Here is a 66,743-nt window from a genome sequence, read left to right as displayed (position 1 = left end):
ACCCCTGGCACCCATTTTACAACTTGGAGATAGAAAGCCCAGGCTTGAGCAATCAACCTCTCCAAGCCTCATAGGCCTCCGCTGGGGAACCTGAAACATTCTCTAGATTCGTTTTTCCTTTATCCTCAAGGTGTCTTCCCCACTGTAAATGGGACAGCCTACTCCAAGGTCATTCATTGCCTTTTCCTTGCTGTCTGTCGACGTCTTAACTAAACTCACAGGGTCACTGTCTATAGAGAAGTCTTAGAATTTTTTATTTTAACAAACACAGACTTAGTTAGGATTACCATTGCTGTGAAGAAATGCCATGACCAAAAGCAACTTAGGGAGGAGAGGATTTGTTTGGCTTCCATATCTTGAGTCACAATCCATTGAGGGAAGCCAAGGGAGGAGCTCAAACTGGGCAGGAACCTGGAGACAGGAACTGATGCGGAGGCCATGGAGAAGTTCTGATTACTGGCTTGATCCTCATGGCTTGCTCATCCTGCTTTTTTTTTTTTTTATGTCACTCAGAGCCACATATCTAGGAGTTCCACCACCCACAGCGAAGTGGGCTCCCCCACATCAATCATCAATCAAGAAAATGCATCACAGGCTTGCCTACAGCCTGATCTTAAGGAAACTTTTTCTCAGTCGGGGCTCCCTCTTCTCCAGTGACTCTAGCTTGTGTCAAGTTGACACAACACTGGCCAGCTGAGACATTAAGAGAGGGCTGGTGAGCAGGTTGAAGTACTTGCTGCTAAGCTTGGTGACCCGAGTTTGGTCCCCAGGACTCACCTACACAGTAGAAGGAGAGAACCAACTTCTATAAGCTCTCCTGGGACCTTCATACGCATGCTGCCATGGCATGTCCACTGCCCCTAAGATAAACAATTTTTAAAATATAATAAAAATAAAAGTCACCCCCCCATTATTGTTAGCTGGATTGGGCATGGTAGCACACATTTTTAACCTCAGCACTCAGGAGGCAGTGAATTTGAAGTCAGACTGATCTGCTAGTGAGTTCTAGTCCCACCAGGGTTACATAGTGAGACCCTGCCTCAAACAAGTGAGCAAACAAACACAAAACAACAACAAAATGGATGTTTTTAAAGGGTACTTTCAGGTTCATACACCTGAAATGACAGGTATGAGTACAGATAAAGAACATAGTATGGCAGGTACTGACTTAACCAAGAGCCAGCTGTCACTCTGTCCCTTCCCTTGCTCACTTGGAATGGCTCCTCACAACCTGCTTTATCGTGGTGGCTCTCTTCAGCTAGGTCCCTCCTCAACCTCCTATAGATTTATCCCTCTGGCCCGGGTGTCCACAGCATCCCGGGTTATCAACACCTGGTGTTTGTGTGGTGCCTCTGCCAACTCAACAGGCATGCATCGACAGCTGCAGCCCATCTGTTACCTGGGAACTCACTGAGCGGTTTCCGTTTTTGACAGAAACACATTTTGATACATTGTATTAATTCCTTTTTGTGATCTGTGACAAAGGGAATTTAAGGAAGGAAGAAGAGGTTATTTTGGCTCACAGTTTGTGGTACGTCCGTTATGGTGGAGGAAGAGTGGAGGCAGGAGCGTGAGAACACAGACTGCTGGTGCTCAGTTTGTTTTCTCCCTTTCATTCAGTCCTGGAGCCTAGTCCAAGAGATGGTGCCACCCACATCCCGGGTGTGTCTCCCCCCTCACCTGAGTATTCCTGGCAGCAGACACACCAGAGGTACGTTTTCCCACGGTGATTCTGAACCCAGTGAAGATGAGGTTGATGACCGCCACTCCTGATTCAGCATTACAGTATAGTACAAAGTAATGCCGTTGTCCTCAAAGTCAGCCATGCTTCAATCATTTACCTTCCTTTCTTTCTGTCTGTCTCTCTTTCCCTTTCCATCTCTCTCTTCCTCTCCCCCTTCTGTGTATGTGTGTGCACCAACATCTGTCTGTCTGTCTCCCCTAATCCTTGGCAACCACTAATGTTTTTTTTTCTGCCTCCATAGTTTTGTCTTTTCCTGATTATCATACAGTTGGAATCACAGATTATCTGGCCTCTTCAGAATGGCTCCTTGCATTTAGCAGTTTGCCCTTATGAGTCCCACATATCTTTGAATGGCTCAGTATCCCATTTCTATCACTGAATAATGTTCCATTGTATAGATGTATCACAACTTTTTTATCCAATCACCTAACAAAGGACATCTTCCTTTCTTTCAACTTTTGGCATCAATTATGTCATATTATGAATAAGCCTACTATAAATATGTAGGGTTTTGTGCAGAAGAAAATTTTTTTGCATGACCAACCACACTTTCAGAATATTCTCAACTTCTCCAACTCACTTTTTTAGTTTTTATCTGATTTGCCACATCCTTTGAGATGATCTTCCATGTTTACAAAGGAACATTCTGTATTGTATGAACTACAGAATGTTTGGGCTTAGTGTTCTGGGTGGTTTTGTATGTCAAGTTGACACAAGCTGGAGTCATCAGAGGAAGGAGCCTGGGCTGAGGAAATGCCTCCTTGGGAGCCAACAGTAATGCATTTTCTCATTTAGTGATCAATGGAGGAGGGCCAAGCCATGGTAGATGGTGCCATCTCTGGGCTTCTGGTCCTGGGTTCTATAAGAAGGTAAGTTGAGCAGGCCATGGGAAATAAGCTAGTAAGCAGCACCTCTCCTTGGCCTCTGCTTCAGCCCTTAACTCCAGAATCCTGCCTTGTTTGAGTTCCTGCCCTGACTTCCTTCCGTTATGAACAGCAATGCTGAAGTGTAAGTCAAGTCAACCCTTTCCTCCCCAACTTGCTTTTTGGTCATGGTGTTTTGTCACAGCAATAGAAACCCTGACTAAGACAGCGGGGAAATCTCTTTGTGGTACATTTACAGGATAGTACTAGGACTTCTCAGACTCCATTAGCCCTAAGGGGGCTCATCACCCCAGAATGATCAGCTGACATGAGGCCTCAGCCCACAGGGAGGTCTCTGGAACACTGTTAGCACTGATGGAGGTTTAGCCACTGGGAAGTTTTTTAATGACTGCTGTGGGATGTTCTGTATGTCAAATGTATTGCTCTGATTGGTTAAAATAAATAAAGTGCTGATTGGCCAGTAGCCAGGCAGAAAACTCCAACTACAAATGGCGCCCAACGTGTTGGCAAGAGTTTCCACCTAAAACCTGAGAAAAAAGATTCTAACATGGAGCTAAAAACAGCTTCCTAGTTGTCTCTCTCAAGTTAGCAGCAGCCTGCCGGTTTGAGCTACTATGGCCAGTTCCTGGGGTGTGTGTCTGACCTGCAGTGTGGTGGGAATGAGGAGTCTACAAGTGGTACCTTACTCTGCCACATGGTGGATTTAGCCTTTGCTAGTTAAAAAAATAAAAAGGTTTCTGGGCTTTGCGCTGCTTTGATAGAACTGCTTTTGATAGTTGATGTACACATGGCTCTGGACCCAGAGCTGGTGGTAAACTGTACCACTGCCATGTTGGGAAGCTGAGGTAGGTGGAGCCAGCAGCCACAGTGGTGTTTCAGTCTTACAAAGATGGATATTACACAGAGAATCTGGCTTGTCTTGTCTTTGGGATTTTTAACTGAAGAAAAAGATTTGACCATAAAAGCTGTTGAGTTAAACAAACATGTAAATTTTAAAGGTACCTTGACTTCAAAATTTGGATATAAGGATATGTTGCTTTGGAAAAGAGTCTCTGCTTTTGTTTCTACAGAAAGCAAGAGGCTATGGATTTGTTCCAGATTAAGATACATCAGGTTTGATCAGCCAAGACCACCTAAAAGGTCTCTGATGACACCATGGCCCAGATGATCCGACATCCAGAGTGGTTTCAAGGCAACTGGCTCAGAGGTTTACCCTAATGGACTACTCCATAAACCTAAAATTTTCTTTCTGTCCCCATAAGATATAGTGCCCCACTCCAGCAGGACGTAGTAAGAAAAACTACACCCAAATTCCCAGCTGGCTTTGGAGATGGAATTGGCTCACTCCTTCTCTGAACCCAGGCATATTGTGAAAAGAAAAGATTAAGAGATTCTTGTGTCCCAAATCAGAAGAGCCCTCTGGTGTGGGACAGAGAAAAACCAATATTTTTATTTAAATCAGGTTGATTATAAATGTGATCTCTTTCTAAAGGAGAAAAGGGGATATGATATAGATATAATAGGATGAAAGGGTAGATTAATGAACTTACTTCTAAAGAGCAACAACTTGTTTAAAATGTTTTACATTGTTATAGATTTTAGTCTATTGATACAAACTTAAAGTTAATTTTGTTATACTGTGTATATATTTCTACTCTTGTTTGAGGTATTATGTTTGTATAGCTCATTTAAAATTGTAATGGATAATTAAAAATAGATTAATAATTAATTATCTATGATAATCATACTTATAGCCATGTTAGTTAAGTCTTCTGGGTATACATAGAGATATTTCAGATAGATAGGTAATCTTCAAATACTTCAAAGACCTACAGAATATGGCATTTAAAATATTTTTAAAATTTAGATTTTCTGGACAGTGAGATATGTCTGCTCCTGGCAATACCAATTTACTTCAGAGAGGAGGATGGGCATTGAAGACACTTCATATCTTATCTTCACCTTGGCAAAAATAGCCATTTGGGCAAGAAACTGTTCTTGCCTGGACTGCTTGATCGACTGGACATGCAGGACCCATAGAAAGGTGACCACTAAACTTTTCTTGACAAAATTGTCCTTCAGGTACCTGCTTCGCAGAGGAAACTGCCAGACATTCTACAGGACACTGAGAGAAATGACCAAGAGACTCTAGCCTTGTGGGCTGAAGACAAATGCCCCAACTTTACAAAGGAACATTAGGTGACTGTCCAGGCTGCCAGCTGTCTCTGTCTACCCTACAAGACTCCCAAAAGTTGTTTGCATCCTTCTCCTGGTTCTCAGGTAATAATATATCCTTCTGAGGTCTTTGATGTGATTGAAGACTAGATAGTTATAATTTCCTCAATTATGATAAAAGATAAGTTAGGTATAAAACCTTAGACTCGCAAATATAAGAAAGATAGGATATCTTCTTTAATATTGTAACTGTAATTCTTGCTTGATAATTGTTTTGTTGTCTGTAATTTTACTATATAAAAATTAAAGCCTTGCTTTAAAAAAAAAAGAAAAGGGGAAGTGCTGTAGGATGTTCTGTAGGTCAAATGTATTGCTCTGATTGGTTAAAATAAATAAAGTGCTGATTGGCCAGTAGCCAGGCAGAAAAACTCCAACTGCAAATGACTTTCAACCCCATTGTCCCTTGTCTTAGCTAGTCTTCTCTGCTGTTGTGATAAACACCAAGCAAAGCCAAGGTAGGCAAGGAAAAGTTTTACCTCACCTTACAACCCCCAGGTCACAGTCATCACTGAGGGAAGTCAGGACAGGAACTCCCGGCAGGAGGCTTCAGGTAGGAACTGAGGCAGATGTGGAAGAATGCACATTACCAGGTGCATTATCTGTGGACAGGTATCAACAGCGCTGTACTAACTGAAGATGACCTACATGTAAAACACAGAGCTAGGGCTGACATAGAAGACGACATTCCTAGGGTGCCAACAAACTTGGCACTGCTCTCCTCTAGGTGTTGGTTTCTTCTTGACATGACACCTGCTTTTCAAACTTCTTCCCTTATGGCAAATAAAGATGTTTTAGTTTCTCTTCTGTTGCTAGGACAACATGCCCAACAAAAAGTGACTTGTGGAGTAAGGGGTCATTCTGCTCACAATTTCTGGTAACAGTCGGTCACTCTGGGGAAACCACAGATGCAGGAACTTGAGAGAGCTGGTCACATTGTATACACAGTCATGTAGTGGAGAGTGGGAAATGATTGCATGCAAATTACTTGGCTAACTCTCCCCTATTCCATAGTGAGACAGCTGGTCACATTGTATCCACAGTCTAAAGCAGGGAGAAATGATTGCCCGCCTGCTAATTACTCAGCTAACTCTCTCCCCTATTCTATAGTGAGAGAGCTGGTCACATTGTATCCATAGTCAAGAGCAGTGGGAAATGATTGTACACATGCTAATTACTCAGCTAACTCTCCACTCTTTCATAGTCTATCCTGAGTAGGATGAGCTTCAAGACAGGTCCTGATGGGCATAGGAAAGTCAGTGTGTGACATTTTCAACTTTCATCAGTGAGAAAGGAAGGAAGTCCAAGTCACTGGCATCTGTGATTATAGCACAGACCTCAGCATTTTTATGCTCTGGACACTAAGGTCTTGATTGGGAAATCTTAAGTGCAGTCACAGTAAGGTTTTGCACAGTAGCATGTGTGATCTCCAGTTGCGTCCATCTTGGTGGAGAGAACAAATATCATCTTGCCACAACTATTGTTGGAAATCCTAAATGGGAGACAAACCGGAAGCTGTTTGTATGTTTGTTTGTTTATTTGTTTGTTTGTTTCTCCCCCAGTTTCCCATTATTTCCTGTTTCCTGTCTCCGTCTGTGAAATTGGAGCTGTTGGGACCAGATTGAGAACTCTCTGCTACGGAGCAAGAATTTTGTTGGGGAAGTTTTTGGGGGGAATGTTGATATTGGTCATAGAACATGTTTACATTGTGGGTAAATCTGCTTAGTGGAGAATCTGCCACATGCCATGTGATCACATGTGTCACAGCTACATGTGCTGAATGTTCTGGCTGTGCACTGCATTTTTTTAAAAAAATATATTTATTTATTAATTTTTTCATTTTACATACCAACCCCAGTTTCCCCTCCCTCCCCTTCTCTCGCCTCCTCACCTCCCTCCCACTCTACCCCCATCCACTTCTCAGAGTGGGTAAGGCCTCCCATGGTAGTCAACAAAGCCTGGCATACCAAGTTGAAGGAGAGCCTAGCCCCTCCCCATTGTATCAAGGCTGAGCAAGGTGTCCCATCACAGGGAATGGGTTCCAAAAAGTCAGTTCACGCACCTGGGATAAGTCCTGGCCCTGCTGCCAGGGACCCTGCTAACAGATCAAGCCACACAACTGTCCCCCACATTCAGTGGGCCTAGTTCAGTCCCATGCAGGTTCCTGAGCTGTCAGTCCTGAGTCAGTGAGCTCCAACTAGCACTGGTCAGCTGTCTCTGTGGGCTTCCCCATCATGATCTTGATCCCTTCTTCTTCTTCTTCTTCTTCTTCTTCTTCTTCTTCTTCTTCTTCTTCTTCTTCTTCTCCTCCTCCTCCTCCTCCTCCTCCCTCCTTCTTCTTCTTAAATGTGCAGTGCATTTTTAGCTAGAAAATGTACCAAGTCCATTCTCAAAGTCCACCTTCTGATGTGCTACACTCCAGTTTTGGCCACACTAGAAACTACACTTCCCAGAATCCACTTCTAGTTAGGATCACAAGAAGGTCGAGGTGCTGAAGGGAGGTGACAGTTCTTTCCCCTGGAGCTCTTTGCACAATGAGGGAGGGGTGCCTCTGGGTGTCCGGGGTTGGCCTTGTTCCCTCTTTTCACTGCCCATCTCTTCTTTCTGATTGTTGGTCCAGAATGTGGGCCAGCACTTGGCTGTGAACATGAAGTGGCTGATGTTTCTCACCCACAAACCCTCATTTTCACATACCCACACCCAAATTCACTCACGTACACGTAATTCTGAAAGTAAGATAGATCTCTACAAAAGAGTATATTATTTAAACTTCTACCTGATAGTCATGAGGGTGCTGTGTCAGACACAGGATCAGGCAACAAATGAATGTTAAGGTACTAAAAGTAATGCAAGACAATATGGCTCTGCCCTGCAGCATTTCTAATTGTCCACAGGCAAGAAATCCTAATTAATTACTTAGCATTGTAGAACCTTCAAACTGGGTGTGGATTTAGATTTTTCTGGGAACTTATGTCTGCACGGAGTAAACCCAAACAACCTATACCACTGCTCCCGTGTAGGTAAAGTAGGCCTATTTGTCTGCTTCCCACCAAAGGCAGAGAAAAAATGAGAGACTACTACATTTACCCAGAAAACTTGCAAAGATGTCATCTCATACTCTGAGTAGTCATTTCTGGTGCATCATCTACTGTGTACCCACCTCTCATTCTCCTAAAATGCCTGTGAATGCAGGGGCAACACATCCATCCCAACTCCTGGTAGGCAGGCCTCTCCTAGTCCACCTGTCCTTCGTGTCCTTCACTTCCCTTACTAGAGGACCCTCTGGGTCAGTAAGCTGGGACCTGGTGCTGGCTCCCAAGACTCCTGAGATTTGCCTGTTCATGGTCATGCCCTCTCTACCTCATTTCTTAACCCCATCTCTGATGGCTGCCATGTCCTGTCAGAATCCCCAGAGCATACGCTGGGGCACTTGTAACTTTCTGAATTCTATGCCAGGGTACCAGGGAAGCTACAGACAGGGTGGGAAATGTTTTCAGACCTACCAGACATTGCAGTCCAGAGTGGTGGGAATGGCACCATGCTATGAGAGAATGTGTCTAAGGGAGAATGATTCCAGGAGTGGGGAGGCCCCCTGTGCTCCCCAGAGTGGAGAAGGAAAACAGGGTGTATGGACACGCTGTATATAGGCATCAGTGAGCCGTGTTAGCATGACTGGGGATACTTGAGTCTACAGGGAAGCCCAGGAGCTTGGGGCAAAAATGGAGGAAGTTCAAGAGAGCAGAACAACTATGGACCTTGTAAGTCAACCTTGTGAGTTCCAATCCTGGGTCTGAGGTCAAACGTCAATTCTTTCTTCAGGCTCATTTTTCCCAGGTAGTGAGTATAAAAAGGGTGTCAGTCAGGAGCAGGGATCGGGTGCACGTGATGATCATCATTAGCTGCACTTGGCAGATATCATTAGTTACTAAGTGCCAGCAAGAAAAGCAGTTAAAAATCAGACCCAGCATTGCCTGAAGACATCCATTTCTTTGGGTCTCTCTAAAAACCCATGATGCACATGTTACTGTTCCAGCTCCCAGTTTTGGCCCCTTCATCCTCTTGTTAAACCATAGTGCACGTCAGAGTTGACACAGGAAGCACCTCATTTGTCTCTGGGTGGGTGTGAAGGTGTGGCCCCACTTGGTATTTCTTCTGGTCTTGCTTTCCCTCTAATTGGCATACCCATTTCCCTACTGATGTACCCCACATCCTACCATACTAATGTAAGTCAAGAAATATGGTAGTCATAGAACCTCATGGGGCCTTTATCCCTCTAAATGCTGACTCATATCATGAGAAGACAGGCTCTTAATGCTAGGCTTAGTAGATGTGCATCTAAAAGGTGATTTAAACACTAAACCCAGAGGATATAAAGTCAATGTGAATTGATTACACATGCCAAGTATGTAAAAGACAAGCAAATGCCAAGATGTGACTCCTTCATGAAGAAGGAATTAGCTTGAAACAGAAGCAAGTGGGATTCCAGTGAGACTTCAAGAAGAACTGCCTTCCCAGAAGCTAAGAGCTTGGAGAGTGGATTGTCAAGGACAGTGTGGGGGGGGGGCTTTCTCCTATAACAGGTCCCTGATGATGACAGGTTCTGACTGGTGTACCTTCTCAGCTTGCTTCAACTCATGGAAGCATGACAATATATATATGTAGACTACAAAGCATTTCACAGACATTTCTTTATCTAGGGCTGATGTGGCTTCCTGTATCCTTGAAAAACAAGTGGGTGTAGAAGCCGAGATAGATTCAAGGACTGGGCAAGCGGGGCCTCCTGAAGTCCACACAGTTCCCCTTCAATGATCATAGGAGTTCCACAAACTGAACGAACAAAGAGAACTTGGTTTGCACCAAAAGAAAAGAAGAAGAGAACCCCTCAAGCCAACAGCAGTATTGCCTGACCTTGCAGAGCCTGTAGACCTCAGAGCTGTTGGTTCTGCCTTGGTATAACCCCACTATCCTGCTAAGAAGGAATGCTGCCCAGCCCAGCTTTCACCTCCTCCACTGTAACCTGGTTGCTTGGAGACGGTAAAGATTAGCTTGTCATAGAAAGATGTAAGGTACTGGTAAGCCACGATCCACGTGGCAAAGTATAGATTAATAGAAATGGGTTAAATATAAGAGTAAGAGCTAGACAAAGGTAGGCCTGAGCTAATGGCCAAGCAGTTTAAATAATAATAATAATAACAATAATAATAATAATAATAATAATAATAATAATAAAAAGATTAGCTTGTCATAGTGAATGGAAATTTCCCCCCTTGAACTGTTGTTTAGAGCAATAAAAATAATTAAGAGTATTTGGGGGGAGCCTCTTTCATGTCTTTGGCTCTTGTATTATTTTTTGAGATTAATTTTATTTATTTGTTTGCTTATCTATCTATCTATCTATCTATCTATCTATTTATTTATTTATTGTGCACGTGTGCGTGCCCAGTGTGCATGCTAGTGCCCGAGGAGACTAGAAGATGGCATTAGATCCCCTGTGTCTGGAGCTATTGACAATTGCATATTAGCATGTGGGCTCTTGTTGGGGAACATTATTTTAAAGTGTGTTGCATTTTTTCCTCCTGCTTTTGTTAACAGTTCAAAGATGTGTTTGATTAAATAAAATTAACCTGTGAGGGGAAGGCTGAGGCAGCAAGTAGCTAACAGGAAGTGGTAAGGAGGAACCACGTTTTTTTAAGTGGGGTTGAGAGATGTAGCTTTGAAAGAGTCAGTGCCTGAGGGCACAAAACCCAGTCAGGCTGTGGCCCTTGTGGCCAAAGCTGTTGCTTAAGGAGCAGTCACTGTAGATAATAAAAAACTAGTAACAACAGGTATTAGAACTGAACCCAGGTTTGTGGGTGCTGGGAACTGTATCCATGTCCTCTGCAAGAACTGTACCCAGGCGCTTAATGCTGAGCTTCCTCTCCAGCCCTCAGATTATTAAAGATCCTCCTTTTACCCTAACAAATCCAAAGACAGAACAAGCAGTAGATGGTTTGCTGTGGTCCTAAAATGCTTTTGTTCTGAGCTCTCCCCCCCCCCATTCCTGTAATTATTACTTTCTCAACAAAAAACATCTGATAATTCAAAAAGCATAAGGCGGCTGGGTGTGGTGGCACAGGCTGTAATCCCAGTAACTAGGGATATGGGGACACCACAAATTGAAGGCCAGCTTCGGCTACATAGTGAGACCTCATCACTCTGCCTACCCTCCTGCCAAAAAAGGAAAGGTAGGTGGAAAGGCAGACACAGAAGGAAGGAGTGAATCCTGGATAGTTGCATAGGTCTTCAATAAGACTAGGGTCTTACACTGTAGGGTCCTATTCTGTATGGTTTAAGGATGTCTAAGAACAAATGCCATGTGTAAAGTGTCTGTGGGTAGAGGCTAGAGATGAAGTTCTTGGCTCAAAGTGCACAAACACATGGACAGACTTCTGCAGCCACCTGCTTTGTCTGTAAGTCTGAGAGGTTCCTAAAGTGCACGACTGTATGCTATTTAGTTTGCTTTATACACAAATATGTTCATAAATCAAGAAAATTCTTTGGTTATGGGTATCTTCCAATTTGAGTTATGGAAATATGTGTTTACAAGAACTATATTTTGCCTCTGTTGGTTTTATGACTTTGTTGACATAGCATTTAATATTTACTTTAGAGCAAGGAAAAGAGGCGCCCGGGAATACGTGGAAAAATCAATAAGACACAGAGGAGGAAAAAAACGTTAATGTTTAACACTCCCAGTGGTTAGTGTTGCCTTCAATCCCCTGACTGCCTTTGGAGTCTAATGCCTCCAGCCCACCTTCCGCTGCAGCCGGAAAGTTCTTTCTAAGAGCTGTGTGCCCTGAGACCTGGGCTTGGGGTTGCAAGGTAGTCTCCCAGCCTCTGGCCAGTCTGCCCCAGAATCTCTGGGTCCGCTTCTTCACTCACAGCTTCCGCTCTGTCCGCTGCCTCCCCACCAACACCTGACCCATGTGAGGTGAGCTCGGATCCGGCTGGTCCCTCTCCTTGCTGCCTCCCAATCACCGCTAAAACCTCACCTCTCTAAAAAGACCTCCTGCATCTTCCTTTCCCCGTTACTTCCGAGGGGCAGGCAACAACGGAGAAAAAGAAATCTCTCTGATAAGCTTTATCTCTGACCCCTCTTCTCAATCCCCGTCCCTCCGCTCCCCTCCCTCCTCCTCCCTCCTCCTCCCCTTCTCTTCTCCCTGCCTCCCCTTCCTCCTCTTCCTCCTGTCCCCCTGCCTCTTATTGAACCCAGGGCCTTATACTACTAGACAATCACTCCAGTGCTGAATGGCCCCTTCAGCCGCCATCTCGCTGTCTTTGGTGGCGTCTTTATCAGAGGCCTCCATGTTCAGAAGAATGTCTTTATGACCCCTGCTTCCACTCCAGAGCCAGCAAGGAGGGCAAGAGCTGGACTTGACTGTTTAAATCATGAATGAGTGTTCTCTACAGAGTGAGACTTCGGCCAGTGTTGCTTGACTGAATGACTGAATGCAATTTTGCTGAAAAAGTCAACATCTGTTCGCAAACCGCCCCCCCCCCCCCCCCGTGTCACTCGTCTGTCAATCATCATTTTCTCCAGTGGCAACATTTAAAAGATAACCAAATGCCCACGATTGGCCTCCAGAAAGCATTTTGGTATTTCAGCACCAAGAATGGTAGAGGTTTTATATTTGACTTTTGTAACTGGGGCTTCATTTCACAGGCAATTTGTTTTAAAAATGTTTTTCCTTTGTATAGCGTGGTGTGTGTGTGTGTGTGTGTGTGTGTGTGTGTGTGTGTGTATCAAGTGTGGGAATGCAGGAGCACACATGGCATTGCCTATGTGGAGGTCAAAGGACAACTTTCTGTACTTAGGTATTTCCTTCCACAGAGGAAGGAAGCTTGAATTCAGGTTGTCAGTGTGGTGCCTTGAGTCCATGGTTGGGGCTCATCCCCTAGGGTCATGGCTCTGGCCCATCACTGGCAATGTTAGAGTGCCTCACATTGTCTGGGAGGCCCATACTGAAGGAAAGCATCCATCTCTGCCAGTTTGCATTGCTCATGAACCTAGCAAACTGCTTAATTTTTGGCTCCTAGATTACACAGTATGTGACTTTGCCTATTTCCTGCATGCACAGTGCCATCTTGTGGTCACAGCAAGCATAGCACCTATATTTGGTATTCCAACGGAAGCTTAGGTAACTGCTTGGGTTAATTTTTGCCCCCTATGCTGGCGATTGAACACGGCTCTGCCACAGAGTCTCCACCACTGCCTTGCTCGTTCATGGGGATTATTTCTATATGAGGTGAACATCCTCATCCTTATGGCTAAGCCAACTCCAGGTGGGGCTTATCTAGCAAGATATATTTGGAAGCATTAATAATTTTTGTGTTTTGTGCATTTCCCAACTTTGAAGCACCCCAAAGACTTTCAACTTAGTGTCTTCTCTTTAATTCTATGCGAAACTCAAACAATGAAAGAAGTGGCAGTTGGAGGTCCAATTCCAGGGGCTTGTAAAAGTAAAGACTTGTGTTGTGGTATGCATCAGTTTCTCCTCCTTGTTGCTCAGAGTAAATATTTGAGCAGAAGAACCTTAGTGGGGCTCATGGTTTGGGATACAGCTCATGATGGTGGGGAGGGCATGGAAGTGAGGGAGGGCAGCTCTTAGCTACGGGGGCAGGAGCTGCATGTTCACATATCAGAGGGTCTGGAAATGGAGATGAGACTGGGAATGGGGTCAGTTATGCACCTGAAGATCCAGCCCCTGGTGACTGACTTTGCTCCACAAGGCTCACCTTCTCAAAGGTTTTACAAACCCCCAAAACTGTGAGCTGGAGATCAAGTGTTGAAACACAGGAGGACATCCTACATTGAACTATTACACAATAGAGGATGAGGCCTGAGGAGCAAACACATTCGAAATCCTTCGGCCATGGCTAATTGTTATTTCCTTGTTCCTTGAAACAGGGGTCTCACTGCTACTGATCTCGGCTGATATTAGGGTTCAGTGGGTACCTCGCTGTTATAGAGCAAAGAAAGGTTCGGAGGCAGAAGTCCCAGCAGAGGCAGGGACAGTTCATCAGGAGAGCAGCTACTTACTTCTGCAGGAGGAAGTGGGCCCGAGCAAAGAGTGTAGTAGCTTAATGGCCATGCTGTGCAAAAGAATTGGGACTTTTATGTCACAGAATGTGAGGTTTTTGGTTCATTTCATTAGCACTGACTTTCTTGCATCTGTGCTCTATCTGTTACATGTATTTGTACATAGAACTTCATACATTACATATGTGAGTAGCATCTTAAGTCTCTACCCAGGGGTGTGTGTGTGTGTGTGTGTGTGTGTGTGTGTGTGTGTGTGTGGTTGCCTGACAGTCGAGTATCCTCACACCAGGGCAGGATGTCATGGACTTTAGCGAGGGGTCAGGATTTCCCAGTCTTCCTCTCAACCGCTTTTCTTTTTGTCTGCTAATTTTGAGGCTGCAACACAAGGCTCTCAGAGCCTCACTCTGCCCCATTCTCTTGCCTGGTTACTTTTCCAGCCTTGCAGTACCAGGCTCTGGTGATGATGGAGTATCTGGGGTTGCATGTGCATACATGTCATCATGCCTGTACAGATGTGGAACAGGTGCCCGTGCATACATGTCATCATGCCTGTGCAGATCTGGGACAGGTGTACGGACTCATCTCATTTCCTCAACTTTGCTGGCAGGCAAGTGAGTTTGTTGTCCGGGGAACAGTGCAAGTTCATGTTCACCCTCCCGTGGATTTGTGTCAGAACCATGATAATAATTTATTTTAGCAAGCAGGGCTTCATGCTAGAAGCTGTGAAGGGCTGCGAGGCAGGGGAGGCTACGTTTAATTAGCATGTAGGTGGGTGGAAGGAGAGTTCACGGGGTAACCATGGCTCTACGCTGAAGACCTGGTGGAAGAGTCAGATGTTCTCAAGGGAAATGCCCACGGCTCCCTTCAGCACTCACACTATCACCCCTGTCCCTTGTGTAATTAGTGTCTCCAGGAGACCGCAGGAGTCCAGCTGAACCTGACTTCCAAAGAAAATGCAGAAAAAGCTTCCGCCACCCACCTGTCAAAGGAGTGGACCCAGGGACAGAACACTACTGGACCCAGAGTGGGTGAGCATCTTACAACCCCAAGTACAATCTTTTCTTTAAATGTATTTATTTATTTATTCATTCATTTATTATTTATCTCTCCATCTATCTATCCATCCACCTATCTATCTATCTACCTATTTATTTATTTTTATTTTTATCTTTCTTTTTGAGACAGGGTTTCTCTATGTAACAGCCCTGCCTGGCTGTCCTGGAACTCGCTCTGTAGACGAGGCTGGCCTCTGACTCACAGAGATCCACCTGCCTCTGCCTCTCAAGTACTGAGATGGAAATGAGAGCCACCATGCCTGACACATTTCTTTTTTTTCGATTACATTTATTTACTTAGTGTGGAGGAAGGGGCATGGCCTAGGCGCATATGTGGAGGTCAGAGGACAGCTTGCCGGAGTTGGTTCTCCCCTTCTACCAAGTAGACCCTGGGGCTCAAACACTGGCTGTCAGGCTTGGCATCATGCTCTATTACCTGCTGAGCCAGCTCACCAGCCCAAACTTAATCTCTTCTTTTTAAAAATGGGGATCTTGGGCTGCAGAGATGGCTCAGCACTTAAGAGGGCGGACTGCTTTTGCAGAGGACCTGAGTTCAGTTCCCAGCACCCAGATGGGTATCTTACCTGTAATTCTAGTTCCAGAGGGATCTCAAACCTCTGACCTCCCTGGCCACCTGTACTCACATGAGCACCCCCGCATACACTCATAATTAAAAATAACAATTAAATATGAGATCTTTCACACCTTGTTTTCCTTAGCTTGGTTGAGAATAAAAATCTGTCTCTAACAGAGAATGGAGGCAGCCTGGTGCACAGGCCCCTTATTCCTGGAAAAAATAGATTAACTTGTCTCATAGCTAAATCCATATGTATTCTAAACTTTGTTTCATGGCTTCATATAAGCTGTAAGATAGTCACAGGTTTGTGAGGTGGTATTGCAAACACAATATACCAGAAATATGCATAAATATTTAATGTTTTTCCATAATGTCAGAATTTATCAAATAACTTGGTGTTACATCAGTTTCTTTGGCTTCAATTTAACTTAGTCACTCCATTTTCTCATATATATATAAATTATAACACACACACACACACACACACACACACACACACACACACACACACACACAGAATGGCTACAATAGACCACAGTAGAGTTCAGGGAATTCTGGGTTTACTGGAGGCGGCTGATAGAGAGGTAACCACTGCAGGGCTAGAAATCCCAGCCAAAGTTCCCTGATACAGAAGTCCACCCTAACACCTAGATGCACACCCCAGCTGAAGATTGAGGGTGCTAAGGAGGCATGTGATACTCCAAGTTGCATGTAAAACAGCATACAGCAGAGCGTGCATCTAAAAGCTGCACTAGGAAACTGAGCCCAAAGTTTGTGTTAAGGAAACAGGAAATCCCCACCTTTCTGTGCAGCAGGGCCCCCACCTTTCTGTGCAGCAGGGCCCCCACTGAATAGGTCCTCTCTCGGAGAGCTTCAGCAAGGGTCACAGATAGGAACATGCCCGAAGGCGGGAGTGTGCAAAAGCTGATGAGGTGAAGAGAAAAATCAGTATCAAGACAGAAGGACGAGACTCACCCACATGAGCAATTGCTACAAAGCCTGCCTGCACGCCCTTTACAAGACACGTGCTGGAGGCAGACAGACGACAGACAGACAGACAGCAGAAGGATTAGAAAGGAAACTACATAAGCACTGAACACCAGCAAACTGGCTGGGCGTTTCAATGATGAGCAAAGCGGATTTTTAAGGAGAACAAGAAAACCAGAGATACAGAGAGATAATGCACAATGGTAAAGAAACCAATTTTAAAGGCCCGTTAGTTAGATAATTCTAAACATTTGTGCCTGGTAACAACACAGATCTAAAACTTCAGAATACAGGAAGCCAAGAATTAGAGGTGTTGATAAGTGAAGTTGTAAGGTGGAGGAGATTTTAGTAGTTTTCTTTCAGTCACATAAAGGGTAGGAAGAAAATAGAAAAGATACATAAGATTTAAATTATATCAAGATAGTAAAAGTGGGGAGATCTGGCTATGTTAAAGAGGTACCCTTTGTTTGCAGTGCCTAGCACTGGCTACATCTCACTGCAAATTGGAGGTTGTGATGATGGGAATGTGGTCTTTCGCAGGTGGGGCAGTTACTCCTGTGTGCCACCTGGAGTAGAGACCCTGTAGTCTCCATGCTTCGGGGCATCTGGACACACCAGTGTAGTGAAAGTGTCATTAATGGTTGTTGTGGTATTGCTAGGGTCACTCATCATAAATTCCAGGATCTTTCCAATGCACTAGGCTTCTACATTGTCCCCCAAATGCCCCCCCCCCCGAATTCCAGTCATCTCTCCCTCCATCTCTCCCACCCTTTTCATCTGAAACCTCCTGTTCCTATTCCCACCCACCCACAGTCAATCCACAAAATCTATTTCCCCTTCCCAGGGAGATGCATGTGTCATCCCCCCTTGAGCCTTCCTGTTGCTTAGCCTCTCTAGGTCTGTGAGTACATACCATGTTTGTCTTTCTGGGTGTGGGCTATCTCACTCAGTATGATTTTTTTCTAGTTCTACCCATTTGCCTGCAAATTTCATGGTGCCATGTTTTTTTTTTTGTTTGTTTTTGTTTTAATGACTGAGTAATAAAATAATTCATTGTGTAAATGTACCACATTTTCTTTATCCATTCTTCAGTTGAGGGACATCTAGGTTGTTTCCAGTTTCTGGCAATTATCAATAAAGCTGCTCTCAGCATAGTTAAGCAAGTGTCCCTGTGGTAGGATGGCTTGTTTTTTGGCTATAGTTGAGTGGTATAGCCCAAGAATGGTATAGTATAATTGGCTCTTGAGGTAGATAGATTCCAAATTTTCTGAGGAACCACCATATTGACTTCCATAGTGGCTGTACAAGTTTGCATTCCCACCAGCAATGGAGGACTGTTCCCCTTACTCCATATCCTCTCCATCATGAGGTGTCACTTGTGTTTTTCATCTTAGCCATTCTGACAGGTGTAAGATAGAATCTCAAAGTAGTTTTGATTTGCATTTCCTGATGGCTGAGAATGTTGAACATTTCTTTAAGTGTTCCTCAGCCATTTGAGAGTCCTCTGTTGAGAATTCTCTATTTAGATCTTTACCCCATTTTAAAAATCATATTATATGGTTTTTTGATGTCTAGTTTCTTGAGTTCTTTATATACTTTGGATATTAACCCTCTGTCTAATGTATAGTTGGTGAAAATCTTTTCCCATTTTGTAGGCTGCCATGTTGTCCTGTTGATGGTGTCCTTTGCTTTACAGAAGCTGTTTGGTTTCATGAGATCCAATTTATTGTTTGTTGATCTTAGTGCCTGTGCGATCAGTGTTCTGTTCAGAAAGTCTTCTCCTGGGCCAACGTGTTCAAGGCTGTTCTCCACTTTTTCTTCTCTCAGGTTCAGCGTGCCTGGGTTTATACTGGCTGAGGTCTTTGATCCACTTGGACTTGAGTTTTGTGCACGGTGATAGATATGGATCTATTTGCATCCCTTACATGCTGACATCCAGTTATATCAGCACCATTTGTTGAAGATGCTTTCTTTTTTTCATTGTGTATTTCTGACTTATCAAAAATTAGGTGTCCATAGGTGTGTGGTTTTATGACTGGGTCTTTGATTCAATTCCATTGATCAATGTGTCTGTTTTTATTCTAATGCCACATAGTTTTTTGTAACTATAGCTCTGTAGTAGAGCTTGAAATCAGGGATGGTGATACCTTTTGATGTTCTTTTACTATACAGGATTTTAGCTATCCTGAGTGTTTTGTTTTTCCATATGAAATTGAGTATTATCCTTTCAAGGTCTTTAAAGAATTGTGTTGGAATTTTGATGGGGATTGTGTTGAATCTATAGACTGCTTTTGGTAAGATGGCCATTTTTCCTATGTTAATCCTATCAATCCATGAGCACGGGGGATCTTTACATCTTCTGATATATTTTTCAATTTCTTTCTCCAAAGACTTGAAGTTTTTGAGTTACTTCAAGATATATTACATTGTTACATTATTTGTGGCTATTGTGAAGGGTGTTGTTTCTCAGCCTGTTTATCATTTGTATATAGGGCTAATTTTTTTTTTTTAAGCTATTCTTGAGTGCAGCCACTTCACTGAAGGTGTTTATTAGCTGGTAAAGTTCCTTGGTAGAATTTTGGAGGTTGCTTATGTATACTACCATAACAGCTGCAAGTAACAATACTTTGACTCCTTCCTTTCCAATTTATATCATGTGATCTCCTTCAATTGTCTTATAGCTCCAGCTAGAACTTCAATCACTCTATTGAATAGATATGGAGAGAGTAGATAGCCTTCTCCTGCTCCTGATTTTAGTGGAATTGCTTTGAGTTTCTATTTAAGTTGATGGCTATAGGCTTGCTGTAAATTGTCTTTATTATGTTTAGATGTGTCCCTTTTATCTCTAATCTCAAACTTTATCATGAAAGGGTGTTGCCCTAGTGGCCTTCTCCTTGCTTATCTTTACTGTCCAGAAACCCATGTGGCTCTTCTTTTGGGCCAGCCCCAGTAATTGCAGTAGTACTAACTTTGTCCCAAGTTATACTAATTTGTAGTTGTACTGTACATAATGAGCTACCATCTGGTTCACTAGGTGACTACAAAGAAGACTCTGTTTGTTTATTACCTATCCAATGTCAGGATACCCCCTGATGCTGGTCTGTGACCAAGATACTGACTATGAATCCCGCTTGCCCATGTTACCTGGATTCTCTAAACCTCTTCTGGTTCAAGGCTAGCCCCTTCCAATGCCATGAGTTATTCTTTGCACAAGTGATTTGTTAAATTTTAAAGTTTTGCTTTGAAAAATGGAAACCCATATTCTAAATATTTTTTCAACTTGCCTAATTCTAAAGTTTTTCTGTGTATTATACATGCTAATGACCCTCTTTATATTTTTCCTTTCATTAATCTGTGTCCTCAGAGTCTCAGCATAGAATAATTCTTAACTTCTTCCTGTACTGTAGTGACTTTTATCATCCCCTTTGTAAAATGTAACAAGTGTGGTAAAAAAAAAAAGTTCCCTCTTTGGGTCAGATGGAGAGCTAAACGGCTTAAATGTGAGACTCCTGTAGAAATTTCTTGGCAGAGTGACAATCAATTCCTCCAGAATAAAGTTGCTGGACTAACCAAACAATCATGGTACTTGGTTAAAACTTAATTTCAGAAAAATAATATAGACAGTCACAGACCTATGATGGTTCAACTGCAGGGTGGTGCCAAAGTGACATGTGTTTATAAGGAACGGGATTACAGTGTAAGTCAGGCTGGGACATTAACTGCGTGCATAGTTTACTGTACTTTCAATTAATGCTGGGTTTATTGGGCGTTCAGTTCCATCCCAAGCCAAGAGCAGCTGCATTTTTTTAGACTACTGATGTCCAGTGTTGACCTGAAATTTTAATTTAACCACCCTTCTTAGGAAGATTAGCAATGCTCTCCAAAGAGGCTGCTTGGGCCAGCAAAGCAGATCATATTAAATAAGGAAGCCCAGGAAACATCCACCAAGGCAGCTCTCTGCCCAAAGCAGCAGCAGCCTTTGTAAAATACGACCGATCAGTAGGAAGACACGGAGGAAGGCCACTCTGAAGGAAGGCAGTCTTTTTATTGAAATATTTTACATGGGTAGACACACAAACACAATCCTCCCAAGGAACAAATGTAAAAACTGACACAAATCACCCTTTTAGGAACAAAGAAGACCATACAAGTGACTATGCCCTGTGCAAACGAGGAGCGGGGCCCCAAACCTACGCACAGAGCTTAGTGTTTTGAGCACATGGGCCTTATTTATAGCTTCACACAGTAGTGTGATTCCCGCTGCACATCTGGTGAAACAACGTCAATTACAATGAAAACAAAACAAAACAAAAATCCCACAAAGCAGAAAGTAAGCAACTCTAGACTGTAGAAAGAAGTCGGCTTCCACCCCACACAACAGACCATTTGTAAAAATACTTCACGCATCAGATAGTGGTACAATGTTTTCACAATGCGATGCATGTAAACATCATTTTAAAAATGTCTACAAAAGTGTAAGTGAGCCAGGCAGTGGTGGCACATGCCTGTAACCCCAGCACTAGGGAGGCAGAGCCAGGCGGATCTCTGTGAGTTCGAGGACAGCCTGGGCTACAGAGTGAGAGCCAGGACAGGTACCAAAACTACACGGAGAAACCCTGTCTCAAAAACAAAACAAATCAACAACAAAAACAGTGTAAGTGAAGAATTTCTATTTTCCTTGCAAAATATTGAGAAATTTGATTGTTTTCAATCTTTTTTTTTTTTTTTTTGTGTTTGTGTGTGTGTGGGAAGCATAAATTGTTACTGATATACACATAGGTTTTGAAACTTTTTTTTAGAAACAATTTTTATTTATATAACATTTTCCACTGATGAGCTGCACAATCCAAACAACTTCCTTAAAGAAACAAGGCATGGGAAGCTGAGTGAAATGGATCCAATTATTCAAGGTTTTTATGGTAAAATATTTAGTTCATGCATATCAAGTCATAACCAGTCAATTAAGTTTAGACATCACAGTGGTAAAAATAATAATTCAGATTTATGAAAAGTCTTTTTGATATTTGAATAATTGTAATAAAAGAGTGGTTTATGGAACTCATCTTGACCCATAGATACTGCCCCATGTGAGACACTCAGGATGACAGGCAGGTCACTTAACGACACTGAACTGTGTAAGTGCAGTACCTCTGATGTCCAATAGATGGCATCAGTCCCCCCCCACTACCAGTTGGAATTAATTAATGGTGGTTGTGAGCCACAGGACATGGACTTGATAAACTAGAGTTCTCTGTAAAAGCAGTAATGTGCTCTTAACCACCGAGCCATCTGTCCAGCCCCTAAATGCACTAAACTGAAGCTAAGAAACAAGTACATGCCGAGTTTGTTTTTTTTTTAAATAGACGATTATTACATTACAGAAAAATTAAGTCTGAATTATTATTATTATTGAGACAGGGTCTCTCTATGTAGCTCTAGATGTCCTGGAAATCACTATATAGACCAGACTGGCCTCAAACTCAGAGATCTCCTGCCTCCTAAGTGCTGGGCCTAAAGGCACGTGCCACCACACTTGGCTATCCTGGATTATTTAACTGAATTTAACATCCTTAGTATCTTCATGACCTCTGAGAAACAAGGAGAAACATGAAGTCATTTTTTTAAGCACATAGGACACGTGTGGATACATGTCATGTGCAGAGAAATACATAACATGTATTCTTATCATGTCAGTGTTCTAAAATTCCAACAATTTACACAATTTAAATGGGCCCAAGGTTTGTCTTTCTTTCTTTCTTTCTTTCTTCCTTCCTTCCTTCCTTCCTTCCTTCCTTCCTTCCTTCCTTCCTTCCTTCCTTCCTTTCTTCTGGCCTCCTGTGATGCTCGGGCTTCCAGTGTTAAAGAGAACCAGCAACACAAGTGGAGGCCCAGAGTGGAGATGCTTCTCTGGGTTTGATGAGCTATTTGGTACCTAGAACCTGTGGGGTTCTGTAATATAAAGGGTGGAACTGTCCCTCCTGGGTGTCAGTGCATTGTGCAGAGACCCATCCTTCTGCACTAGACGAACTAGAAACCATGCTTTAACTTGGCAAGTTCCTAGAAGGCAATTTTACTTGTCTAGTCTGTGAGTATTGCTTGCACAGTGTGCTAAAGGCACTTGGGAAACAGCATCTTCAATCCATCCCCTGAATGTCTCAGAGCATTTCTGAAATACGGCCCTACCAGAGACACTGTGGCCCTCGGCACATCAGTGACTTCTTTCACTGCATAAGTCTTTGCATGGGTTAGGGGCGTGGAGACACACATCCAGAGAAGCCAGTTAGGCTCCGGGTCAGACAGCAGCCGGCTTCCGTTTAGGAGTAAGAGTGTTGCACGGTGCTATGCTTGGTGACCCTGGTGGAAGATGTGGTTACAGTAGAATTGGGATGGCCAGATTCCTCTAAATCTAAACTGGGCCCAGGGCCCAGGCCTCCTACACCAGAAAGCACAGTCTTCCTAGCCTTGAGGGAGGTTTCGCTGGGGATCTGGTAACTGGACTGCGGAGTGGAAGCAGGAGCCAGAACTCTCTCTGTCACTGTGACATTCTGTCCTGCTGCCACACTGGGCATTACCAGAGTGGGCTGCACACCCGAGCTGGGAGCGAGGATGCTCTCCCTTTCCCTCACCATAACATACTGTGAATCTTTCAGATGCTGGGTGACCTCAAGTGGCTTAGGGATCCCCCCGTTAGGCTGGATCACTCGTTCAGTAACCAGGACATTTTCTTCATTGGCATAATGCTGATCCACCAAAGTGGATGCCGGAGCGTACACCCTCTCTGTCACAATAAGGCTCTGGGGCTGTCTAGGACCCAGGATCACAGTGCTGGGTGGCACTGTGGAGCCGGTGGCATAGGAAGTTTCTGTCACTATAATATTACCAGAAGCCACGGGCTCAGGAGGTGGTGGCACTACCTTTTGGCTCTGCCTGGAAGACACAGAGCTTTCAGTGACAATTTCCTGGGTGACCTTCTCTGCGTGGGTTCCATGCAGAGGTTTGGGGACTTGGAAGGCACGGTCAGAGGAGTGCACGCTCTCTGAGTTGATCACCGTTTGCTCATAGTGTGAGCCCGCAGCTGGATTCACGCTTGCTTCTCGGACAGGCTTTTGCCTCTGTTCAATGTCCACATCCAAATTGATCTTTCGACCCAGGCAAACTTCGGCTAGTGTCTTGAATTTAAGCCCCAGGTCATCTAAGAACAGGTCATCAAGCTCTCCCTCAATAAAGCTGCAGCAGCCAATGGAGCCTCGGAGGGAGTCCGTCTCTTCCTGGGAGTAAACGAGAAGGCAGTCTTTGGCCGTGTGAAGGTCGTCTTCCTCAGCATAGGAGGCCGCTTTCTGTCACAGAAATAAGAACAGAGCCAGGTCATTTCCAACACAAATTCATTTAAAAACAAGGCTTGATGTTCCTGTTTATAGTGCAGAAACTGAGAAAAATCGAGTCTAATTACAAGAAAACATAAGAGAAACATAATTGAGACATCCTATATCATGGGATATGTTGACCTGTCTTGTCACAAGACATTAATATCATGAAAGATGAAGAATGGCTGGGAGAACAATGTTAGATTAGATGTGAATAGCATCATGGTAACTCAATTATACACTGCATAGAGAAGTTAATTGCTTTAGAAGACAATTGCCATTATCATGGAGTTTACCAGTGACTAAACTGAAATGTAAATTGAATCAATTTTAAGTTTCCTAATTTGTTAGCTGCACAGTGGTAATAGGGAACATGTGCTTGTATTTGGAGGTATGCCTATGTGTTTGTGTAAGTATGAGACAGAATGGAAAAACAGCCAGAAGATAATGGCAAATGTAATTGGCTACAATCCATGTAAGCAACAAATACGCTTGGAAATTTCTACTATCTTTGAGACATGATTTTATGTATCCCAGGCTGGCCTCAAACTCAATATGTGGCTGAGGATAACCTTGAACTTCCGGGTCCTCCCGCCTCTGCCTCCTGTATGCTACAGTTAGAGATGTGTGTCTCCATATCCAGCCGTTGATTCTTCTGACGTTTTATGAAAGCTCTGAAATTCTAGTTCCCTTTCCTCTTTGCGGGGGAGGCTGGGGTTTGAACCTAGAGCTTTAAGCTCTTCCACTGGGCTGAATCCCTAAGCCCTGCCATACTACCAGACCTATTTAAAGTTTTGTGAGACCCAGTGTTGCACCGTGGCAGTTAGATCCAGTCAGCTGGCAACGCCGCTGTGTTTCCTGCACCCTTGCCAGGGTCCCCTCTGCTCTGACAGAACAGGCTCCACCCTCCAACTGTGACGGTGGGTTTGTCACCACTCCAGCAGTTTGGCTTCAAGCTTTCGATTCCTGCTGTAAGACAATGACCTACTCAGGGGCGTCAGGCTTCTGCGCGAACTGACTAGTTTCCATTTTGAAATAAATAGTTTTGGTTCTAGTAATGAGATGTATCCTGGGATGAATTTTGTCTAGATGGAACACTCATTTCCAGTCCTGTTTCCACTTGCTAACCGCAGGCTGTGATACCTGACCATCTTTTGGGTAACTTCCTTCATTGTTTCTTTGTCAATTCCCTTCAGAATGACAAATTTTATCATATAAATAGCCAAAATGTGGTGCTTAAGAGACACTCAGTGCATAAGAGCATTTGCTGCTCTTCCTGAAGACCCAGGTTTGACTCCCATCACGCACATGACAGCTCACAACCATATGTTCCTCCAGTTCCAGGGATCTGATGCCCTTTTCTGGTCCTTAAGATACACATGCAGGCAAAACATCCATACACATAAAATCAATAAATAAAATTAAAACAAACAAACAAAGGCCAACCAACCAACCAAAAATGTAAGTGGATTTACTAGCTTGAGTGTTTCAGGCTGTGTTCTCTACCCTCCTTCCTGTGTTTATCCCCTCAAAGCCCGCTTCTGTAGAAGGGTTCTATTTTTGACCCAGGGCCATGTATCATAGTCACATGACTTACTTTGACCAAAGAAATGCAAGTGTGAAAAGGGAGAGTCTGAAGGAGCCTGTGAAGATTAATCATCATTATTGACTTGACTGGGTTGAGAATCACCTTGGCAATACACCTCTCGATATGTCTATGAGGCAGTTTTCTAAGAGGTTTGAATGAGGATAGAAGGCTCACCCACCCTACAAGGCAGTGGTGCCATCCATGGGCTGAGTTCCTGAACCAAATGAAATTGAAAAAAGGAGAAAGTGAGCTGAGCCCCAGCACACACCTCTCCCTGCTTCCTGACTGCGGACGTAATCTGACTAGTTATCTCAAGAGGCCATTGCTATGCCTCCCCAGGATGGTCTGGAACTAACTTCTCAAGCTGTTTCTGCCAGCTGCTTTATAATGGCATGAGATAAGTAGCCACCAGAGCCGAAGTCTGGCTCTGCCATTGTGGTCTTCCCTATTCCACAGGATGGCAGCTTCCCTGGGCTTAATCTGCATCTTAGAATGAAGATGACATGGAGCAGAGCAAGAACAAGTCAACAGGTAAAGGCATGAAGAAAAAGGCCTTTATAAAAACTAAGCAGATTACAGGACCATTTGTTATCACAGCGTAACTTGGCTAACTGTCTGTTTCAGTGGGTCCCACCTCTCTTTCCTGTTGCCTATAAACACACACACACACACACACACACACCTCATAAAACTTTCCCACTAATTATCTCTACAAAAGCCCACTTAGTAATCTAGAATCTCACGTTTTGATATAAACGTTTCCTTCTCCCTCCTCACCATCCATAACTACCAGTGCTTACCTCTGTGTAGTAACTCCTTAAGAATTCCTCATTCATTGCAACAGCAGCTCCCCGAGCCCCACTCATGTCTCTGGAGGCCCCCATGGCTCTGGTTATCCTCAGTGTTTCATTGGCTGCGATGGCTCCTGCCGTCCCTACAAGGTGAGTGGCTCCGGCAGCAAGGAGGCTTCTGTGTTCTTCCCATCTTGCGTCCACTTCACACAGCTCATGCTGTCCTTTGGTGAAGGACGCCGAGCTGCTGCCTTTCACCATGCTTTCCTTGAGCATCGAGCCTCCCGTACCCACTACTCCGTTTCTCACTGCTGAATTCTCGGCATGATCGGCCACCAGAAGGGACGGCACCACCTAGGGGTAAACAGCTCAGACATGAATCCAAAGGACAAAGGGACAGTGTGCTTGGCATAAAGATATAAGCTAAGTGGATGTAAGGAGGGATAAGCTAGTTCCTTCTAGGCAAATTAGGAAACCACTTAGGGTGGGACACGTCTACTTGAGTCCTCTGAAGGATTTCTTCTCCCAGCTTCAGAGCTGACCACAACCCACGGGGGACACAAAGCTCAGATTCATGTGCTCTTGGTTCATTCTCTTTACCAGAACCAATGACATCTACCTCCCCTTTGGGGTCTTCTGTGACAGTTACAGAACTCTGAAATTTTAGCTGGACATAAAGACTCTATTTCCTATCTTCCATTGCTAGAATCTCTTGCCTAAATTAAGGAGAACCAAGGAGAAATGGTATATGCAACTTGTAAAAGCAAATGTGCCTACAGAGCAGTTCTTCATGTCTCAGCTGCTTGCTCCAGTGTGAGAACAAGAACTAGTTTCTGGATTGGAACCCATCTGTGGAGCATCCGGAAGGAGGTGGGGTGGGGGCATGTTGACTGATCCAGGACTGTCCACATTTACTTACTTATTCTTATTTGTATGAGACAAAATCTCACTATGTAGTCTAGACTGGTCTTGAACTTCTGACCCCTCTTCTGTTATCCTCTCAAGCACTGGGATTACAGGTTTGGTCCTCAGCTGGTGGGATGCTTTGGAATATTGTGGAACTCTTAGGAGGTGGAACTTCACTAAAGGAAGTGCATCACTGGGGGTGGACCACTTCCTGTCTGCTCTCTACTTCCTGACTGCAGACCAAGCCTTCTTTGCCATGCTGGACTGTGTCTCTCAAACTGTAAGCCAAATAATCCTTTACTTCCTTAATTTGCCTTGTCAGGTATTGTTGCTACAGTAACAAAGAAAATAATTGTGGTGGTTTGAAAGGAGATGGCCCCCAAAGGGAGTGGCACTGTTAGGAGGTGTGGCCTTGCTGGAGTGGGTGTGGCCTTATTGGAGGAAGTGTGTCACTGTGGAGGTGGGCCTTGAAGCCACAGCCAGTGTCCAAGACTACTTTCTGTTGCCCATGGGTCATGATGTAGGAATCTCAGCTCCTTCTCCAGCACCATGTCTGCTTGCACGCTGACATGTCCTAATATGGTTATAATAGACCAAACCTCTGAACTGTAAGCCAGCCCTGAATGTTTTCCTTTCTAACAGTTGCCATGGTCATGGTGTCTCTTCACAGCATTAGAGACCCTAACTAAGACAGAAATCAACATGGAGAAACACCATGCTCTTCTTTGCCAACACTCAGCTTCCTGACACTCGCCTCTGAAACATATCCTTCAGGAAATGGTACTTGCGGCAGATGAAGAGGAGAGAGCCAGGGTGAAGACACATTGGAAGGACAGGGAGCTGACTGTTACGCAATAAGAAAAGGGATTTGGGCACACTTCTTTAGTACCTTGGGGGTTGGGGTTTACCTCTGCCAACCAACTATACTGAGAATGGAAATGGGTCAGAACTTGGTATTGAAAGGACCATTTAATAGCAGGGCGGAAGTTCCTAGTTTCATTCCCACATGCTCTTGCTCTCCCTCTCCATTGCTCTGCATAGTTTGGATCACCTGCTGGCTTCTGGTCTGCATTCTTGTTAGCCCAGGATATACCGCAGTACAGTCAAAACCTCTCAGGTCTGCTCTGGCAAGCAAGAGAGAACATGCTATCACTTGAACCTGTTCTTTGACAAAGGCATGTGTGTGAGATCTAATGCCTGCTGCCAGATAAACACATGCATGGGGTTTAGTGACTATTTCTCTGTCTTCACCGTCACACTACAACACCGACACAGGCTCCCGTGACCTTGAGAGTTATAGGGCTTTTCTTCACCAGCAAGCAGGCAGTCAGCTTTGCAGTGGACGTCAGCTGGTCCCTCTAATCAATTCCCCGTGACACTGTCAGCTCCCAAAGATGGAGGGCTCAGTCTTCCAGACATTGTTACTTCCTAGATGCCAAGGCCATTAAGAGCTGAATGCCAGCTCTCAATGTATATATTTCACAATTCAATAGCTGTGTCAGTCTCTCTTGACCAAAAGTATTGTAAATACTCTCCAAGAAAGACACCTTTAAAATCATAAAATAATTCACAGCTATAATCCCCATACTTGGGAGTACAAGGCAGGAGGATTGCTCTTAGTTCAAGACTAGTCTGGCTACAGAGTGAAACTGTTCAAACTCCCCACATCGCCCAACAAAATCAGACCAGAAGGCAGGTCGCATCACTGAGAAACTGACCTTGTCCTCAGGTGGTGCCCCTTCATTATTCCAAGGGTGCAGCATCTCTATGGTCCCAGGAATGGGGGTGAAGCCTTTGGCGCCCTCTCCACAGTGGCATATCAGCAGCAAGAGTGGCACAACTGTAGAGAGCAAAGCAGAGTCCAGAGGTCCCTTTTCCAACCCAAACCGCATCGTTTAGAGTTCACACTGTACTTCTTCACTTACTTGAAGCTTCATTTTCCTGTTTCTTCCCTGTGATCCAACCTTTGCAGCCTTGCTTTGGTTGAATTACACCAAAGTCTGAAGGCAGATAGAGCTCTCTGAATCAAAGGTCTTACTCGCTACAGAGAGCCCATCTCTGGCCAGTGAGCAGAATATGATCAATGTAAATCAGAAAGAGCAAGGTAAAGATGGAATGTTTTAAAACTACTGTCCAATTTTTTTCTAAGTCTTCTATCTAAAAGATAATGTATCAGAGCACCAAAAGCAGCCAAGAGTGGTGGCACATGTCTGTGATGCCCCCAGTACTTAGATGTTGGGGAGGCTGAAGCAGGAGGATTGCTGTGAATTTAAGGCCAGGCTGGGCTACAGAATGAAACCTTGTCTCTAAAGCCCCATCCAAAACAAACACACACATACAGCCTGGGGGAGGGGGTGGTACCAACAGCCTAAAACATCAGCATATTCTAGAACACCAAAGCTATTGTACTTTACGCCAGAGTGGGGCTTTGCACAATACCCAACTCTCTGATACCTCAGTTCGCCTTTCAGTCACCTAAGTACTGTTTTCTTTTCTTTGGTTTTTATTTATTAATTTTCAGACAGGGTATTATATACCCATGCTGGCCTTAAACTCAATATGTAACTAAGAGAGATCCTGAAGTTCTGACCCTTCTGTTTCCACTTCCTGAGTTCTAGGGTCACAAGTGTGCTGTACCACCACATTTAGTTTTATGTATTTTGGAGCTTGAGCCCAGGCACACTAGGTACGCCCTCTACCACTGAGCTACATGCCCAGCTCTTAAGTACTGTTTTTAAAAATTAATAGTAATCAAGTGCTGTGGGCTGAGTGACAGAGAAGCTGGGATGGGATGGCAGGGCATGGAATCCTGGGTAAATGATGCCTACCCAACTCCATGGTAAATCAAAACAAGTCGCTCACCAGCAAACAGAACTGATGGGCTAGAGGTCCACTGTAACTTGAGTTATGTGAATTTAACTAGATATTTACAAGAGTCTTTAATGGGCCCCTCCTCTCTCCATGGAGACAGCCCAGGCTGTCTTGGAGGTACTGCTCTGCCCAATTTCAAGAAGACTAGGACTATAGGTGACCCCAGGTCTTTGGCAAACTGGAGGGAAGACAGGACTGGCTGGACACAGCTTGTCATTGTGAGGACACACCAAGTGCTCTGAAAAGGGTTGGCTTCAGCTGGTGCTGGCCAGAGGCAAGCCCAGCAGCCTGGAGTGGAGGCAGACAAGCCTCAGTGACTTGAATGTACAAAGCATGGTTGGATTAGAACACACTACCTTTGCAAAAATAACCTTATAGTCACATGGCACATGCATGTGGCAAGGCTTTTCTGAAGATACTAACACTACTCCTGGCACTGGGATACAGCTGAGCGACAGGACCCGCCCCCAGCTCCCCCAAGCTCATCAAGATACCCACAGGAGTTATGTCAAAAGCATGCAATGCTCTCCAATTATCTTAACATTCACCCTCCAAAGTGTTCTCATGAGGTTAGAGCAGGAGTGTAAGGAAGTCACTGGCTACAGGGCTAAGAAGCCACCCTGGGCCGCAGACACTCCAGACAGGCTCTGAAGACTTACGCAGCAAGAGCAGGAGAGCCAGAATCATGAGCGCGATCGCCGCAGGTGCCAGGCCAATGTAGTTGTCATACTGGGCTTCTGCACAGCCCCCGCCCCTCAGGCACTCGCACACCGTGAGCTGAAGGACCTGCCTCTCGGGGCAGCTGAAGCCTTGGCTGTCGGAAATGAGGAAGGGGATCTCACTTCTCCCGGGCTTCTGCTCGCTCTGCTGCAGCAGCACACTGGTACCTGTGGGGGCGGCGTACCAGGAATGAAAATGAGCGGCTGTTGAGGGAAGAGAAACTAACCCGTGGGAAGGGTCGGAGTGCAGCTCCAGGTTCAAGCTTCATCCCTTCCCAGCTCCTCACGGAGCTCACTCTGTGCTCCTCAAGTGTGTCCACAGATTTCAGATGAAGCTGAATTAGCAGAGGGTTAGGGTTGGACTAACTTTCCTGATGATTATTTTTAATAATGCGTGTGGTCTACTAAATTCCAGGAACAGCCACCACACTGTCCAGTCAGTGGGAGTACAGGGATGCAGGAGATGACGTTTATATGAATGACATTTTCATTCAAGGATGTTCACCTTACCCATTGCTAAAAAAGAAGCTACCGAAGTAGTTTTTAAGTGTAGCAGAAACTGCACCGTGCCAACCCCAGTTTTGATCATTTTCAGCACGGGCTCATCTTATTTTCATCTTGTTCTTCTCTTCTGTGACAATCCTTCTCTCTATATAACCACTGTTTCATTTCTTTTCTTAAGAAGTTTGGTAATGGCATTTCACATTATTTAAATAAGCATTTTAATACAGTGAGACACGTAAAAAAAGACAAAGAAAATAAAAGATGTTAGTACCCAGCTGTTGAGACAGGACAATAGCAGAGTTTGAGGCTAGCGTAGGATAGAGTAAGGCCTTGTCTCAAAAAACAAGCAAATAGAAACAACAAGGGGGGGGTATTTATTTATTTACTTATTTATTTATTGTGGGTGTGGCTGTGCCTGTGTGTTCCAGGACCATGGTCACCATTGGGAGGTTAGAGGTGGATCCCGGGTGTGGAACTCTGTAGCCAGGCTTGGTATCAAAGTGCTTTTTCCCATTGAGTTATCTTGCTGACATTATTTCTTTGAGACATGGCCCAGCTATGTAGATCAGGCTCATCTGGAACTTGATGTGTAGTCTCAGATAATCTAAAAAAACTGTCCTTCTTGCCTCTGCCTCCAAAGTGCCAGGGTTGTACGAACCACTGTACCAGGGTCATGGTGTATATTAAACAAACAAACTAACTAACTAACAAAAAACATCAAAAAGTAGCAGGAAAAGCCAACAAAATCTTTTTCTGAACTATTTTCAGGTAAACTTCAACAACTGATAAGATGGCCGCTGATAACTATGCTGTAAACCTTTCTGAAAGGAACACAGCTTGCTAAATAGTCTTCTGGGTAGAATTTTCTGCACTTTGACTGTCAAAAGTTCACATCAACAAGAAGAATATGGCCAACTATGGTGACTACGTCCACCAGCACCGGGTTAGCATGCGTGTGAGACCCTTTGCCAGGTCATGTCCATCACAAGCTAGTTTTGTGCCTTTCACCAAGTTACTACATCTCAGTTAGGCCAACAATCCTCCACCCACCATCAGGAAATAATGTCAAAAAGCAAGATTAGATGAGATCGTGTATGCAGAGGGCCTGGAACATAGGACATACTCAATAAACTCAATTTTAAACAGAATCATTATGAGGTACTTTAGAAATGTGTGATTGCTGAACATGGGAAGGCTCCAGTCTCCCCAGCTTATGAGACAAAGGTACTTGAAGGGATACTTGGAGCAAACTCAGCCTCCTTTAAGGCATGTTAGACCATCTTCTTTACTTTCCACAGGTCTGTAAGAGGAGCTGAGATACTACTGTAGGTTCACAGCCTCATTTTATAAGCCCCTTGAAAACTATATCGGAGATTACATTGGAAGTATAATTTGAGAGAAGAAATATGGCCTACATTATTATTGTGACTATTATTTTTGATACAGGGCCTCACTGTGTAGCTCCGGCTGGGCTGAACTCGCTAGCCTTGAACTCCCAGACACGTACTTGTTCTACCTCCCAAGTGCTGTGACTGAAGGTGTGTGTCACCATGCCTGGCCGGAAAGGAGACTGGGAACTAAACTGGAAGTAGACTTGGAGATAAGAAACAGCCTCTGTTATAAAAATCTTTGTTGTCGATTATGCTTATAATTTAGATTTTGATGTAGTTCAATAATTCACTTACTTTCTTGATGAATTATTTTCCACTTCTCTGCTGTTCCAGATGGCTTGTCAATGATGGAGAAACGGAATGGCCCACTGTTTTGGGGTCCATCCAGATCCTCTGCAGTGACATTCACATATGGTGCATCATCACAGATCCTCTGTACTGGCTCCACCAGTGTGGGACAATTGTCATTGATGTCTTCAACAGTGATAATGACGGTGCCAGTGATGGTTTTCTGAGGATGATCTTGAAAATAGACAGGAGCGAGTTCAGACTTCTGAGTCTATCACTAACCATGGACACAGTTTCAATACAGAAGCAAATCAGGTAAGGAGGGGGTGCTAACAGCTGAAGACACCTCTCATCACAGCTGGGTCTCAGACTCAAATCAGTTCTAAGTCACTAAGTAAGCAAGAACATGTAGGCTTACTGAAGAGATGAACCTTCTATACACAGAGCATAAGCTTCTGGGGCTGGAAGATAACATCTGAACACATTTAATTACACAAAACATCTGTTTACCAACTTACCACTGGATATAGCCACAACCTTTACAGTGTAGGTGCCATTTTGGACATATCTAGATTCAAAATCTGGAATCTTCACAAGCTTAATTTCTGAAGTGGTAGAATCCACAGAGACCCAGTTGTCTATATCTTCCACTTTTGCATATCTGTTATGAAACAAACACCAAGTTCATTGTTAATTCTGGATGCATTGGGACAAACATCTGGATCTCCTTAACTATATCTCATGGATACACTTATTTTACACACTGGATTTGAATGTCACAAGGTAGTGGAATAGGCTTATGATATATAGTATATTGAGATGTTGTCAATATTTAAAACAACTTTAAAAAACAGTGGTTGCCTTAAGTGGAAGCACCTAGACATTTTGAGACACTATATATTGTTAGGAATGATGACATTCAGTAGAATTAGTTAAAAGTGAAAACAATGCATTTCTGGGAGTCTTCTCTGAAGTGAGGAAAATCATTGTGAAAAGCCAGGTATGAGAAGGCATAAAGAATGTGCTCATATTCAGCTTTCAGAATTATATACAGTGAGTACTATTGAGTTTAACACAAACATACAAACACAAGCCAAACACTTGAGTCTCTTGGTTCAATCAATCAAATCAATATTTTCTAGCTATTTAAGCACACAAGAAAGATGGCTAATTTATAGTAATATTTGTGTACACGATTTGGAAATGATCCACTTATATATTTGAACTGTGTTGTTTATACCTCTTATTATTGTTACTAGTAAATGACTAGAGAGGGAGGTATGATCCAGAACTTGGGAGGTAGAGGCAGAAGGACAAGGAGTTCAAGGTTATCCTTGTCTGCATACTGAGTTCAAGGCCAGCCTGGGCTAATGACACCCTGTCTTAACAAACAAATAACACCTAAAACTGTAAAAGTAAAACTATACAAAATAAAATGTAAAAAGCAAATGGCAGCATATTTGGATTTTCACAAGTACTTCTGAATGTCCTGTCAGGAATTTTAAAGCAGGCATTGATTTACCTGCCCCATTTTTCAATTTTCATAGCCATTACATAATAAGGTAATCTAATGCACATGTCACAAGAGAATATGTTATGTGACGTCATTTAAAGAGCTTTGCTACTGATCTATTGTGAAACTCAGCATTTGAGCAGGATAGCAGCTCACATGTTATCTCAAATATCCATAACTTACTGAATGAGTAATCAGTTTAATACCACACTAGGGCAAAATTTAAAGACATGATTCTTTTGCTGTCCTTATTAAATTTTATTTAACAATAAATGATGTTTAAGTGTGCTTATCTGTGTGTGGATATGGATATGAGCATGTGCATGCAGGTGTCCTCAGAGGCCAGAAGAGGGTGTCAGTTACACCCGGAGCTGAAGTTGCAGGTGACTGGGAGGAGCCTGAGCTTCTCAGAACCAAACTGGGTCCTCTACAAAAACTGCAGGTGCATTAGGTGCTGAGCCACCTCTCCAGATCTTACCGTACTTAGGAAGACTTCAAAAGCAGCAACTACTAATGGATTAAATGATTTAAATTAGCTGTGCCTCCCAGAACTTAGGAAAACTCTCGGACGTGAGTTGATGGTCAAGGTCATTCCCATTCTAGGGGCCTATGATTGCATGCTAAAGAAGGAAGTAAGACTCTTTTGAGAAAGAAGCATATCTTATCATTCTTCAAAGAACACACACCATTTTCATAATAGTCTCAGGCCCTGATAAAAATAGCACAATTAAAAAAAAAACTGTCAGGAAGCCATTTTCAATAGGTGGGTATTAGAACATACAAGGTTCTCAGTGAATGCAGAGAGAAATCACACAGGATTCCCCTTTCTAGGTACTCAGTTAGGGGTTGCCCTGTCAGGGAGATAGTCGTCGAGGTTAAAAGTAGACTCCTGCAGAAGGGTGAATAAAATGGTCACAAAGACATTTATTTAGTGGAAGGTGCTTATTAGTATTAACTTGGGGAAGTTATCTACTCTATGGTCTATTAGTGGAGACTCAGGAAATATAAACAGACAGTTGGGGAGCCTTCCTGCCACAGTTGGCCCTATTTTTAGATGTTTTATGGAGTGTCAGCACCCAGGGACACAGGCATAAGGCAGATGAGCACCAGAGCATCTTTGGCATCGAGCAGAAGGTCTCCAAAGCTGTGTGTCTGAGCAGCTTAAACTCAACCCTCATAGCTTCATAAACAGCAGCTTTGTAGAAGGGTCTTCCCATGGAGTGACCCTGGAGCTAAGAGAGAGATTCACTTTGATAATCCTAAAGTATGCCAGTATAAACTGACACTATGGAGAATGGACACAATGAAGTCCTTTTAGCACAGTGACTATATCCACTCAGTTCTTAACAAATGTGTTTTAGTAATGACCACTGGGACCCACATACACCCAAGTTCACTAGGAAGACAGCTCAGTGGTCAAGAGTGCTTAGCCATCTTGGAGAGGACCTGGCTTCCGTTCCCAGCACCCACAGAGTGGCTCACAACTGCCTTTAACTGTAAGTCCAGGGAATCCGGCATCCTCTTCTGATCTTTGCGGGCTCATGCACACATACACATTCATGTGATACATAGAAAAGCTCACACCTCCTTGAACTAAATAAAGTAGCTTAAATAAAGATTAATTCTCAAAATTTATTTGTACATAAAATGACTTCTCCCATATTGAAATGTGTGAAACTATTCCCTAACCCTCCCCTTCCCCAGGCTGAGGACCTAACACAGGGCCTTGCATTTGCTAGGCAAGCACTCTACCACTGAGCTAAATCCCCACTTCCAGGAATATGTAGAACTATTAAAAAAATGTGTGTGTAAAGCAGAATTTGTGGTAAGATTCTCTCTTCGTTCACCTATTTGAGGCAGGATCTCACTGTGGAGCTTAGGGTGGCCAGGATCTCAGAATCCCCCTGCCTCAGCCTTCACAGCACTGGGTTAATCATGTGCTGGCATCTTCAGCATGTGGTTAATCTTATCGACTACTTCCTCTCTCCCTAGCGTGCTGGGAAATAAGAGAATTTTACAGTTATTTTCTGAGATGCTCTCTGTCTTCTCTAGAGCTGTCATGGAGGTGACCAGCCCAGCCTCCGCCTCCACACACAGGCTGAGGAAAGGATGGAAACTCCTCCTTCCTCCAACTACAGGCTCAGTTTGGGGAGAATTGATTTCACAGGCAAACTGTAATTCTGGGGCTGCTTAGATGTCGTTATGAGTTTTGAACACCAACATTTTAAAAAACAGGCACGTAAGGTAATTAAAACCTGGAAACACACCCATAACCATCTCACCTTACTTTAGCTGCTTGTCCAGTGTCTTCATCAAAAACTTGAAATTTTCCAATGGACCGGCTGAGGCTGGATCTATCCATTGCCTCACTAGCTCGGACGGAGACAACACTGCTCTGGAAATGAATGCCTTCAACCACGTTCTTGACCTTGACAGTGATGGGGATGGGCGTAGCCTTGAACTTGTTCTTAACAGACTTGTGGAAAGCTGCTTTATTAGTGACAAGGATGCTGAGGTTGAGACTCTTCATTTTCTCATAGTCGACTTCCTAGAGAGACAAAGCCAGTTACTGCGGAGGAAGCAGAGCACATGAGCACACACAGAGACACCTGGATGCCATTAACAACACCCGCGAGAGCCACACTGAGCAGTCAGTCCATTCTATACCACAGCAACCAGCGGCAAGTCCTGTTAATTTGGAAACCCACAAACGTGAACTGCTTAGGAGGTTTCATTATTACTGTTCTTTGTTGTTGTTGTTCTTTGAGAATTTTACGCAATGTATTTTGATCAGCTTCATCCCTAACTCACAACCCCTGCCAGATCCACGTCCTCCACTTTCCTTCTCACTGAACTCTGTCTCTCTCTCTCCCCCACCCCCATGGAGTCTGGTTTGTGCTGTTCAGTTACTCTTGGGCATGAGGCCTGCCCTGGAGTGTGTCAATACAGCAGATATCACACCCTTAAAGAAAACTTACTCTCCTTCGAGCAGCCATCACATGCTCCTCAGTGAGGGTTGGAACTTGGTACTGACCTTTTCCCCTCCATGCTGAGAATTTGTCTGACTTGAGCATGTCCAGGTCTTGTATATGCTGTCATAGTCTCTGTGAGGTCACATGTGCAAAGAAACATTTTCTTTGAAGTCATCTACCACCTCTGGCCCTTACAATTTATTAGTATTGTGGGGACAAAAAAAATATAGCTCTTCCCTGGCCTGGAACTCACTCTGCAAGCCAAGCTGGCCTTGAACATTTCACTGTCTTTCTGCCTCTCCTCCTTAGGTGTGGTCTTAAGTGGCCTGATCCACCTTGTCTAATATAGCAAGTTTTCATAACGGTTATATTATCTTCAGAAGCATATATTTCTATATTTTATAAAAAAATAGCAAAAGTGATTTTTTTCAGTGGAGAAATTAATGGGCATTTAATAAAAATTAATGTTCAGTAACATATGTTCCATGGGTTTGTTTGTCGTAAACGGGGCTGTGGAGGACATGGTGGCTGCGCTGGATAGATTATGTCAACTTGACACAAGCTAGTCACCTGAGAGGGTGGTGTCTCAACGAAGAAAGTGTCTCAGTAAGAATGGGCTACAGGCAAACCTGTAGGGCCTTGTTTATGTTAGCGATTGATGGGGAAGGACACAGCCCACTGTGGGTCCTGGGTTCTATAAGAAAGCAGGCTGAACAAGCCATGAGGAGCAAGTTGGTAAGCAGCATCCCTCCATGGCCTGCATCAGCTCCCGCCTCCAGCCTCCCCAATTAGCTTTTGTTGTGGTGTTTCATCAGGACCTAACTAAGACAGTGGTATTGCCTGTTCTGTTCCTAAGGTAGGCTTTTTTTTTTCCTTTTTCATTTTCAAGACATGGTTACTGTGTAGCCCTGTCTGTCCTAGAACTAGCTCTGTAGACCAGGCTGGCCTCAAACTCAAGTGCTGGGATTAGAGGCATGCACCACCACTGCCCGGATTCTAAGATAGATTTACACTGCACCTTAACATGATAAGGAATCTGATCTTTCCTGGTGTAAAGAGAAAGCCCAGGGAAATAAATTAAATAAGAGCCTGCTCCCTCCCCTTGCAGCATAGGGCCAATGAGTACCTTAGCCCTTGGCTGCTGAGCCCAAGCAAGATCAGCCTTCCTTCGAAAAGCTCTTTGTAAGCTGTGCTGTTTACAACACCCACTGTGCAGTTTGTGTGGTCACTGTGTACACAGTGTGTGAGCCAACTTTCCATTTCAAAGACAAACAGACAAACAGTGGGATTAAGCCATGCTTAACTCACTTAGTCATTCTGTTACTGGCTTTGAGCAATTTACAGTTTTTACATAAAACTGATTTGTTCTGAGAAGTTTTATGCAGCCATTTCTTTTTCCTGTGTTGACATATGTATGTACACACACACACACACACACACACACACACACACACACACACAAATAATACTACCACCAGGAAAAGAAAAAAATCACCCACCCGAACTCACTTGGACTCCAGCCTTTCATTGCTCTTCTGTCTATTAGTGTTTGTGTAGCTGCAGGTGTGGATGCTTCCCTAGTGACTGGATGACCTTGGGCTCCTTTCCCTGTGCATTTTCTGTTTGTTACATCTGTCCTGGGATTTGCTATGTAGACCAGGCTGGCTTTGAACTTACAGAGATCCACCTGCCTCTGCCTCTGCCTCTGCCTCTTGAGTGCTAGGATTAAAGGTGTGCACCACCATTGCACCTTGGTTATTATTGTTATTGTTGTTGCTATTATTATTATTATTATTATTATTATTATTATTATAAATTTGTTTATTTAAGACAGGGTCTTGCTTTGTAACCCAGGCTGGCCTGGAACTTACAATGAAGTCTAGGTTTTGGCCTTGAACTTTCAACAGTCTTCCCTCCAAGTGCTGGGATTATAGGTAAAAGTCACCACATCCCATCAAGTTTTAATTTGTTTGGCACTGGGGATTAAACCTAGCACCTCACACATGCTATTATACCCTGAATTTCATGTGCTCACTAAGAACTACTTAATTCACTTTTTCCTTCACAGCACAGGAGGCACTGGAAAGCAGGTTACTGTGTCCCAAAATGCAGCTCTTACAATACTTGCAAGTAAAATCACAATAGATTTTGGTTCAAAAGGAAAGTTATAGAGCCCTGGCCCATCAAGCTCTCACTGGGTAGTAAGCTTCCTGGAAGTGTGCCATGCAAGGCTGTGTGGCTGCCATTTGAATTCCTGATCTGCTTCTGAACCTCAGCGTGATATATAACTTGGGCCAGGAAGGATGTCCCTGATTCTGAGCAAGGCTGGTACCAGTTGATGTCCTTGTAAAGCAGTCGTGAGAGTATGGGGCTCACAATATGTTAGTCTCTCCTATAGCCACAGTCCTGCCCTGGTGGTGAACACTCACAACTTACCTTGACAAGGGTCACGATCCCTTCATTAGTTTGTGTGTCAGTCTCAATGTGGAAATAACCTCCTTCATTTCCTGATGCAAACGTAAAATTTGCTAACCAGTTATCTGAGCCTACTTCGTCTGCGTCGGTGACTTTGATGCGCATGACTTCTACGTTGACGTGGTTTTCCTCCACCACCCCTTCATACTGCAAAGCACAAACACACAGTTTTCAGTAATGCAATAAAATATTTTCAGTTGGGACTCAAGAAAGAGTAAACCCACTGTAAAACAAGTTACCATTTTATTTTCCACCACAGGTATATTGTCATTGACATCCAAGATCCGAATCTGAACTTGAGCTTGCTGTACTGGCTTATCAGTTACCTGCCCATCAGCATCTCTTGCTTCTACTGTCAAGGAATAGCTGCTGTATTCCTGCAGAACAAACAAACAAAAATGAAGACGATCCATCTGAGGTGGAAATTAATATCTCCAGAAGCTGCCTTTCTGGGTTTGGTTCACTCCACCCTTAGGAACTGGATGATGGCCTGTTTCATTCACAAGTAACCTCTGTGGCCTGCTATTATTGGTGTGGAGGTGGTGTTTACGTGCAATCAGAGCTTTTACAGAAGGGCAGAAAACTCTAGGGGAGTTTTTGATGATCCCTACCTGTGTCCCTGGGACAGTCTTAGGAGATGGCTTTTCCATCTAAAGTGGACTGTTCTGCCCTGGAGGTGGTGTGGGACTGAAGTGGGCACTTTGTTTTGCTCCTGTACTTTTTCATCTCAAATTAAATGCTAAGTAAGTCAGGAAGACTTGGCCAGGGGAGGAAAACCTTGAAAGGCTTGGTCCAGACTCCCCTAGCAAACCTGTCCAACAGATGCCCTGAGATATGAAAAGTCACTCCAAAGTACCTAAGGAAGATCCCAAACCAAAGCCAAACAAAAAATAGTGTACGCTTTTCTGGAGGAGGAAGCAGGAGGGCCAGAAGCTCCTGGTCATCCTCGGCTACACGAGAAAACATAAAATCCACTGCACAGCACAAAGCAAAACAATAGAGAAAGTGAACCCTTTCTTACATGTGGTCTTCCATCTGGTCCTTCCCATTTGAGCAGCTGATTCCCAAACATGACACAATGCATCTGCCTAAGATTTATATCTGGTAACATTGCAGTGTCCTTGGGACTGCTAACACATTACTATGTTACTAAAATCTTTGTGCATGTGGCACTTAAAGATGATCTCTCTCCTCTTTGATTAAAACATTAGAATTGGGGATTAGAGAGATGGCTCAGTGATTAAGAGTACTGGAAGCTTTCTCAGAGAACCCAGATTTAGTTCCCAGCATCCACGTAGTGGCTCATGGCTGTTTTGTAACTCCTGTTCCAGGGATCTGATGCTGTCTTCTGAACTCCACAGGCACCAGGCATGCATGAGGTGCAGACATACACATGCAAGCAAGACACTCATATACAGTTAAAACTTTTTTTGAGTTAGAAATAAAAAAAAGAAAAATGTTTGGGAGAATAATCTTTCTAGGAAACTACTCAAATTCTCAAAATTTCTTTTGATATTCAAAGCAAGAATTTTCTCCAGTATGAGCTTTTTAATTTCCCTTTGCGTTTTTGAGATAGAATGTCACTATGCGGCCCTGGGTGGCTTGGAATTCTCTTATGGAAACTAGGCTGGCCTCACACTCACGGAGCTCACTAGGCTTTGCCTCCCGAGGGCTGGGGTTAGAGGCCTGTGCCCTAACGCCAGGCACTGTTTGAGAATCTGAGTTTCACAATGTGGCTCAGGACAACCTGGAGGTCCTTATGTAGAACAGGCTGGCTTTGAACTTGTGGAGCTTTTCTGCCTCTTTCTTCTGAGGGCTGGGAGTACAGCTGTGCTCAATGTCTGAGCCACATGGTAAAATTTTATAGCCTCCATGCTAAGTTCTCCCAATCTGGTACTTATTTTACCCATTTCAATATGAATATAACACACCTCAATTTGGACCGGTCACATTCCAAGAGCTCAACAGCCGCACACGGCTACTAACTACCATACTGGGCAGCACATGATAATTCCTAGAGTTATTTCCATGAGTGAGGAATGCAGAAAAAATTAAAATTAGAAAAATAAAAAGAGTGGAGAAACTAAAAAAGAGAGGGTGTAAAAAAAGGAAGGTGGTATATAACATTACCTCTCTGTCCAAAGTAAAACTGGTTGTATAAATCTCCCCTGTGTCTTTATTTAGGTAGAACACGGGACTATTCGCAGGCTCCTGAGAGACAATTCTGTAGGAGATTTTAGAATTCAGGGTATTGGGCTCATCTGCATCTGTGGCGACGATTTTCATCACAAGTGTATCTGGCATTAGGAATAAAGGTGTTGAGGTTAGGGTACTTACAAATTCTTTCAGCCTTTCCCTACAAGGATCTAGGTTCTTATCAGAATTACACTATATCACTATCAGGAATTTAATTGGATGGGGACAGTGAGATGTCTCAGCGTTGAAGGCATATGTTGCCAGGCCTGATGAATTGAGACTGACCCTTGGGGTCACATGATGGAAGGAGAGATCTGACCCTCATAGGCATGTGCCTTGGAACTTGTGCACAGGCATGTATGTCTACACACAGAGTACTAGGAAAGTTTTGAAAATTGCTGCATGAGGGCCACAAACTTAATCTAATAGCCAAGACTGAGAACTACTCGTGACCCTGGATGCTTATTCAGATGCAAATAAATTAGGATCAGTACAGCTTTTCTTTTTATTATGATCAAAGAGAAATCTCTCCTTTGGGTCTTAGGGAGAGCATTGCGTTGAATGATGTCATCAGCAGACCTTACAGTGAAATTATACAAGTCACAGACCAACGACAGACACCCCCAGTAGCTCAGAGTCAGGTGGCTGCTTGGTCTTGCTCATAAAATTTTACTAGAACAAACCCTGTCCATTTTACACTGTCTGCAGCCAACTTCCCCTTAGAGGGCAGGCTTGGACAGTTGCTATGGAGACCTTACCTGTTATGTCAATCTAATCTATCATCTTTTCTGAAAGACCAAGATTCTTAAGGTCCTTTAAATCTACAATAATAAAAGAGGTCTGAACCTGGAGTGAGCGGTTTATTATCATTCTTCCTTTGAGTAATACTTAGGTTTTATTAAAAGATAGAATTTTGTGTGTTTATGTATGGAGGATAAATGACCTTGGTTGTATCCCTCCCCACCCCCCTCACCCCCGCACCCCCCCACCCCCCGTACCCCCTGCACTAAAAAGGAAATGATGTTTGGGTCTAGGTCTGGAGAGATGGCTTTACTGGCTAAGAGCACTGGCTGCTCTTGCAGAGAACTCAGGTTCAGTTCCTAGCCTCCACATCAGGTGGTTACAACTGCCCGTAACTCCGGTTTCCGGGGATCTGGCACCCACCCTCTCTGGCCTCCACAGACACCTGCCCACAGGTGGTGCATACACAGACAAGCACACAGAATTAAAAAAGCAATACATTCTTACGTGCAGCACTCAATTCTTCAATAGACCCAACAAAGACATCCTGCGTGAACACTGGCTCGTTGTCATTGATGTCGAGAACTTTAATGCGTAGTTCTAAGGGTTTCTCCAGGTTGTTTCCTTTGGAGTCCAGTGCATAGCCAGTCAGCTGAATCATAACAGGAACAGTAATAGATTTTAAGCTAAACTAAATCAACTGCTATAGTATAAACACAAAACAAGTCATAATTGTCATCAAAGAAGAACTACAAATAAAGATAACATTGTTCTTTCTTACCAGAAAATATGGTGTTTCTTCCCGGTCAAGAATGCTGGTAATGTTCAGGTCTCCTGTGTTTTTATCAAAGACAAAGATACCAAAGGGTGGCTGTGTAATTCCCTTCCCAGTGTATTTATAGGTGATTTTGATTCCCTTTTCTTCTGCAAAGTCAGAATGTATCTAACATAAAAAGAACAGAGGAATGTCTCACGTTAAAACCTTTATAACTTATAAAATCGTTTAATGACAATGTCCTCTTGAAGGTGTCGTGGTACAGACAGGAGGCAGGTGGCCTGGGACATGTAGTGACACTGGTCATTTCTCGGCCTCCCTGGTTTCAGTTCTCTCTGTGAAATGGAATGGGACAGTGCCACCTTTTGTGACTAATGTGGACCTGAGATACAGGTGGGGTACACCTTGGAGGGAGTACATTTTTTTCTTTAGTCTTTGGTGCACTAGGGTAGAAACCAGTGACGTACGCATGCTGCAGAGAGCTCTTACCGAGCTACACTCACTGGAAGCAGGTTGAATGAGGTAGTCCAGGCTAGACTCCAACTCGATATATAGCTGAAGATGACCTGGAACTCCTGATCCTCCCGCATTTACCTCCCAAGAGCTGGGATTATAGGCCTGTGCCACCATGCCCAACTAGGAAGGATATTCAAATCTGGTATACACAGTAAGAACCCCAGAATCAAAAACTGCTTTCATAAATCCATCCCGTTGCCTGAAAGCGTGAACAGAGCTTCTTCCCAGACAGGGGTGAACAGACTTAAGCACTTTTTCTGCTTGGAATAAACACTTTGGCAAGTCAATAGTGTTTCCAACCTGCTGGGTGCCCTGCGGTTGTCCTCTTGTTCTCCGTAAGTGATCCTGCCCTCCTCGTGTTTACACTAGTCGTGATCCTGTTCCTCGTGTTTACACTAGTTGTCGTGACCCTGTTCCTCCCGTGTTTCCACTAGTCGTGACCCTGGCTCTCTGTACCAAAACCTTAGGATTCACCACATATTCTTCCCACGGTTTCCCAACATTTGCTGGAGTGGGGCTGTCGTGAGTATTGATTTTAGGTGGGAGTTTGGAAAGTGTGGATAACCTCCTGAGGTGTTTTGCCTCTGTGTAAAGAATTTTAAAAGATGTATTTTATTTTTAATCATACTATGTATGTAGTGAGATGGGGGTGGAGGAGTTTGTGGGTGTGACCGTAGAGGTCTGCAGAGGCCAGAGGGAGGCGCCGCATCTCCTGGAGCTGTAGTTACGGGTGGTTGTGAGCCTCATGAGGTGCTGGGCCCGTGTCAGGAGCAGCACGTGCTCTTCCCACTGAGCCATCTTCAGCCCTTCGGGTTGTGCGAAAATTTTTCCTTTAACAATTTGTATAATTCATATGAATAAGAACAGAGAACACCAGTTAGGCTCAGAGTCAGTTTTATGGAAACCTATTGACAGACAGTATGAATGACTGAGATACAAGAACCGGAAACAAAACCAAACTGGGCAAAGTCCAAACAAAACACTCAGTTGCTTGTTGTACACATGGCACTTTGTGAAGCCAGTGAAAGCCAGTGAAAGTCTAGATTTAGAAGGCTTTTCTAAACCAGTGCGGTGGGGCTAGAGAGGTGGCTCAATGGTAAAGAGCACTCTGGCTGCTCTTGGAGAAGACCTGGGTTGGGTTCCCAGCGCCCATGCGGTAGCTCACAACTGTCTGTAGCTGCAGTTTCAGGGGATCCGACACATACCGTGTATGTGAAAACACACATACCCAATAAAATTAAAAGTCAAAAACAATGTTTAAAAAAATAAATAAAAATAAATACAGCAGGATGCTAGCAAAAGCAAACTATTGTCTTTGAGTCTATAACTGAATTTCTCCTTTAGAAGCCCTTTTCATATAAGATTGGAAAGTTGAAGATCAAGCTTGGATGTAGGCGAGCATACATTTATACTAATGTTTATGGAACACCCACTGCGCAGGCAGGGCACAGGCAGGGCTCACAGCCCAAGGACTAAGCCTGGCATGGAGCTTCTGTGCTAATGATGTGGGTAACAAGCAAGCAGTGCCTGACCAATGTCTAGCACAAACATGCTGTGAGCCAAACTCATATAGGGTCAGAGGACAGAGAGAAAAGGGTGAGGTGGAGAGAAGACATTTGAACAGGGATGTGATGATGTCATGTACCAAAAATCCCTGTGGGGAACAGCCTCCAGGAAGAGACACCAGCAAAGGCCAACGGTGGAAGGCTGGAGTGAACTGTGGCCAGTTCAGTAGATGCAGTGGAGCAGGGGGTAGAAATCCAGGACAGAGAGAGGCCGAGGCCAGCAATCCCATGAGCTCCCACAGACCGTGTTGGGGGCATTCTTCCTCTCTGCCCTCCCCTTAGCTGATTTCAGGGCTCAGTAATAGGGTAGACATGCTTTGGTTCATCTTCAGAAGTTTGCTCTTGCTAATTCCAGAGAATGGATGTCACATGGGTGAGGATTTGGCAAGAATAAAATCAGGGAGACCAGGTGTGAGGTGGAGGTGACCGGGATTTCGGCAGTGGGGTTGGAGACAAGTTTGTGTTGAATTTTGGGGGTAAAATTGATAGTAACAGTTAGATTTTCAACCTGAAACCTAGGTAGAGGCCTCTAACTTTCCATGGCTAAGGAGCGGGCCCGTGAGTCCCACCCTTCCTGAGGAGGCAGGACTGTTCATGGTGGCTGGAGAAGATGGTGTCATCTTCTAATGGGATAGTCACTGGGGTCAGGGTAGGAGGAAAGAGAAGGGAAGGGAAGCCAGAGGGTAGCAGGGATCGAGATAACAAACATTGCAACTGTGTGGAAAACCATCAAAATACGAATGAGGTTCAGCCAGATGGCTTGGTGGGTAAAGGTGCATGCTGTCAAGTCTGGTGACCTGCGTTCAGTCCCTGGCACACTCGGCAGAGGGAGAGAACATTCTCTCAGAAGTTGTCCTCTGACCTTATATGGCTGTGGAGCTTCCCCACACAACCAATGTAAAGAAATAAATAAAAACAGTGGAAAAAAAAACAGAGTTACAGTACTAGTCACAGAATCGGGCAGAATAAGAACAGCTTTGCCGGGCGGTGGTGGCGCACGCCTGTAATCCCAGCACCCGGGAGGCAGAGCCAGGTGGATCTCTGTGAGTTCGAGGCCAGCCTGGGCTACCAAGTGAGTTCCAGGAAAGGCGCAAAGCTACACAGAGAAACCCTGTCTCGAAAAAAACAAAACCAACAAAACAAACAAACAAAAAACAAAAAAACCAACAAAAACAAACAAACAAACAAACAAACAAACAGCAGCTTTAAGGGGACTAACCAGAGGGGTTTCATATTCAGGTTCGTACAGCTAACTTAACTTTGAGATCAGAGTACACTGTGCTAGGACTGCCATGAACTTTATCTGAAAATTGGATTCCCTTTGCGGGAAAGGACAGCTGTCGATCACTGACTGCAGAAGACAGGCATGCAGGGCTGTCCCAAGCCAAGAAGGACACGGTCACGGCCACTCTTCCTTCCAGACCTCACTTCCTGGAGCTGCTGTTTGTCATGACACTCTCCTTGTATGAATATTGTGAGGTTGTGTATCAGACTATGGCTGACCCAACGCCAGATTCCCCGAGCTGTGGCTGAATCAAATCCTCGAATCATGTATTTAAGAGTTCTTGATGCTGCACTATTTCCAAGGCAAGTTCTGGTCACTTTCAAACACACCCGATAAGTACAGTACCTGATTTTCCTTAATACAAACACACACACACACACACACACACACACACACACACACACACACGAACCACATTGCTCTGTAGCTGGTACCTTGGCAATTGGGTTCTTTCTGGAAAGGTCCTCTCCCTCCCGCAGAGCCACAGGGGCAGTGATCCAGGCCCGCTTTTGCCGCACCAAATGTGTGTGCTTAGGGAGCAGTCTGTCTCCTCTTCTTGTGTTGAAAACCTGTTAACAAGGTTACCTTCAATTACTACATCCCCACAGACATTTTGTAATTCACTAAACTTAAAAACTGTGTGTATTTTAATGTATTAGTTCATTTTAATCCTAATTGATTAAAAACAAAATAGTTTGAAACTTAAGACACATTCTGTATTTTTTTCAACAAGCTTCATTTTCATAGAGGAAATTCTAGCAAACTCTACAGGCATAGGAGGGAGGGCCTCCCAGCTGGTAAAGTTTGCTTCCCATAGTAAGAAAAGTTTCCAAAGCGAGGTCCACAAAAGACCCGCAAATGAGCTGATCCCTCACCATTAGAAGCAAGAGTGTGCCAAGGGCTTTCTTTCTTTCTGGCTGTCAACTGAGTTCCACTTTCTCTCACGACTTTTGGGTTGAAAATACATGACTTTGTGTTTTTGAAATGGTTGATAGAAATTTGACCCTAGCAGGCAAGGTCAGACATGTTGTAATCCAGCACTTGAGAAGTAGAGGCAGGATTCTAAGTTTGAGGCTAGCCTAGGCTCTGGGTTTAGCTCTTGCTTCCCACCTCTACCAACTGGTAAGTCATCAAGTTTGCCCTTTTCTTGTATTTTAAAACTTGACATGGGAAAATTATTTCACATATTTTCTATTAGGTTTTATATTTTTTAAACATTTACTTTCATTTATTGAGTGTGTGTGTGTGTGTGTGTGTGTGTGTGTGTGTGTGTGTACATGTGTGCCTCGTGGAAGTCAGAGGACAACTTGCAGGAGTCAGTTCTCTCCTTCCTCCGTGTTCTTGGGGATCGAACTCAGGTCCTCAGGCTTGACAGCAGGTGTGTTCACCTGCTGGGCCATCTTGTTGGCCTGCAGAAATTTTTATCCGAGAAAATTTCAGTGTAGTTGAGTTAGTACAGAACAATTCTGCACCAGGTTCGTCTCTTTGTTCTACCCATTCTGTTACTCTAAATAATCATGTGTTCTTTTTTAAAATGTTTACACTGTCTCTCATTGTCCTTGATTTCTCTTTGAAAATTTTTCTTAATAAATTGTGAATTATGTCTTAAAACATTTTTCATTAAAAAATTCTCATGCAATTATATTTTGATCATGTTCCCCTCCCCTCCTCCCGTATCCTCCCCACCCAACTTCAAGCTCGCTTTCTCTCTGAGAACATTAAAACTTACCATGTAAAACTGTAGAAACCCTATTCTTTACTCATCCCTTATTAATGCCTCAAGGAAAACCTCCCATGATCTCCATGGCCACACAGTTCACAGTCATGGGTAAAGGGCTTTCATCTCACTATGTAGACCAGGCTGGCCACCAACTGATGGAGAGACCCATCTGCCTCCCACCTGCCTCTGCCTCATGAGTGCTAGGACCAAAGAGGTTTGCAAGTCTTTTTTTTTTTTTTTTTTAATGCCAAGCTGAGCATTCTTTGATGTGGGTTCTTCTGTGTTTGTTTGAATGAGAAGGTCCAGGTCTAAGGCAGTGTAGATTTCCAATCTAGAAAAGTATAGCCAACCTGTTTGCCAGAAAACTAAGGCCCTGGGTCCCCAAAATGGGATTAATGTCCCTTAGTTCCTCACCTCTAAGTGAAGTCCATTTCCAAAGTCTAAGCAGACCTGTAAAACAAAATTATAGACATTAAAAATAAGGTTAACTATCATTGTCATCCTCTGGGAAAGGAGACAAATTACAGTGTTCTCCCTTGCCTGCCAAAAACCAGATTCAGAGGGTTGAATCTACCTTTTCCTTGGTCTTAAAGTCTCCTTCAGAGAACACACACATACACTATAATATATGTATATATACATATATATATACACACACACCATATACACATATATATTATGTACACATATATACTATATAATACAGTACGTGTATGTATGTATGTATGTATGTATGTATGTATGTATGTATGTATGTACGTGTATGTACATGTATATCTGGGAAGGCAAGCATGTGTCACAGGGTGTATGTTGAGATCAGAGAACAACCTAAGAGGCTCTGGCTCTGTCTCTCCACCATGTAGGTTCTGGGGATTAATCTCAGTTCTCAGCCTTGGCAGCAAGTACCTTTACCTGCTGAGCCATTTTGCTGGTCCTGAGAATAACTAGTATTTTAATGAACAAAATAGGTCTGGGAATGTGGCCCAGGGATAAAGGCATGAGCTGTACAAGCCTGACGGCCAAGTCTGCAGTGGTGCACATCTGTAAGGCCAGCACCCCTACAGAGGCAGGAGGATCACCAGAAGCTGGGTGCCAGTCTGTCACAGCAGAAACAGTAATTTACGAGAAACCGCCTCATCGAGGTGAGAACTAACTCCTCTACACTCACATGCACAATAAATAAATAAACAAAAATTACAAACAAAATTATTCACTTTCTGAAGCCTCAGACCTTCTGACTGTTTTCTCCTCACCCGGTAGCTTTTATCTCATGTTTTCTGGGGCCTGGTTACCTTTCTTCTGGACTGTGGGTAAGCAATGAGTCTCCTGGGGAACCCCCATCATCCCCCGGCTGCACATGCACTCACACACACTGTGCCCTGCAATCTGACCTCTAGTTCATCTTCAGCTCCCTTCACTCACAGGCACTGTTACCATCTGGATGCCACCACAACACAGAACTGACTTAAGTACAGCCAGGCTTAGTCCCCACCTGCTCCCCCAACCCCTTCACACTTCTGAATTTTGGTGCAATTCCTTTGCAGCCCATCAGTCTTTTCCAGGCCTCATTTTTTTTTTCCTGAGCTTTATCTAGACTAGCACTGTCTCTCATATTTACATAAAGACGAAAACATTTGGAGTCAGAGACTTAGTTGCTCAGTGGTTACAATAGCCACAGTAGCTACTGTTTAGACAGGACAGAATGAAAACATTTTTATCACTGGAGACCTGCTGGCCATTGCCAGCCGTACCCACGGTGTCACCAATGGCAGCCAGAGAGACTTGTTTCCTCAACCCTCTGCTATTCGTGCCTCACATTCTCTCCAACTCTGGTCACCCACTGTTACAGTTCTAGCTTCTGTCTCTGTGCTGCCCACACAGCTAGAGGAACTTATGTTGGCACAGACCTTTAAATGGCCAATCCTTCGTTTCTCCATGGAAGTGATCTCATTTTCATTTGCTCCGAGTGGCTCAGGCTGACACCTGCTGTTAGGAAGCCCACCCATTCAGCGTTGTTCCCATCCGCATAAGTGTACTCCAGTCAGACCACCTATGACAGCCATGTGGCTTTGTCCTCCCTCACTGTATCCCCACCATTGACTGGCTTCTCAAACCCCCAAACCCGGAGTCACACTGACTTCCAGACAGACTCACTGCTACACAGTGAGGTCACGTGTTACCTGGGACTATGTCTACAGCTGTCCCCTCCTCTTGCCCCAGGTGAGAGATGTCCTGAGGATTTGCCACATTTAACCACCAACTTTATACTTTGCTTTCAACTCTAGCTTGTCCATTCATCATCTCAAGAATGTTGGTCATCTGGCTAACTGTTCACCATTTTCTAAGGCTAATTAAACATGTTCATTCTGTTTGCACTGGCTAGCCAAACTTATCTGGGTCTTTCTTAACCAGAAGACTCACCTTTGCTTCTGCTAACACCGAACTCTTCTGCTTTGAATCCTTCTAACTCCAAAATGGAAATAGTTTTTATCGATTGGCTTTACGTCTCCTCTTTCCATTTATGTGTGAGTTAACTGTAACGTGTCATCAGCTTGAATTTCTGCAGCCATGTTGTCTTTCCCAGTGTCTTAGGAAACAGATCCTGTCAAGGCTTCCTGTGGCATCTGCTCTTTGTGGGGACACTTAACCCTCTTTTTGCCTTCTTGCCCCATCTAAAAGAAATTCAGGCTGATGTGCAGCTCTAATGTGAGCCTCTGGGCAGGTAGGAACTACGGTGGTTTGCGTGAGATGTCATCCATAGGTGTCCAGCATTCGAGCACTTGGTTCCTGGTTGGCGGCTGTTTGGGTAGATTAGGAAGTGTGGCCTTGGTGGGGGAAGTATGTTGCTGGGGGACAGGCTCTGGGGTTTCAAAAGGCACATGCCAACTTGAGTCAGCTCTCTGAAGTTTGAGATATAAGCTGTGAGCTGTTGCTATAGTCACCTGACACCTGCCTCCACTCTGCCATCATGGATTCTAGCCTATGAGAAAATTCTCAGGCGAATCTTCTTCTCTAAGTTGCCTTGGTCTTGATGTCTTTGCATAGAAAAGTAACTAATACAGCAGCCTTAGCCAATTATCTACTTTCTCCTTGATAGCTGCATGGACTAATTACCATTTTCATTCTTAAAAATGATTAGGTATTTGTTTGTTTTTGTATTTATTTATTTGGTGTTTGACTGTGTGTGTGTGTGTGTGTGTGTGTGTGTGTGTGTGTGTGTAATATATGTGTGTACATGTGTGTATGTGTGTATATATGTGTGTATGTGTGCATGTGTATGTGTGTGTGTATGAGTGTGTGTGTGTGTGTGTGTGTGTGTGTGTGTGTGTGTGTAGTGCCTGGAGGCCAGAAGAAAGTGCCCTTGGAGTAGGAGTTACAGACAGTGCAGAAAACTGAACTCAGGCTCTCTACAAGAGGAAGCACTCTTAACCTCTGGAATCAACTCCCAGTTTCCCATTCTCTTTCTTGTCTAAAATCTTATTGGCTCCAGCCAAAAGTTATAATTATGTGTTACTTTCTAATTATCCTTCTTCTAACCAAATAGCATCTATTTTACTTTGTTAAAAGGAAGTGATTTATTACCCTCTAGTAAAAAGTAAACTCATCGTGTGAGCATCTTTAGTGACTTATTGAAACCTGTTTCCTAGGTGTTTGCTCAGAAATACAGACTAGCCGGCAACAGAAGACTTCAAGTATGGGAACAGGCATCTCAGGGGAGGGCCGCCATGACTCACTTTTTTTCTTATGAGGAACTTGATGAGAGATAAATGTCACATGCTATGCCTGGATGAGAAAAGTAGGCTTCTATGTACTCAGCCAAACTAATGTTTTTAGATGAACCAGAAAAATCCTTCAAAAGCTTCCTCACTCCATGAAAGTTTAAATGTTTCTCCTGTTGGATCTTGGGCCTCACATAAAACCTGGCCTTCCTGACAACAGGCAATAACTAAAACCAACCAGCTCAAACAAAAACTTTAGTAGTGAGGAGGGCCAAAGAGCCCTGAAAAATGCTGCCAGTGTACACTTTGTTCTCAAGGCCAGCAACTTTGGAAAGGGCTTCCTGCTCTGAGGTTATTTTGATGAATGCCACCAGGGCACTCCGGAGGACTGGGTGTGGCTGGCTGACAGCTCCTCCTGGCCGACAAGATCTCTGAAATCTTGCTCCACACCAGGTGACCTTGAACCTCCTCCTGTGGGCCTATGATTCCATGGTGGGGTGACCATCGAACTTCAACGTCTCAAATTAGTATCTTGTACTGAATATAGAGTTCCAGGAAGTCATTTCAAATTCTGTTTCAACTTTAAGGCCCGGTGGTGGTGTGATATTTCCATGCTAGCAGAGGTGTCTGAGAGGGCGAGCTTGTCTCAGTGGGAGAAGTTAGGTTCTACACAGGGTTGGCCCAGCATGGCTGCTTGTTCTTTAATTTCAAAGCCTCTTTGTGTTGGTTAATGTCGTCAACTAGACAGGATCTATCATCACCTAGAAGACAAACCTCTGGGAATGTCTGAGTTTCTAGCCTGGGTAATTAGGGTGGGATAATCTACCCTCATTTGAATGGCAGCATTTCATATTCTGGGGTCCCAGAATGAATAGCAGGAGAATGGAAGTGACCACCGGCATTCACCTCTCTGCCTGCAATGCGGCCAGCGGACTCACGCTCCGGCCACCAGAGGACTCACGCTCCGGCCACCAGAGGACTCACGCTCCAGCCACCAGCGGACTCACGCTCCAGCCACCAGTGGACTCACGCTCCGGCCACCAGAGGACTCACGCTCCGGCCACCAGTGGACTCACGCTCCAGCCATCAGAGGACTCATGCTCCAGCCACCAGCGGACTCACGCTCTGGCCACCAGCGGACTCACGCTCCGGCCACCAGAGGACTCACGCTCCGGCCACCAGCGGACTCACACTCCGGCCACCAGCAGACTCACACTCCAGCCACTAGTGGATTCACGCTCCGGCCACCAGTGGACTCACACTCCAGCCACCAGCGGACTCACGCTCCGGCCACCAGAGGACTCACGCTCCGGCCACCAGAGGACTCACGCTCCATTCCTGCCATCAGGACTTCTCCACTGTGATGGGCTGTACTCTCCAACTGTGAGTCAAAGTAAACCCTTCCATCCTTCTAAGGTTACAGTGTGTGTGTGTGTGTGTGTGTGTGTGTGTGTGTGTGTGTGTGTGTGTTTTGTCAGAGCAATGAGAAAAGTAACTCCTCTTAACTTCCAAGACCATTCTAGAGCATTCTCACCCACCTGTCTAACCATGAAGAATGTTCCAAAATTCTTGTGTTTTTCCTTCGGGCTACATAGAAGGCATTAGACTGAGAGCATTTGATGGGACAAAGTTTTTCCTTGGAAATGATTCCCTCTTGTCTTATTTTGTTACTGGTGTGAGCATCTCTCAAACCCTAGTAATTTTAGCTTGGTGTAGCCATAAGGGGCTCCTAGTCCATAAACATCCTGACCTTGAGATAAAACGAAGGCGCTGGATGCCACTTGTTTATTTCTTCTGGTCACATGTCCTGATTTCGAGTCTGTATCAGCAGAGCTGGAAATGGGGCCCCTGGATAGCCTTGAAGAAGGTTTTGGCAGGACTTCTGTGGCCATAGGCTCTTACATGGCTGGCAGAGGTTGGGACTTGGTGCTATCATGGTGTCATAATTTTGAAGTGCTTCTCTGATAAGTGGTCCAGATTTTTTTTTTTTTTTTTTAGCTGAGGATCGAACCCAGGGCCTTGTGCTTGCTAGGCAACCGCTCTGCCACTGAGCTAAATCCCCAACCCCATGGTCCAGATTTATACTGGAATTTAATATGCCATCCTCCACCTGCCCCGCCCCCCAGACAAGGTTTCTCTGTCTAGTTTTGGTGCCTGTCCTGGATCTCGCTCTGTAGACCAGGCTGGCCTCAAACTCACAGAGATCTGCCTGCCTCTGCCTCCCAAGTGCTGGGATTAAAGGCATGTGCCACCACTGCCTGGCTGCCATCCATTGTTCTTAAGTAATTTTTTATGGAGTGGGGTTAGTCTTTGTAGTTCTTACTTTATAGTTAAATATTACAACTTAATTAAAAGAATCTCAACTTTGGGGGCCATGGGATGCTCAGTGGGAAAAGGCATTGCTGTGTAAGCCAGATGACTTAGATTCGATACCTGGAACCCATGGAAAGGTGGAAGGAGAGAACTCACTCCAAAAAGTTGTTCACTGACAGCTGTGTGCCATTGCATGTGTGCTCCCCGTAATAATAATCATAATAAATAAATAAAAATCCCACTAGGCACAGTGACACACGCCTTTCATTCTAGCACTCTGGAAGCTGAAGCAGGTGGATGGATCTCTGTGAGTCTGAGGTTAGCCTAGTCTATACAGTGAGTTCCAGGCCAGCCAAGGATATACCGTGAGACACCGTGTCAGTAAGTCAGTCAGTAAATAAGTAAATTAAGTAAATGAATAAATAATCCAATTTAAAACTTCAACTTGTAAATGACCCAGACACAGTATATGGCCCTCAACAGTTGGTTTAAGTGTACACTGCAATCTTCTCTGTTGCTAAATTTGGGAAAATCCTCAATAGCAGAGGAAGGAGGACTCTGAACTCTACTTTCTAATTTATGAGCTCTGCATTTGGGCCTGATGAATACCTGACAGGTTACTAGCAAAGTGTATGACTGTCACAATCTCCTGCCTGCTCTTCAGATACCAGGCTATCTCAATGTAATGACTGTGACTCACCCATTGAAGTCGGCTCCAACAGGAAGGCATCTGCTTGGTGCCACTTTACTGACTCAGAATTTTGAAACAGGAATTGAGCCATACTACACTGCACCCAACCTGCCCCGTCCTATCCTGTATTTTTATATGCAGTGAAGTTCTGTGTCATCATGGCCAGTTCCTAGACAAACCAACAGAAACCTCAAAAAAGTCAAAAATACCTTTATATTCATTGTGGGTTTTATTAGCATCCCTGGGCTATTCTCTAGGAAACGTCACAGAGGCTAACAAAGTTAGGCATTTATGTTTAAACTTTAATGTTTAATCTTTCTACTCTCATTTTTCACCAGACAAAGATGTGAACAGAGTTTTTCACACTTGGGTGGCATCAGAATTACAATGAAGACTGCTTGGCCTCACCCTAGACTTCTCGTTCAATAGGTCTGGGTGTGGCCCAGGAACGTGCATTTCTATTCACTTTCCAGGTAACACTGGTGCTTCACAGCCTTGAAGGCCAGTTTCCAAAGCCACTACCTAAAAATCACAGACTAGTCAGGGAAAGAGCAAAAGCCTGAGCCTGGGCAATTTATAAACCAGATAATGAACCCTTTGATACAGAGAGCTGTGTGCAGACATGATTTCTGAATGATGAAATTCAAGCACTGTGAATTATACAAGACTTCACCTTTTAAGTGCTAATCATGTGCCATAGCTTTAGAAATGTGTGTGTGTGTGTGTGTGTGTGTGTGTGTGTGTGTGTGTGTGTGTGTGTGTGTGTGTGTGTGTGTGTGTGTGTCTGTGTGTGTGTCTGTCTGTGTGTATGTGAGTGTGTGGTGTGTGCTGGTGCCCCTTGAGGCTAGAAGGTGTCAGATCCACTCAAGCTGGAGTCAGACAGTTGTGAGCTGTCCTAACAGGATCCCCTTCAAGAGCAGTATGCACTCTCAACTGCTGAGCCATCTCTCCAGCCCCAAGGCTGCCTTAAAAGGTATTTCCCTCTGGTTTCTATCTCTCCTTCAAGTTTACAAGTTTCACCAATCTTGGACATTTATCATTAAAAAAAATTATCATTTTTATTGTCACATTTCTCTAACAGCCACAAAAGCCTTTGGAAAAGTTCAAGTGTGTAGTGTGCTCCACTTTATTGGGCAAGTAAAAAACTGTGGGCTGTTTCTATCTTTTTTTTTTTTTTAAGTTGCAGTACAGTTATTTCTGAAAATGGCACTAATGATGGGTGATGTCATTCTGTATGCTGTAAAAATGTGTTGCTCTATTGGTTGATAAATAAAGCTGTTTGGCCAATGGTGAGGCAGAATAAGGTTAGGCGGGACATTCCAACTAGAAAGAGAGAGAGAGAGGAGAAAGAGCAGAGGAGATGCTGCCAGCCGCCACCAGGAGAAGCAAGATGTAAAGATACCAGTCAGCCACAAGTCACATGGCAAAGTACAGATTTGCAGAAATGGGTTAATTTAAGATATAAGAGTTAGCTAGCAAGAAGCCTGCCATGGCCATAGTTTAAAAATTATATAAGCCTCTGTGTGTTTATTTGGGTCCAAGTGGCTGTAGGATCATGGGGCCGCAGGAGCCGGGCAGAACCAGAGAAAATTTACAGCTACACGTTTAAATAAATAAGTAAATAAATAAAAACGAGGGAAACTGACCTTCCTCATCACTGAGGTTTAAGAGTGCAGCCTTCTTCCCACCACTAGATGGCACTGGTCTGCCAGGAAGGTGGACTCCAGGAGCCACTGGAAACTGACCCAACAATTGTCTCCAGAAAAGTGGACTAGCAATATGGAAGGGCTTGGAGAGCTGCATGAACATGCTTACAAGATTCTAGCCATGCTATTAGGTAAATTTTCCTTTACATTATCTTGCAGTTCCGTGCCCTGGTATGTGAAGGATGCTATACAACAGTACAACTATCACGGTCTCTGGCCCACACGCCTCTTCCCCACTGTAAGCTTTGAGATCACGGGAGAGTGAGTGCACCCAGAAGACTGTTTTGCACACGCACAATTCATGAGTGTGAAGTGTGTGGGAGTCCGGTATTTCCTACTCAATCTATCTGGACACTCAATATTTATGCTTCCCTCCTCCTGTTATTATGCAGAGTAGTGGGTCTCAGGAGACATTTTATAATATGTACATGACTGTACGCTGGTCTACCTTCTTCCCCCATGGCCCTGGCCCCTTGTTTGTCCTCCCGTCCCCTCCAAACAGACCTAGATTCTGCTCTATGACATATATCCCATAAGCCTCTTGATTCCCTTCCTGCTTTGCTTATGCCTCTTCGCTTCCTCTTACAGCCCTCTTTTAAAACCAAATAAACAACAAAAAACCCCAGAAAACTCTTATTGTTCCACATAAATATCATTTAAATAGCAATTACATGTGTGAGAGGAAACATGCAGTTTTGTCTGAAGTTGGCCTATTTTGCTTGATATAATAATCTCCAATTTTATTTGCAAATTCTTTAGTGAAATTCCAATTGCTTTGCTAGCTTCTCAAGCATAGGAACAAATGAACTCATTTTGAAGGAACATTTCTGTGTCCCAGGAATTAATGAGTTTCTAGGCATATGCAACAAGGATAATACTCTAAAGACTCTCAGAGTTTAGTTAGGAGAGAAATAAGGAAGTCATTATTTCTCCCAAGAGGGACAGGTCACAGGCCCCATGGATGTCTGATACCCCAGATAATCTGTGTCTATGACATTATTTCTGACATAATCATATGGACAGGAAGTTGGGCATAGTAAGAGATGAAGAGCAGCTATAATAATAATTACAACGATGTACAACAATGAAAGGTATTTAATTTTTACACATTGTTTATACCTTGAACTCTTCATCTAAAAGTTTCCTAGCATGATAGCCCATGGCTAACTGGAACTAAACGCTGTGGGGGTAAGTGCACACCCCAGAGGGAGACAGTCTTTACTGTGTGAAAACCATCTGACCCTGTGGAATCTACCGAGGCAGAAGGTACTTCCTGCTGGGAGGGAGGTGACAATGGGTGTGGCTTTGGAGAGGGTGCAGAATTGGTCTGTGTGGATAGAAGACAGATCAAAGGACAGACATTCAAACACATGCACAGTAAGCGCTGTGTCTAGCATCTAGCACCCACCACATGACGCTGGCAAGCTGAAAATAGACAGAGTGTGAAGGACCTTTGCTGATCGTGAGGAATGAGTCACCTCCAGCTTCGAATGAGGAGGTTGACGCTGTGCTTTCGAATGATGTTCTGGTACTACAGTATAACGACACAGGCAGGAGACAGTTTGAAGAAGAAAGGAATAAGCCAGGAGAAACGGAAGGAGGGGAAGCCTGGGATAATGGAAATGAGACAGATGGGTGGAGGCTCATCCTTGGTGATGCCCTTGGCATGGGGACAACATGGGAAGGAGGCAGAGGTGGAGTAAGGCTTAAGGGTGAGTGTGTGGAAGGCTTAGATTTTTCAGGACACATTGGAGCTATGTTAAGCTACAACGCTGAGGAAACTGATTAGGGAACAACAGTGGGGTGTCCAGGTTAGTCATATCCAGCCTGGCCACAACTGGCTTCCCAACCTTTTTTCTCATATGACCCCGGGGCCTGTACCCATTCAGCTGCCGCCACCTACTCCCTTCCCAGCTTCTAGCCCCACATGACGTTTTCCTGTGAGGCACCCACTGACCGTCCTTTCATCCTGTTTGCTCAGAAAAACGTGGTTATGGACAGAACTCTCTGGAGCAAAGAGCCACAATAAATCATCCCTTCTTTAGGTTGGTTCTGTTGGCATGTGCTCACAGTACTATAAAGCTAAGTAACATGCCTCCCCAGAACACCCACTGGCAAGGAGTCTTTCTTGCCTCTTCCATGAGCTTGGAGGCTATCCTTTGTACATCCTATACATTCCTCAGCCTCACAGTCTATGTTAAAACAACATGGACTCTTCTAGCTCCTCCACAGAACAGGCCTTCTGGCCTGTGCATAGTCCTCTCAGTCTAGAATGTTCTCCCTCTTTCTGCCATCTCATCAATTTATAACTCTTCTCCTATCTAGGCTGGGACAGCCAGGGCTGGGCTGGTTATTCCTTCTGTCCTGTGCTAATCTATGTTCTTATCTGTGCCCAGTGGGAAATTAGTCATTTCATTTTGCCGTTCATGAGACTGTGAGCATCATGTGCGCAGGACCCGTGTTTGCTCCAGACTTCATGTGTCTAGCACATTGCCTGGCACCAGTGGTTATACATAGCTAGTGTCTTCTCTTACAGGCATTTCTCATCTTACCATTACAGCGGGATATACATCCTGGCACCCCAAGTTCCTGCATGCTAATTATCAAACTTTACCTATTAAAAAACTCAATGGGTTCTGAAGTAGATAGGTTTAATGTCATATGAAGTCTACTTCTGGAATGTTAGGGTGAACTGAGCTGGGATGACATCTTTCATCATGGACATATGGTTAAAACGTGCTCCAAAGCAGGTGAGCTTTGTGGCACCCGTGGAGAAGAAGCTGTGTTCACAGGAGGCTTACCTACATCTATAGTTCATTTGTGCTTTCAATTGAGGCTTCTAATTTGGGGGGAACTGGAGAAATGACTCAGTGATTAAGAACACTTGCTGCTCTTGCGGGAGGAAGACCTGGATTTGGCTCTCAGTGCACAATGTGGTACCTCACAACTGTCCATAATTCCAGACCCAGAGGACCCAGTGCCCTCCTCTGGCCTCTGTGAGCACTGTATGCATGTAGTGTGCTTACATACATGAAGACACAACACTCAGACACAAAATAAATAAATCTCTAAGGGCAAATTTTTAATAGAATTTGACCTTTTAAAAAAATATCAACTCAGGAGCCAGTATGATGGGTCAGCGGTGGTGCAGGAGCTTGGCGCAAGCCCAGGGTTCTGAATTTGATGCCTCAACCCATGGTAGAAGGAGAGAAGGCTTGAACTTGCCCTCTGACTTCCACTGTGGTATATATTTTCACACACACACACACACACACACACACACACACACACACACCTATTTTTGAAGAAAAATATCAATCTACATCTGACTCTTTTTTTAAGACAGGGTCTAGTTTAGTTGTGTAGTTTGGAACCGGTTTCGGCTGGTTTGGAACTTAAAATGTAGCCCAGGGTAGCCTGGAACTCATGACTCTATTGCTTTGGCCTCATAAGTCCTGGGATTATGGATGAGTACCACCATACCCAGCTCGAAAGTGTAACAGTTCCCCGTGTGGGCACTGGTACAGTGCCACTGTTTTGGAAAATGTAGACAGTAATCCCATTCTCACACTAGGATCAGCTGGAGTTTCTGTAAATACATCTTTCTGGACCCTAGCCTTAGAGACTTGAGTTCAGCTTAAGAATCCCTCACCATAAGGGAAAATTTAGACAGGCATAGCTTCATTTTTCTGGTAAAGTACTTTGACTTAAATTTATAATTAAAAAAAAAAAACTGTTGGCATTTCCCCATTTACTAATTTTTAGAAACCAAAACACATGAGATGTGCTTTTTGAAATTCATGAATATCTGATCATCCTTATGAGCGTCAATGTTCACTGTGCAGTTTGTACTTTATTCTTAAATCTGTGCACTTTAGTTGCATAATATAAGCATAATTATCTAATTGCCGGCAATTTGTGGAGCCCACTTGTTAAACTGTATCCCCTAAAAGAAGATGTTGAAATGCTCATGATTTCGAAGCAAGGGTCTATGCAGATTTCCCCGAGCTGAGCCCCTGAGACTGGACCTCACTCAGGATAACTGGTGTTCTTTTACAACCTGGACACAGGCACACAGAGGGGGATGGGGGACAGCAAGAGGTGACAAAGAGAAACTGCCACGTGAGGATGGGTGGACTAGAGTGATGTGTTGCAGAGAAGGATTGTCTAAGACAGCCTGCCCAGCAGTCAAGTGCTGGAAAGAGACAAGATGGGTCGCAGGGAACAGGGCCCTGCCGACCTTGATCCTGGGTCTGCCAGCTCTGCAACTGAGAGACAGTACACATCTGTTGTTTGAGGCCACCCAGTTTTAGTACTTTCTTACATGCCTGGCGAACGAATACGCTATTAAATACATCAGCTCACAGAACACAGGCTGGTTTGAACCCGTAACATGGAGTTTGGCTTTTAAAACACAAACTCAGTTAAGGCAAAATCGAGGCACCTACTGAAGCCACAGCTGTCTGCCTGTAGAATGGCTTTAAAATGTGTACAACATACTGCATGATAAGCCCAAGTATATGAAAATTAATTTAGAATTTATAAACCAAAAAAGTGATAGTAATTTCACATACTTTGGTATTGAAACACAAGTTTAAAAAGTCTACTAGGGTTTATTAGTGATATTTAAAATAAATGGTACTTTGTAATAACTAATATATTAAAACGTTGAACCATACTGTGAAGATGCCGTGAGTTCTGCTAATGTGGTCACATCGTCACAACTTAGACAAGTGAGAAATCTCAGGGAGAGAATAGGGGGAATACATGTGCACATGAGTCCCTGCATTTAGGAGTACACGTGCACATGAGTCCCTGCATTTGGGAGTACATGTGCACATGAGTCCCTGCATTTGGGAGTACATGTGCACACGAGTCCCTGCATTTGGGAGTACATGTGCACATGAGTCCCTGCATTTGGGAGTACATGTGCACACGAGTCCCTGCATTTGGGAGTACATGTGCACACTAGTCCCTGCATTTGGGAGTACATGTGCACACGAGTCCCTGCATTTGGGAGTACATGTGCACACGAGTCCCTGCATTTAGGAGTACATGTGCACATGAGTCCCTGCATTTGGGAGTACATGTGCACATGAGTCCCTGCATTTGGGAGTACATGTGCACACGAGTCCCTGCATTTGGGAGTACATGTGCACATGAGTCCCCACATTTAGGAGTACATTTGTACATAAGTCCCCAAATTTGGGAATATGTACATAATAAGTTCCCGAATTTCTAGACACCACTTGAATTCTGTCTGTGGATAACTTTTTGATGGAGGGATCCCAGATGAACACATGAAGAGGGAGCCTCTTGGGTTTTATTTATTGGCCTAAATGTGGGTGACAATCAACAGTTACTTGGTGGTATGCTACTAAAGGAGCAAGCCAAAGACCACTAAAGGCTCCTCGGCAGGCTCAGTGCTCAACATATGGGTTTGTCCACTCTGAGCTGGGCACCCTTAACTGAAATGCTTGGGACCAGATATGTATCAGATTTCAGTTTTGTTTTTGTTTTTGTTTTTTATAGCAAAACCAATATACGTGCAGACTTTATTGACAAAGCATCTCCAATACAAAACTCCAGTCTGAAGTGCTCTGAAATCCAAAACCTTTTGCGTTTCACCATGCTCAGAAAGCCTAGGGTCTCAGAGTGGGAACACTCCACATGTAATCCCATGACACTTGAGGAAGGTTCCCTTGGTGCACAGAGGTGGATGAGGTGGGTTTTTGTGGCAGTCTTATTCATCCTTTGCTGTCTAGTCTCTAGATCCACGGGCGGCAGGAGGCAAGACACAGACTAATGTCTCCTTCCACTCGCAGTGTTCTCTAGACTGTGGAAGTGACATTGTGGCTTGGCCCCCGATCACAGGTGAGGCAGCAGCTCCCCAGTGGCTGGGTCTGTGACTTTGAAATGACAACAGCTCAAATGACTGCAGTTTTCTTCAACCCTTTTTTCCATGTAGACTCAAACTATAACGTTCTGAAATAAATCCCTTTTTATGTAGATTCCTGTGTGTGCACACACACGTGTTGGTGTGTTTGTGTGTGTGTGTGTACACTTGTGTAGGTGTGAGGTTAACCCCATGGATCATTCCTTAGGAGCCATCCATTTTGTCTTTGGAGACAGGGGTCTTTCACTAAACCTGGAACTTGCCAAGCAGGCTAGGCCAGCTAACCATCAAGCCTCAGGGAGTCTGCCTGTCTCTGCCTCCTCAGCCCTGGGACTGTAAGGGTACACCTCTGCACTAGGCACTTCTTACGTGGGTTGTGGGAATTGAACTCAGAACCTCCTACTTGCAGGGTAAACACTTCATCAGCTGAGCTCTCTCTAGTCCTATTTTTTTTTTTTTTTTGTTTTGTTTTTGTTTTTGTTTTTTTCTGGAACAGGCTCGAGCCTGTAAATGCTGTTATGTGCAGCTGACTGACCAAACCGGCCACAACTTACATTCTCCTTCCTTTGGAGGACCCACAGCTTCTGCTTCCCACAACCTCACATTAAACTGAGAACAGAATGCCGAAATGCCTTCTGTTCTTTTCTGTTTATTTGTCTACTCTTCTTCATAGGTCGCCACACCCCTTTGGATTTATATCACAAAAAGCACTCTAGAAATACACAGACTAGTCTGAAAATTCTGTTCCTTTCCAAAGGAGCATCCCATCCCTGTCTAATAAAGTAAAAATATGTACAATGCTAAAATGGAAAGTCTAAACTTACCTGTTCCTTTGCGAGCCTATGAACTACTTGCCTGCTATACATGTGGACACTGCATAGACTTTCTTTTCTTTATAGGGAGAGAATTTGTATTGAACATTCCAGGTGAGCCCAGAACTGCTGACTTGGAATTCCCCTTAGCTAGGAAGCAGCAAGATGAGGGATAAAGTCACTCCTTGGGCCAAAAACAAAGCCCAACATTATGTCATAGAAAAATCTGATGAAAAATGACCTCAACAACATAGGCAAAGCAAGACCAAACAGACTGAAAACAGACTGTACCTAAAGCCTCCAGTTCCTCGTTACCAAGCTGTCTATGGAAAGTGAGTTTGTCGAAATCTTTGGATTAAATTTACGCATCTTTTTTCTGGTCTGCCTTAAAAGACAAAAAAAAAAAAAAAAAAAATTGTTTTCTGCACCTCTATCGTCATTCCAGGATATTCTCTCTCTCTCTCTCTCTCCCTCTCTCTCTCTCTCTCTCTCTCTCTCTCTCCCTCCCTCCCTCCCTCCCTCAAACTACAACCCCCTTTCCTCTCTCCCCTCCTCCACCACTACTCAAAATTCATTGTTCAGAGGCAAGAATTTCCAATAGGATGAAAATGCTTGCTCTTAAAATTACAATAATGATGTAAGAAAACGAGGTGTGATTTTGTATACCTAATCTCTCTGAACCTATTTGTGAAGTCTCCTCGATATGATCCCACACTTGATTAAAACCCAGTTGGCAAATCTCTGAAAGTCACAGACATTCCTAAATTATATGCAATTTTGTTAGCTAACAAACGAACGAACGAACACAGCCATTTAAAATCCAAGTTGGGCATAGAAGCCAAACAAAACCATAGACCTTGGGTCTGAGCCTTGCCTCTAGGGCGGAAAGCCCTTTTCTTTAAAAAGGCCTTTTCTGAAAACCCAATTTGATGATGGTGGCTTCAATTTCCCTCTAAATGATAAAAACTATTAGATACGTTTAATACCGGGAAAGCACTAACTGTTCAGGCCAGTGACCAAAGCACCTGTAACAATAAAACTGTAAGCTTTGTAAACAGCACTTTTCAGTTGCCTCTTTCACTCTAGGAACTCAGGTCTTTCCTGGTTTCCCGGTTCACTGACGTTATCAGCAGGAGCTGGGAAACTGCGGAAACTTTGCGAACGTGCAAAAAGGGTGCGCGTGGGGCTTCCCACCGCCTCCATGTTTCCTAGTCCAAAAGGCTCCAAACAAAGTCGGGAGCCCCCAAGAAGGGATTTCCCTGCCCCTGGGCTCACCGTACCCACGGAAAACAGTTAGGAAAGGTCGCTGGGGCCTGAGTGTGACGGCCAAAGGGAGAGTGATCGAGCGTGTATTCTGCCCACCCGGCTCGCCGCAGGTCGGGCCCAGCGCTGTCCCACCGCGGGGGACACCGGGCGTGTTCCCGGCTGGGGCGCGGGGGGTCACTGCACTTACCACCGCCAGCAGCAGCAGCAGGGCGCACCGGCCGCCCGGGCTCCGCGCCATCGCCTCGCTCCGCCGCTCCCTCGCCTCCGGGCCTCGCCGGCGGATCCTCCTGGCCAGGTCCCTCCTGTGGCTGCCCCTCTCCGCCTCAGCCCTGCCCCGGGTGCGGTTCCAGGTGTGGCGGGGTCAGAAAGGGTAGCCGGGGGCCCGCCCGCAGCCTGGAGGTGGGGAATGCGCTCCGCGGGGAGGTGCGAGCCAGTTCCCGCCCTCCGCACCTGGGGCCGTGACGTCCCCTCCTGGGGACCTTGGGCGGCTGGCCCCGCCCCGTCGTGTCTCCTTCCCGATCCCCTCCTCCTCCCGGATCAGCTCGAGTAGAGAACCTAGTTACCAGCGGGTCCAGACCCCAGGACAGAGGATCTAAGGAGCGGAACTCAGGGAACCCAGAATCGCAAGGCTGTTGAGGAAAAGGACTGGCGGGCGATGCGGGAATGAGCTCAGGGGGCGACTAGACACGCGGGCCACGCGGCATGGGGCCTGCTGTTGCCAGCCAGGCTTCAGTAGTGTCCCTGTAAAGGCCCCTCACCTCTTCTCTGCAGCCCTTTCCAGCAGGTTTGCAACTTTTCTGGCTCTGCGTGGAGACAGTGGAAGGCTCACACAGCAGGGCAAAGGAGACAGGTCTTTGACCTGCTGAACTCGGTTGGTAACGTTCGATACATTGGGCTGAGCTGCTGTAGGAATAAAATCAGAAAATCATTATGAATCTTTCTGCAGTGGCCGGCACTTAAAGACTCTGACGATAGCTGTGAAAATCAAAACGGTATTATTGCAAGAGTGAGTAAAACGTTAAATTGAATTCTATTGTTTTTATAATTACCATTATTTTTAGACACAGTCTCACTTAGTAACCCAGGCTGACCTCACACTTGAGATCCTCCTGCCTCACCCTCACTGTCTAGCTCTGTGTTGTTAGTTGTACTAATAGGCCTGGCTAAGTGAACTCTTGCAAAGCAGAAACTGAATATGGGCATCCAGACATTGGAGTCAGCACGGGTAGGAAAAATCCCCTGTTGCACGTAAGAAGTAAAGTATTATGGAAAACACTCAGGTAAATTTTAGTGCATTTGAATATATTTACATTAGTTACCTGCACAAATATATTTTGAATTCACACAGTATAGCATCTAAAGAAAGGTGTTTGCTATAATCGTTAGCTAATGGGGGCTTTGCAAGTTTTACTTTTCACATCTTATTGACATTTCTGTTGACATTACAGTAGTGGAAGATCCTTTATGCATAGAGAGGGCTGATAGGAAACTGGCAAGACCAGTTTGTCACTAAAATTAGCTCAACTAGCCAAGTTACTTCTATGGTCACAAGTGGCTCCCTCTTTTCTCTGGGAATCCCTCACTCTTTGCCCCCAATTTCAA

At 44.3% G+C, this 66,743-nt stretch overlaps 1 protein-coding gene across 1 annotated transcript; it reads right to left on the bottom strand.

The window, feature by feature from the left end:
* Positions 1 to 22,378: 22,378 nt before the first annotated feature.
* On the bottom strand, positions 22,379 to 65,871 carry Dsg2 (desmoglein 2). Its single transcript, XM_036205056.1, has 15 exons — positions 65,329 to 65,871; positions 49,153 to 49,188; positions 47,453 to 47,587; positions 43,659 to 43,820; positions 43,385 to 43,529; positions 42,071 to 42,237; positions 40,180 to 40,317; positions 39,902 to 40,087; positions 36,776 to 37,041; positions 33,499 to 33,641; positions 32,987 to 33,214; positions 30,738 to 30,965; positions 28,926 to 29,047; positions 26,311 to 26,655; positions 22,379 to 23,895 (listed from the first exon to the last, which is right to left on the bottom strand). The coding sequence occupies exons 1-15, from the start codon at positions 65,377 to 65,379 to the stop codon at positions 22,873 to 22,875; spliced, it is 3,375 nt and encodes a 1,124-aa protein (XP_036060949.1). The 5' UTR covers positions 65,380 to 65,871; the 3' UTR covers positions 22,379 to 22,872.
* Positions 65,872 to 66,743: the final 872 nt, after the last annotated feature.

The sequence above is a fragment of the Onychomys torridus genome, chromosome 13 (genome assembly GCF_903995425.1).
Source record: "Onychomys torridus chromosome 13, mOncTor1.1, whole genome shotgun sequence".
In the NCBI taxonomy this organism is placed as follows: Eukaryota; Metazoa; Chordata; class Mammalia; order Rodentia; family Cricetidae; genus Onychomys; species Onychomys torridus.
Note: the sequence above shows the minus strand (reverse complement) of the source record. Positions and strands in the feature narration are given on the sequence as shown.

What these genes read in the sequence shown, in the direction of transcription:
- Dsg2 (XM_036205056.1), bottom strand. Translation starts at nt 65,379, where the DNA reads ATGGCGCGGAGCCCGGGCGGCCGGTGCGCCCTGCTGCTGCTGCTGGCG. An exon ending in CTGTGGTGGAAAATAAAATG is followed by an intron (nt 40,088 to 40,179) that starts GTAACTTGTTTT and finishes TGTGCTTTGCAG; the next exon opens with TATGAAGGGGTGGTGGAGGA. An exon ending in GAAAATAATTCATCAAGAAA is followed by an intron (nt 30,966 to 32,986) that starts GTAAGTGAATTA and finishes CCGCCCCCACAG; the next exon opens with GTACCAGTGTGCTGCTGCAG.